The sequence below is a fragment of the Ahaetulla prasina genome, chromosome 4, assembly GCF_028640845.1.
Source record: "Ahaetulla prasina isolate Xishuangbanna chromosome 4, ASM2864084v1, whole genome shotgun sequence".
NCBI classification, from domain to species: Eukaryota; Metazoa; Chordata; class Lepidosauria; order Squamata; family Colubridae; genus Ahaetulla; species Ahaetulla prasina.
The window spans coordinates 63,266,960-63,338,138 of NC_080542.1; the positions used below are offsets into that span (position 1 = coordinate 63,266,960).

Consider the following 71,179-nt stretch of genomic DNA (forward strand, 5'->3'; position numbering starts at 1 on the left):
TTGTTCATATCACTGAAAGTTTGCAACTCAAAAGTTTGTAAGTAGAGCAATGTCTGTACTGGTAGAGTTCCCATCTGTATATCATCACTTAGTACACAATTTCAAAATTATTATTTTTTTAAACTTCTTAAATACTTCCTGTAAAGTGAAATAGTACTCAAAAATTTTCTTTAAGAGTATTGCCTAACAAATTTCCTGCAAACTACTTTTTCATGATAAATTATCTGAAAATAACCATTTACAACCATATCAACGCAGAGTATTAAATGAGTTTTATTTGTAAAGACAGAAACATGAATCTTTGACTTTATATAGTAAAACTACCTTTCATCATCATAGAATGCAGTCTTTGGTGTAAGCAAGAATACTGCTACATTCCATAATTGTTTTAAAGTCTATTACAGAATTGAAGTCCCACCTTGCAAAGATTTTAAAATCACCTTTTTGTAACTTTCAAAATAGCAATATCATATATGTAATAGAAAAAGTTGCATTAATTTTACTGTGATACATTTTAATTGATTAGCCATGATTGAGGAACTGACTATTCCATTTATGAATATTTTTCACAAATATTCATGAAAGTTTTTTTTAATAGCCAAGGAGCCATGGCTTCACACTCATTGGATTACAATAGCTTCAGTTCAAAAAAATCATAAATACATAATGTAGCCATAACAAATGGAAACAAATATAGAACATTAGGAACTATTATTTATTGTGAAACACGTACCAAATCAAAACATAAAGTCAACATTATTTTTAACATATAAATGTTTTTTTATTTTCAAATATAGCATAATTTTGGTTAGTTCTATCCTCTACAGGATTAGGAGTTGCTCATATGCAGTGGCAGATCAAAAAAATTAATAGTTTGATGCAAGAGAGATATAAGTCGAGAAAAGCGAATCACTTAACAGTGTAAGGCTATGATATTTAGACATTCAAGAAAAGTTACAAAGTATCATCAAATGCACAATTTATAGGATAGACTTTGAAGTAGTATTCTTTCAAAAGAACAAGCACCTTTAGCATATCTAATTGGTCCTTCTCCTGAAGCCCTTTATATAGATTATTCCACAGAGTTAAGTAAATCGGCAGAGTAAAGTCATATTGCACAAGAATAAATCTATTTCTATAATATTGGGGCTAGGCCAATGGAAGAATAGGCATAAGAAGCTGTAAAAATTCCTACTCTACAGATATTGTTCTCTTAAGAAAAGATACCTGAAAGTAACTGAAGACTGAAGATACAGAAGACTGATATAGAGACCATAGTAACATTGAACTTAGAGAAGAGTGCTTAGAAATTTTCTGAAAAACATTGAAATATAAATCCTAGGTAAATGGCAAAGAGCTGACATTGCGTTTGCCAACTTATGAAGTAACAATCCAAATTACTTGCCTAAATTAGTCTTCTTTTTAAAACTAACATTATGCCAAATAAATTTTCGAGTAGTTCAGGCTTATTATGATTAATATTCTTCCAAAGATTGTGTCAGTTAAGTTTACTTGCAGTAGTTTAGTTGGAGGTCCAAGAATATTGACACAAATTTTACTGCATGTCTATCATATTTAGACTCTGCATACTATACTGGCATTGGCAAGTTTGTGTTGGAAAACTGTATTTGTCCTAGATTTTCTTCCTCAAAATATTTTTAGATCTTTATAAATGATTTCAACTAAAAAGATTGGTCTCTTATTTACAAAATGTGTTTAACTCTTCTCTTTTTTTTTCAATAATGAAAAAAAAAATCTAAGTTGTACATACTTCCTCGGTGCTTTAATACAATGTGGGTGATTTTTCATTCTCAAAATAATTATTATAGGGTAATTTTCATTTTTTCTGGTGTTTGGAATAGTAGAAATATAATAGTATAAAACAGAATTGTTCAGACAAAGGTCACATATACGAAAAAACTGAAGCACCTGTTTTTACTTTAAATATGGTGATCTTGTCATGGAAGTACTGATTGGAATGAGTTGTAATACGATACCTATAAGAGAATTTTTATCTGATCTATTTTAATTTTATTTAAAAATGGAAGTAGAAGAAAAGAAAAATGAACACAATGCTGGGCCTTACTAATGTAAAAAAGGTTTTTCATTATATCTCAACTGAGTTATAAAAGTAGATTCAAAAGACCTACTCTTGGGTCTTGGAAGACCTTGGAACATTCTTCTAAAAGCTTCAAACGTATCGGCAGAGAAGAATTCAGAATATGTCAATTATACTTGTTTTCAAACTATTAAAATGATACAGGTAATCGAGTTACAAATGTAATAGAACCTGCCAATTACATACATAACCTGAGGATGCATAGGACTGAACTTGAATGTGATCACTCCCTGCTTTCATCTGTGGATTTGCGAGGTATCTCAGGGGTGGGGAAGGCCATGGGGGGGCCTAGTGCTTCTGACCACACAAGGCCTGCCCTGACCACTGAGATATCTCGTGCTTCCTGCCCGACAGGGTCACATACCATACATATATCTCGATGATCAAGGGAGCTATCTTCTCTCCAGCCTCTTCACTGTGGTTTTGCCTTGAGCAAAGGCTTGCCAAGACCTGCAGGGATGAGAGATTGTGTCCCTGTAGGCTCCAATCATCTTTGCAAAATGCCTTTGCAGTCGAAAACAAAGGCCGGGATGGGCTCCATTGTCGGTGGAAAAGGCCTTGAGGAAAGGCCTTTGCAGCTGTAAATGGAAGCCCGGAGGGATGGGTGTGCCCCTCTCGGACTCTTGTTTTTGGCGGTAAATGCTTTTTGCAAAGAAGGCAAAAGGCTTTGTAAACAGAGGGAAGGCTTTGGTACTTGAGGCCTCCATTCTCTGCAAATGCACCAAAGGCCTAAAGCACCAAAGCAAGCCAAGAAACTGAAGGCTCACTAGATCTTTGCAAGGTGAGTGCCCACAGGCCCAGTACCTGTGGAGACCCGGTCAGGGGGTTGGGATAGGCAGGGCAAATGTTACAGTGCCTCTGTGGTCATTCATAAAGGTGCTGCAACATTTGTAACTTCGGGACTGTGTCATAAGTACTTGGGGGGTTTATGTTGAAACTTCAAAAGGTCTCTAAGTGAACTGTCGTAATTTGATGATTACCTGTAGATGCCTAAACAAAGAGAACATTCATCCAACTCCCTAAGTAGTGCATTTCTCAATTTTAGTTGATCATATCAACATATTGAATTGATCACACATCTCAACAAGCAGATTTGGGATTTATATACTTAAAAGGTCAGGTTTTTTGTTGTATTATACTGGATCAGAATATATGCTGTTACTTTTCCATATAATTTTTAAGCATATTATGATGGTGCAAGAGAAATTAAAAACAGAAAAAACTCTAAAATAGACAAAATCTCTACCTACTCACCTATGTTCCCTTTATTTCCTCAGGTGATCTCTTTCATTAATAGACATGACATTCTAAGGTGTTTCAAGCTGAAATAAATGTAAACAAATTTCGCAGCATATCTTGGGAAAATGTCTTTCCTAAACCAATTCAGATTTATGCTGAGGTAGAACTTCATTTTAGTTTCTTTCCATTCATTACTGAAAGCTGTCCAATGATATATAAGCAGTTTTGCTTGATAAATGTAAATTAACAGCAAAATGCATAATAGTGAAAGATAAGTAAGGGAATGAAACTTTTTTCACTTTTAGCACCTTTAGGCGTTTGTAATGTTTTCTTTTTTATTTTTATTGTGGAAATATTTTCTAGTCCATGCTCCATTTAGGCCCGTGGCATCTATTGCAGTATCAATAAAATCATCTGGTATCAGCCATTTCAGAAATATCAGAAAAAGAAAGCTGAGCATAGCAAAAAGAGCAAAAATGCAACCAGTCACTGGGCCACAATGAGTGATAAGTCTCTCAAGTCGTTTGCCCATTGGCAATACAGTTTCCTTTGCCACTCTGTTGTATACCTGGAGGAAGACAAATACATAAATCAGGTTATTAGGTTTGTTTGCAATATGTAAATTGTATTAACTTAAAGACACTTATTCTTAATCATAAATATATTATAAATGTAACACTAGAATACGCTAGGGCAGGGCTGGGCAACTATGGCCCCTTTATGACCTATGGACTTCAACTCCCAGAATTCCTGAGCCAGCATGCTGGCTCAGGAATTCTGGGAGTTGAAGTCCATAGGTCATAAAGGGGCCATAGTTGCCCAGCCCTACGCTAGGGCATTGATGGCGAACCTTTTCGCCGTTGCATGCCAAAAGCGGGGGAAGCGCAGGGGGGTTGCATGCACGTGTGCCCAAGCCCATAATTCAATGTGCGCTGCTCCCCGCACATGCACACATGACCCCCCACGGTCCCCCCCACTTTTTACATGGGATGGCACGGTGGGCCCACTAGGCCCATTTTTCGCCCTCCCCAGGCTTTCTTGGAGCCTGGGGAGGGCAAAAACGTCCTTCCCCATCCCCCGGAGGCCCTCTGGAGGCCGGAAACTGCCTGTTTGCTGACTTCCGTTGGGACCGGAGGGTCCATTTTTCGCTCTATCCAGGCTCCATAGGCTTCCTAGGAGCCTGTGGAGGGCGAAAACGGCCATTTCCCCCTCCCGGAGGCCCTCTGGAGGCCAGAAACAGCCTGTTTTCTGACTTCCAGTGGGCCTGCGCATGCCGGAGCTGACCTAGGGCATCGCTTGCGTGCCACCGATATGGTTCTGCGTGCCACCTGTGGCACGCATGCCATAGGTTCGCCATCACGACTCTAGGGAATATCCTTTGATATATCCAAAGGAGTCAGCTAGAAGAACTATTTATTTCCCTAATTTTTCAGATATTTTCCTAGAATAATCTACAGATTCCTAAAATTTGTCATTCAAGTAATTTTATATATTTCCTATCTATAATATGATAGGATTGGCATGTAATCCAAACTGGATTATGATTATATTACAAATGTATGATTATTAAATATAATTATAGAACATAATTACATTTACAAATGAATATGGATAATGAATTAATCAGACTATGATAACTCTCTCCTCAAATCTCTGGACATAAAACCATATGTTAGGAGCAACCCATAAAAAAATAACTTTCACCGCAGCAGCCTCAACTGGTCATGGTTTTGTGCCATGTTGTTGGCTTCCAAAGATTATTTTTCCAAAGCAAAGGATTGTGGTAGAAATTTCTCCTACCCATATGCAGTAACTCCAATCTTAATAGGACAGCAAGCAGCTTTTAAAATAAATAAGATATACTGGACAGGTAGCCCACAGAAATGACACTGAATATGAAGGGATCTGCAAACTGCTGTTGGCAGAAATTTGCAATGTGAGTTAGTACACCATTAATAGGTAAGTTCCTTGTCTATACTTATTCTAGCACACCAAATTCCCTGTATGTAAGATCCTAGCTGCCCACAGGTTAAGTGCATAAAGAAAACAGTATAATTAAATTTCCACAATGAGATAAACTATTAGAAAACATGAAGATGTTTTCAAATGAATGTAGAGTTCCCAAAAAAGAAAGTTCACCCACTTTTTCAGTTCTTTTTGCAACATTTCTCCAAGTGTAGAATGTTCTAACTTTGTCATGCATAATTTCTGGAGACAATAATGATCCTGACTTCAGTTGGCTAATAGCCTTTTCCAATCCAGCACAGAGGGATTTCACTGAAGGTTCACACAAAATTATAAAATCATCTGGAAGTACTTCAGGAATCCCACCAACTCTTGTACTGACCACCTGAAACAACAAATTATTATGCTTTTGCTAAGCAATTTGTGTCCCAAAAATACAAACACCATACAGATAATATATAATTGTTTATGTTTCATAAAAAGAGGTCTATTGTTTTTCTGAATACTATACGTTTTTAATATACTCATAAAACCATTATCTCATTTCTGAACTATTTTCTAACTATAGCCAGCACTATTTTAATATTTTGTTTGTAGTAATCTTTATCCCAATAATTCTTTCTAGTATTATTCTGTTACTTGTTGTTTTGACTATATCATATTCATTCTTAAGCTGTTTACCCACTCTTTCTCTGTAAAATACATTATCTTCAATCATTTAAAAGTCCAGTGCTTCGAAAAATGTTTACAATGGGGACCTGCATTAAATAAGTCTTTGTAGATTGTCCTGCCACGCCAAAGTAGAAAAGAAAGCAATTGATTTACCATTACCATTCTTTCAAATAATACTAGTTTGTGTAGAAGTTAAGGCACCAGGCTAGAAACTGGAAGACCGTAAGTTCTAGACACACCTTAGATACAAAGTCAGCTGGGGGACCTTGAGCCATTCATTCTTAAAAAGCAGGCAATGGTAAACCATTTGCAAAAAAAAAAAGAAGCCAAGAAAAGTGCACACACACACAACATACTGAAATGGGAAAGAATACAATTGTCATATGTTCCCATTTCATTTTTTCAAAAATATTATATATATTTTACTAAAAGAAAGGTAGAAAAAATATAAAGAAGAATGTAAAGATGTGGCTTCCAATTTTCTTCACAGCAGTTATAAATGCCTATTTTTCCTTCTGTATAAAATACTTGTATTGACAGCCATAAAGCTGTTTTCATGAACAAGCTGGATTTGTACCTATTCCACATTCTCTATAAGCAGATCTAACATAATGATTTTTGAAATCTATATTGACTTTGGCATACCACAAATATCCATATAGCCAAATATCAGGTCATGTCCTTCTAACTTTTTTATTTAGTCTTTAATTTTCAACAATGCAAAACAATGAACTGCAAAATGCAATTCCAATCCACTTCTTTTCTTTGCATTTCATAACATATTTAACTCTTAGCTTTTTGCCTATCATGCAAATTTAGAGATAACTTTTAGGTCTTATTTAAATGATCTATCAGTTGTCAAAACAGGTAGTGTCTGAAACAAAACTAACATTCCAGGCAGAACATTTATTTTTATCATAGAAATTCTTCCCAATCATGACAAATTTATTTTCTTCCATATTGGCATGTCCTTTTAATTTCATTCCATATCCTACATATTTATTTTGCAATAATATACAATTAATATTTGTAATAGTGATACATAAATATTTTATTTTTTTCTCAATCTTAAAACCAATTTTCTTCATCATTTCTGTTTGATCCTTTATTTTTGTAAGCATTTCTGTCTGCTAATTCTTAATCTTAAAACCTGCTAGTATACCAAATTAGTCTGAATTACAGGCTTCCCCCATTTTTTTTATTTTGCCTTTCTTTATCCTTAATACTTAAGTCTCATTTGACTCTCCATAATTAGTCATACAATCTGTCTCATATTTGTCTTCATTTTGTCAAATCCACTCACTGTTCCTTTAATATTAAAGAAACAACATTCTACAAAAGTCTTATCTGCATGTTGATGTTAGCTCCAATAGTTTTAAAAGCACTTTTGCCAAAAATTAATCTTTCAAAACTACTGTCCCTTTTATCCATTTAAACTTTCTTACACCTTCTTACAAGCTTTACTTTTACATTATTTTTTTCATTTTTATCAGAAACTCATCAAATGATTTTCCCTTATCCTGACATTTGGAAGATCTCTCTTTAACTTTAAATTGATTGCATCCAATAGTAGTTAAGAGAATGAGGCTTTTGCAATTCTTATATTCATTAAAGGCTTCATTGCAGTTGTGAGCATGGCTGAAATCCCTTGACTTCCAACCACTCAACCTCACAATTCTTGTGGTCTCCTCATGAGTAGCAGCTGTCTGGAGTGTAAGTGAGTAAGCTCAGGGTCTCTCCTTGTCCAGAGAAAACTCCATGGCTAGAATTCAATGTCTGGCCACCAATCTCCCACTCCTTCAGAGATGTTTAGTTTGTTATTAGATCTCATTATTATGTGTTACCATTTTAGGGATATATGCTATAGAACAGGGGTCCCCAACCTTTTGGACCTCAGGGACCACTAAATTCATAATTTTAAATCCTGCGCACCACTAAATTCATAATTTTAAATTCTGTGGACCACCAATATGATCTGCCTGATGACCGGCTGGGTGGGCATGGCTAGTAGTCATGTGACTGGGTGGGTATGGCCAACTCCTCGCCTCCCCATCTGGGCTCCTTAGGGCCCCAACAAGAAGCAGTGTTGGAGCTAAGCAGCCACCAGGAAAAAGAGTTGGCAAAACAACTCAGCTCAAAATGAATCTGACCGAGGAGACAGCTCAGCAGAAGCATTTCACTGAGGACTACAAGCATAGGCTTTCCAAGTAGAGAGAAGACCTGTGGGAGTGCAAGGCCAGGTACCAGCACCTGGAGGCTCAAAGGGCTGAGATGGTTAGCCAGTTCCAGGCTATGAGGTAGTACCACTGGAACAAGGTCCTCCAGCTCTTCGCCACCAGTGATGCTTCCCTCCAGCCTTCGCCCAAAGCCCCACACCAGAAGGCTGAAGCAGACCCCAAATTGGTACTTCTGCCCCCTTCTGACCCACACAAGAAGACCCCGAAGGGGGAGACTCTCTGCAGCAACACAAACGTTCACTGCATGTATCTATCCCAGGCCTTTTGTTTGAGGATCCTTGATTTAGTGCAATATTAAAAATGCAAATAATTTTTCTGGAGACCACCAACATTTTCTCACGGACCACCAGTGGTCCATGGGCCACCAGTTGGTGACCGCTGCTATAGAAAACACTATAAATATTACTCTTCACCATTTTTTACTTAAGAGATGCTTTTAATATATACTATTTTATTTCAAACTACGGTAAATGGAAACTTTGCCCCTGATAGAGGGCTAAATTTATTTTGTTTAACTATTTGCAGACACTCTAATCAGCCAACACAGAGAAGTATACAATTTCATAACACATAATAAGGATTTAAAATACAGATTAACTTTAAAATAAATTATGTACTATAATAATAATATAAAGGATAACATGAAGAAAGGAATACTCAACAGAGCAATTTTCCTCTTCAGGAGGAAAATGATGGAGAATTGGCATGTTGAAGGGAGTAGGAGTTAATTAAGAAGTCATGTTTCTTTGGCCCCTAAAGATAGCAATTTCTAATCACACTTAAAAGCCTGCCATACTAGTTTATATCAAGCAAACAGATGTTACTGGGAGAAAGTGATAAGACTTTAAAAGTGACAATCAGCACTCTGAATTGTGCTCAGAAGCTAACTGGCAAATAATGTAGCTCTTAGAATAGAGGTGTTATATGGATTCTGTTCCTATTATTGTAGTTTTATTACATTATTAAGAAAATAGTCCATTTAATTTCTTTGAATAACAATAAGCTTACCTGTAAACCACAACTGGCAGCTTCCACAATTGCCATACAAAATGCTTCTGTGAGAGAGGTGTTAAGGAAAATATGACCTTGAACCAAGACATTTCTAACTTCCTGGTGTTCTAAAGCTCCTAGAAGACGAACTCTATAAAGTTTTGGGAAACAGGTAAAGAAAATATTGACAGAAGTGTTTTTATCAATGGAGAAAATCACAATCCAATTCAATATTTGCAACTAAACCTGAAACCAATAGAACTGGATTATGAATAAACTACTAATGCTATTGGTATCAAAGAATTTTTGAAGTCTTTAATTTCATAAGGAATGTAGCTATATCAATTCTCAATTTTCTCAACTCTTGTCTTCAAAGAAGGCTAAAATGCTAAATATTGGTTTAGCTATATTGCAACTATTCAATAGTCAAATACAGAGAAACAAAATAGTAAGTTCTAAGTTCATTCAAACATTATCTCATATGTCACTGTAGTTGTTAATATTTTTACCAATAATATTTGATTTATTTTCTAAGTAATAAATATTAGAAAAAACAATCAGGAGAAACAGCCTTCAAATTTTGTCATTTAAAATAATTTCTATTGATGCTTCATGTTTTTATTTCTGAGTTATTTATAAAGTTATTTCAGTATTAGATCTATATCCATCTGCATTTTCACACTGAAAATACAGGTAGTCCTTGACTTACAACAGTTCATTTAGTGATCGTTCAAAGTTACAACAACACTGAAAAATGTGACTTTTGGCCGTTTTTCACAGTTACGACTTGTGCAGCATCCCCATGATTATGTGATCAAAGTTCAGATGGTTGGCAACTGGTCATACTTATGACCAATGCTGCATCCAAGGTCATGAGATCACTTTTTGTGATCTTCTGACAAGCAAAGTCAATGGGGGAGCAAGTTTCACATAACAATTGTGTTACTTACTTATCAACTTATCAGCAGTGATTCACTTAATTGTGGCAAGAAAGGTAATAAAATGGGACAAAACTCACTTAACAAATGTCTCACTTAACAACAGAAATTTTGGGCTCAATGGCAGTTGTAAGTCGAGGGCTACCTGTGTTCAGAAGATATCCTCCTGAAAATGAAGATAATTTATAATGATCTAAAAAAATGAAACATGGCATGATAAACTATTCCAAATAAGCATAAGAAAACAATTAAAAAGTATCTTATGAATAACCAGAGCCAGGGTATTTAAGAATGATCCAGTTCATTTCTCTACTTTTTCCAATAAGACTTGATGTATACTGCCACCAATGAGCAGAGGTGCATGAACAGAAAACACTGAGGCATCTCCAAAGAAATATAAATTTATAAAATAATCAAACTCTTTACTATCTTATTTAAAATTTCCGCAATCAAGGTTATAATCTCAGGGCAGAATTATTGCAGAAAGCTAAAATATATTTCCAAGCTGAGTATGAAATAACAGAAAAGCACAGAGTAAATGCAACTGATATAAACTTGGTTTAGCCATAATTTCTTTTCTGTCCCATTTTTAAGTTCTTTTACTTACTAGTTCTTATACCTTTTCTACACTTTTCAAATGGAATAAAATAACATAAAGTATGCATGTGTAAATAAAACAATATTATCCATTGTGTAAAATCATCATCCTATTCCTTTCTTCATTTCCATGCTAAATCTTCAATTAACTTAGCTATATTAATTAAATGCAATGCAGAAAACATACCTATCATGTAGTTGATATCTTTCCCGTACTTCTTCTAATACAATTCTTTTTGGTCCTTCTCCTCCAACTAAGAAATGTAAATCTGGATACTTCTGACATAGCTCAGGAATTATACCACTAAGTAAATCAATACCTAAAGGAAAAATATTTATTCAGTTTTATATAAAATGATTTATTAAATAATAATTTTTCTTATGAATCATTTCACCACTTAGTTTTTAGAATTTCAAAACCAAAGTACAATTTTTCAAGTATTAGACACCTCAATAATTTACTAAACCCATATTATATTAATATTGCATGGTTTTTGAAAAAGCTACTTACAACCCTTTCTGAAAATTATGATTCTCATCACCCCTTGCAATTGTGATTACATTTTCAGTGCTTGGCAACCAGCTTGCAATTATGACCAGCTGCAATATCCTGGTGTCATGAGAGTGTAATACGGGAACTTCTGTTTTCCGACATAAAATGCTAATTAGATGTGCTGATTTGCTTAATGACTGAGATGGTTTGTTCTATAACTATCGTTAAAAAAAAAGTAAAAAAATTGAGTCAAGTAACATAGTGACCCCCTGAACTGTAACAAGGTATGAGAAAAATTCTGAGCTCAAGGGTATACACCTACTCTTTTTATAAAAAACCATCTTATTTTCAATAATAATAATAAATAAAAACCCTAAAGCCCAGATTAATGGCTGGCAATCTTTAAGGTAAAAGGTACCACTATGCCTTATATTTAAAAAGAAATAAAGCATTTATCATTTAAACACTTAAAATGTCCCGAATATCAAGAATGTCATACAAGAGGGGTTTCCAATTGATGTCGCGATGGGATCAGACACACAGGGTGGGCAGGGGTGGGATTCAAGTAATTTAACAACTGATTCTCTGCCCTAATGATTTCTTCCAACAACCAGTTTGCCAAACTGCTCAGAAAGTTAACAACTGGTTCTCCCGAAGTGGTGCGAACTGGCTGAATCCCACCACTGGGAGCGGGTCTCTTCCTGCTTGTGGATTCCGGAGGGAGCCAAAGCCGCCCTGTAGGGGCAATGAAGCAAAGAGGGGCATCCTGCAAGGTCAAGGACAGTCGCATCTCTCCTGTCTGGCCAAGGGTTCTTTTTCCTTCTCAGTCATAGCAAGAAGAAGAGGCAGCTAAAGATGGCTGCCACGAAGCTGGGACAACTGAAGAATAACTAAGATTGGTGCTGGAAAGAAGTAGATGAACGGTATTGGAACTGGGGAGAGGATTTTTCTTTTCCTCTAAATTTAACCCCAAGAAACAATCTAGACATACTTGCTCAGAACTATGTGTTAAAGCGGCATCTAAGCATTTGGGGGCATTCAGAGGAAATACCTGACCGGAAATGAAGGCATAGGAGAGTAAAATAATAGATTTTGAAATAAATAAAATAAATAAATAAAAAATTGTCTCCTAAATTTGTCCCAGTGGTACTGGGAAGGCATTTTAAATGCTCGAATTATTTACTTACAAAAATTATTCTACTTTTGTAACTATTTTATAACCAAAATGATGATCGACAATTGACTAGTAAATTGAAATTTAAGTGGAGTGCCACCTGCTGATGAAAGGAAAAAATACAAAACTGAGAATACCTATATGAAGAACAGTGAAAACGCCCATCGGATTATTTTTAGCTACCCTATGACTACTAAGACCCAAATATGAAAATGAGGAAGGTATTCAATTAAAGAGACACTTGAATGTTATACTAGAAGATTGAATTTGTAAAGGAGACATAAAGGGGTTTTGATAATCCCTGGGACTACTTAAATGGAACTGTTAACCTATGGGACATAAAGAACAGGGACTAGTGCACTCCTTGAAGGATAATTTAAAGACTGAATAAATAGTTTTTGGACTGCTTGATACAAATTGAATTTTTAAAAATAAAACAAGATACTTAAGAAGGAAGAAATGAGTGGAATTTTGAAGATGGATTTACTTTTTCAAAATACAAAAGACATCATGGAGAAAGGATTTAAGGAGATTATAGAAAAAATGGAAATATCATATGAGGGATGATGAGCAAGGACCAAGACGCCCAGGAAAGGGAGGAGTCAACAGAAGAATGAAAGAAAAAGACAAAGAGGAGACAACAATGAAAATAATAGTGATTGATGAATTAAACCAGGGGGAAAATATATTAAGAGAGTGGGAAGATTATGTCTGAAAGGAAGATAGAGGGCTGGGTAGAAATGTTAGAAATTAGGCAGTGGATGAGGGTAGAGGTGAGAGGAATACCTAAGATTGAACATCCAAGAAGCAGACAGAGACAGAGACAACGATTTAAGAGAGGAATTTGGGAGACAAGTCAAAAAAAAAAAGCATAGCAATTAAAGTATTGAAGTGGGCAAGAAATAGATGATGGATGATTTCTCTTTTTTGTTGTTCTGAGTTGTTTTTCCTTTTCTCTCGCTCTCTTTTCCTTCCCACCCCCCCTTTTTTAGGTAGATGACATGATTAGAAGTTAGGAAAGAAAGAAAAAGTCTCTTAATAAAGGGTGATATGATTAAAAGCTAGAATAAGTGACAGAAATAATAGATGAGAGAATATTAGTGTATACATTTTTATATCATAAAATGAAAGTAACAAAAGAAAACATGAAATAATTGAACAATAATAGACTATAACTAGTGTGTGTATTATTATTAGAAATACATAAACAGATTGAATATAATGATTATAATTAACCTGATTAGTTTTATTTGTATTAGAATGTATGACACCCAGGTGCAACACTGTTCACACATTGATTTGATACCTTTATAAAAAAATTAAAAAACTTGATTTTAAATAAAAGAATGCCATGCAAGAGATAATTTTAATTTTGGAAGTTAGTGGTTACCTTTTAATTATTTGGGATGTCATGTTGCCAATACCTCTACTTTCCTCCCTCCCTCTCCCTCAAGTTGATTTCAGTTCATCCAGTTTATAGATTCAATCCATGTCACAGTAATATTAATTCAGAATTAAATTACATCGTCATGGGTCTAAAATCAAGTTCGGACAAGGCAGAAACATTTTAGGGCTTTAAGAAATTGCTCCTTATATCATGCAAAATGTTTAATTATATATGCAAAATCAGTAATTTCTGATCCATACACATTTTAAAAAAACATTTAAATACATCTTACCCTTCCAACCTTATTACCTTTTCTATATACAAGTCTGCTAACCACAACAATAGTTATTGTGTTGTTGTCACGTTTAGATGCATCTGGAGTGAAGTCAGTAGGATCAACAGCATTAGGGATGACAGAAACTATTTCTGGATTAAGTGCTGCTCTTAATACAGTATTCTCTTTGCTTGTGTAAGAAACACATATTATGTGGTTTGTATCACATAGTGATACAGTCAAGAGTTTATTTGTAAGCACCGAACTGACATCAGCAAATCCAAAAAGTGAATGATCTGTAAAAATTGTCCGTAGCTGCATTGTCTTAGCATGAAACAGTGCATCATGAGCCAAAGAAGAAAATGAACTATGTGCATGGACAATTGTGATTCCTTCTCGAATAAATATGTACCTGAGCAGAGGCAGACTGTGAAAAAGAGTAGTGGCTGTAGATTGGTTGTACATTACTCTTAATGGTAAATAGTAGACTTTTAATCCATTGGTGAGGTATCGAATACCTTTGCGATCATAATAAGCATGAGTGACTACAATAACTTTGTGTCCTCTTTCAATTAGGCACTGTGACAACTGGTAAATATGGCTTTCCACTCCACCCATGTTTGGGTAAAAAAAGTCAGACACCATACATATTCTATGAACTTGACTGGCACATGCCGGAGAGTTATGAGAATTCATAGTTGAAATGATGGAAGAGAGAAGCTGTTCTTGAGTTCCTTCTCTTCTACAGGCCATATTAGTTAATCATTAGTCCACGTAAACACCATTCACTTTGAAAAGGAAATTCCTAGATGTAGAAAAATGCACACATTAAGACAAGAAGTGTTTCGCTATAGGAATTATCATTTTGAAAGGAATAACATCTTATAATGCAATCCTACACATAATTACACAATCAAGTACAGGTAGTTCCCGAGTTACAACAGTTCATTTAGTGATTGTTTGAAGTTACAACGGCACTGAAAAAAGTTGACTAATGACTATTTTTCACACTTACACCCATTGCAGCATTCCCATGGTCTTATGAACAAAATTCAGATGCTTGGCAGTTGGTTCATTCTTATGACATTTGCTGTGTCCCAGGTCATGTGATCACCTTTTGAAACCTTTGGACAAGCAAAATCAATGGGGAAGCCTGATTCACTTATGGACCATGTTACTAAATTATCAGCTGCAGTGATTCATTTAACAACTGTGGCAAGAAAAATCCTAAAACGGGGCAAAATTCACTTAACAAATGTCTCACTTAGCAATAGAAATGCTGGGCTCAATTGCGGGTCATAAGTCGAGGACTACTTGTACAGTCATATCTGCAAGTATGATAGGGGTTGCTGGAATACAATTAATAACTTTTCTATCTTCTGCTGAAAATCATACACCCATGAACTAAAACGAAGCTGTAGAAGCACTGTATTCAATGTGGCTTATTCAGATAGGGTTACCCAAATTAAGGCAGGCCTCTGGAGGTGATGATAAAACTTGATCACGAAACTGGATCACTATATTTTAGACTAGATTCTAGAACACTGGCCAAGCCCGATCATGATGTGTTCACCATGCTTGCTAACCTCAAAAAAGAATGAAAGAAAGAAATGGGTAAAGGTATGTATGTACCTTGTACCTTGTACAACAAAGGCAATGTATGAACGGCTCCACAGAACAGCGCCACTATTAACTCTCGTGGAATCCCGGTTTCGTCAGCGAAACGATCCCCCCTTCAAGACTAGCACGGAAGAAATCCCCTTGAGTTCCCCTGTCCCAATCAGAAACGGAATGAAAAGGCGCATACCGTTCTTGCCCACCACCGAGTCGTTTCAACAGAAAACAAAACTCCGGGCGATGCAAACCACTCCTATGGCGACAGCTACAACCTTTGTCAGTCACTCACATACAATTACGTCCTGACATTTCTAAACCCAATCAAAGTCCACAACGCAATTCAGGAGTCACTGTAGGCGGGAATTTTCGGAGTCAGGCGCTTTTTTTTTTCCCCCCCTCCTCTCAGAGTTAACACCTCAACCAACCGACTGTCCCACCTCCCACTTGCCCTTCGTGAGTGGTCTTCGCAGCACGCGCAAAAAGTAACCAGTCATAAGCCTCTGCTGGATCACGTGGGCAATGAAAACCAATCTTTGAGAAGATGTTTTGGAAGGAATCTTTGGTATGTAATTATCGCCATTGGCTGACCGGGATTTTTCTTAACACGCCAAAGGAACGTCCTTTTCTTATTGGAGGTGTAGCATTCCAGCATAGATCAACGTTCTTAAAGAGGTTGTTTCTCTTTATCCTTCCTTGCTCTTTTCCTATCAAATTGCAATCTAAAACTTTTTATTCTACCCAGATTTCACCTTTCTATGGTATTAACCCTTAATTAGCCTGAAGAAAAAAGTCCTGTCGCTTGCTGGGAAATCTGATATGATTGTTTTGATTTTTCTCTTGCCTTTTTAGCAGCACCCGGATGTGGCATCCTGTAGAAAGGGTGGGTCGACTTGAATAGCCAGTTTCTGCGGTCTGTCCTACAGAAGAAAAAGGAATAAAGAGGCTGATAGCTGAGGAGCTTTAAAAGCTCAATTTGTTTAAGGAAGAGACAGGAACTAAAGGTAATAAAAAGGTGTATTGTCGTAAAGTTCTAAATCCAAATTGAGAAATGGTTCCCGACAATACATGCAGGCTTATTTGTGTATTAATGAAGAATTGTGTTTAGCAATTTTTAAAATTCATTTCAGTTCCATGTTGAACTTTAAAAAATAACAATAGGAATGCTATTTTCTGCTTTAGCATGAAAGGAACATTGCAGTTATTATTCTTTAATGTTGGTAAAATGGAATGATTTTGTTTGCATCTTTGGCACATGATAATTTGTGGATTATACTTTTTTTTTTGATAAATTGCATAATTTTTAGTTTTGTGTCTTGAGAATCTCCCTGCTTACAGGAAAGGACTCCTGTATTATGAAAAGAGGAACAAAAGATATGGGTGTCAGACTTCACCAATCCAATATTGGAACTTAGACCCAGAGATGTAAGGATATTGCATTTGATAAGATAGTTGTTTTACAGATATTAGAAATTCTGTTAGTACAAAGAAAGCAACTGTAAACTAATAGTCATATAGACATACTTAAGGTAAAGTTTTAACTATTTCCAACCCACATGGGCAGTCAGAAGGGAAGAAGAGGGGAATCTCTTCAGTGTTACTATTATTGGTTTTAGAATAAATGCTTATGACCTCATCCAAACCACTTATTATACCAGGACCAGGCTACAGAACTCTTGACTTAGTTATTTAATTTATATGCTTCCCATCTCAGTCAAGCAACTCTGAGTGACTTCACACTACAAAAGTTGGGATGGCAGAGGTACTAAATGAGGAACTTCCTTTCTTCATTAAAAAAAAAAACCTTTTTCAATATATAGTGAAATCATATAGTGAAATCGGGTAGTAGTCTTTCTCCGTTTTGTGCCAGTTAGCTAAATAGACAAAACAGACTTGTTCAAAAATATGGTAGAGTCTCCATTTCAGGAGCAAGGTATTCTGTAGCTTTAATTTTCCTTTGGCTGGAGCACAGCCATGATGGATATATACAATGTATACATATTATGAGGACAAGATATAAGCGGATTTTTTCTTACCAAAAGAACTTTCCAAAAAGTATACAATCTATTTTCTTTCTAGATTTCCCTCAAGCAATTTCCCCAGTTGACTATGGTAATTTTTATAAACATGATGATAAACCCTACAAATATATTCTTCAGCAAATTATTATCTTAAACAACCTTGCTAGTTTGTGTTGCTTTTCAAAATTCTTAAGCTGTTTCTTTAACATTCAAATAACATTCAAATACCTATTTGATCACCTTGCAGTCCAAGGGACTCGCAGGAGTCTTCTCTAGCACCATAGTTCAAAGGCTCAATTCTTTGCCGCTCAGCCTTTTTTATGGTCCAGCTTTCACAGCCATACATTGCAACTGGGAAAACCATAGCCTTGAGTATACACACTTTTGTTGGCAAGGTGATGTCTCTGCTTTTTAGTAAGCTGTCTAGATTTGCCATAGCTTTCCTCCCCAGGAGTAAGTGTCTTTTAATTTCTTGGCTGCAGTCCCCATCTGCAGTGATCTTGGAGCCCAGGAAAATAAAATCTGTTACTACCTCCATTTCTTCCCCATCTATTTGCCAGGAATTGAGAGGGTCGGATGCCATGATCTTAGTTTTCTTAATGCTGAATTTCAAGCCAACTTTTGCCCTCTCCTTCTTTACCTGCATGAAGAGGCTCTTTAGTTCCTCTTCACTTTCTGCCATTAAAGTGGTATCATCTGCATATCTGAGGTTGTTGAGATTTCTCCCAGCAATCTTAATTTTAGCTTTTGATTCATCTAGCCCCGCCTTTCTCATGATGTGCTCTGCATATAAGATAAATAGGCAGGGCGACAGTATACAGTCTTGCCAGACTCCTTTCCCAATTTTGAACCAATCAGTGGTTCTGTGTCCAGTTCTCACTGTTGCTTCTTGACCCGCGTATAAGTTTCTCACAAGACAAATAAAATGTACTCCCATCTCTTTAAGAACTTGCCACAATTTGTTGTGATCCACACAATCAAAGGCTTTAGCATAGTCAATGAATATTTTTGTGGAACTCCCTAGCTTTCACCATGCTACAGTGTATGTTGGCAATTTGATCTCTAGTTCCTCTGCTGCTTCGAAATCCTGCCTGTACTTCTGGTAGTTCTTGTTGCACATACTGCTGGAGCCTACCTGGTAGTCTTTTAAGCATAACCTTACTAGCATATGAAATAAGTGCAATGGTGCGATAGTTTGAACATTCTTTGGCATTGCCTTTCTTTGGGATTGGAATGTAAACTGACCTTTTCCAATCCTGTGACCACTGTTGAGTTTTCCAAATTTGCTGGCAAATTGTTTTATAGCACTTTTACTACATCATCTTTTAAGTTTTTGAATAGTTCAGCTGGAATACTGTCACTTCCACTAGCTTTGTTGTTGCTCAGATTTCCTAAGGCCCATTTGACTTCACAATCTAGGATGCCTGGCTAGAGGTCAGTGACCACCCTAGGGATATTAATAAGGAATAGTCTTAGATAATCCAGAACTTCTTTCTGCCCAGATAGTTAAAAGTCTTTTGTGCTTTTTATTTATTTTTCTGAAAGCCAGCAATACAGACTGGATAATAGTATAATTATATAAAATATTCAAATTCTTGTAATAGTTTTTTCCACCGAGTAGTGCCCTGCAAATTTTATCTCCAAACATTTATAGAGTATGTTCAGAAGTGTGTTACTATAGAAATGCCAAGAATTGAAGTTGTTGTTTTATTATGCCTGTTATTATCAGCAGCCTATAGTCTCAAGATTCTCCACTGTAGCTTTTTTTTTTTTTTGGTAACTTCTTTATCCAGCTGCTTCCCATGTGTTTGATTCTTTCTGTTCTCTTTGCCGCTTAGCACTTTATTCTTGCCATTTTCATATCCTGACAAAACAAGAATACAAGAAAAATAGAATTTCACCAGCATTCAGGCAGATTGTTCAAAAGGTTTCCACAAGAATACTGTTCCATGCTCTTTTCAGCAGACTAATGATGCAGTCACTCCCAGGTCTATGGAGTATCCAAGGATGTTGAAATGCTCCAATATTCTTGTTTTTGGTCCTAATTTAAAACTTAATTATTCATTAATTCTTTTGCTAAAAGTTTGTCCCATTTGTCCTATGTGAACACTGCTTGCTGGTTATGTTAGATAAATTATAATGGTATATTTCCAAATGTTTATTTGGAAGTCAGTGAAATCCATTCATTTACATCCTACTTAATTGTCCCATTAGCAGCAAGCTACCATCATATAAACATAGGCATGTTGTCACCAAAACATGGGTGGTGTTAGCATTGAATTTGGATAGATTAGGCTGAGGATAACTTGTCTGCATTAAGAAATACTCATTTAAAAGTGACCTCTTGTTCCTTCCTCCCGCTTGCAAAAAAGAGTTGCATACTTTCTGGTATGCAAATTGTCCCCATTTATGATTGTATTTCTCTGTTATGAATTTTCTTTATGAAATTGTGGATATTGTGCTGAGATTACATTACAGTTTTTTTGATCTTTGCCTCTTTCTCTCTCTGCCATCTCACTCTGCTGCCCAGAGGGATTCTACAGGCAAGCATATGAAAGGAGGGAGGCAGTTTTTTGAGTTTTAAGTTATCTTTTGCCTGCTCACTCGTTCTCTGAATATTCTCCCCAGGAAGTCTGCAAATGCAGCAGCTACGAGACAAAGAGGAGGGGTAAATGAGGCTCCAATTGCAGGAATAGGCCCTCCCTGCCAAGCCGTCACTGCCGGCAGCCGCCCTTCCTGGTTTTACAAAAAAATTAGCCCATCCAATCCTTTTAAGCAGCTGTCCTGCAGGAGCAAAGAAAGAAGCCTGGAATCTCCCATTTTCTTTCTTTTGTCTCATGGAATATGCCAGCTCACCAACTTTGGGGCCCTACTGCTGCTTCATGAAAGACATCTGTTGAACTGAACTGGGACAGACTAATTAAGGCAGCTGCCAACAGCACTATTATTGTTATAAAGCCAGGGCTCTTTATCTCCAATCCATCCAAAGCACCATCAGTGGCAATAGCATAGTCAGCTTCAAATTTCTGCTGCCACCACCTGAGATTCCAGGTCATATTTCCACAGTCCGTTTCTTTAATGACAAGAGCTAAAGAGATGGGGGTGTCTTCGGTGCGTCGGATGACCTTGTCTGTCAAGAATCGCTCTCGTGGTACCAGTAACTCTATGCTGCTGCCTTCCATGTTGATGTTTGGTGTAATTGTGGCATCTAGTGGCCTACTCCTCATGATTGAGAAGGGAATTTTGGCTGAGATGAAGCCTCCACCCCTCCATCCCTCTGCTAAAGAAATGTTTTGGAGAACTGGCAATAGGAGAACAGCAGGAGATATGGATTATCAAGTGCTGCAGGACATCCGAAATAGGACAATCCATACCATTTGCAGACAAAAAAACATGCCTCGCACCATTTGGGACCTATCAGCAGGCCAGAGGAGAACAGTGCTCAAACATATCCTGGTTAGTGACAAACATCGCTTTTTATACTGTTATGTTCCCAAAGTGGCTTGTTCCAACTGGAAACGAATTTTGAAAGTTTTAGATGGTGCGTTGGAGAATGTAGATGTTAAACTTAAGATGGATCATAAAAAAGATTTAGTTTTTTTAAATGACATGAAACCAGATGAGATTCGTTATCGATTAAATCACTATTTCAAATTTTTGTTTGTCAGAGACCCAATGGAAAGACTTTTGTCTGCTTATAGGAATAAATTCGGTGAAATTAAAGAATATCAGTTAAAATATGGTATAGAAATAGTCAAAAGGTATCGGAAAAACCCCGGAAAAAGCATGGGTGATGATGTCACCTTTTCTGAATTTCTCCGGTATCTCATAGATGAAGACATAGAAAAAATGAATGAACATTGGATGCCAATTTACAATCTGTGTCAACCCTGTGCTATAAAGTATGATTTCATAGGTTCCTATGGGAGACTTGAAGAAGATGCCAATTTTGTTCTTGAAAGGATACAAGCACCATCCTTTATACATTTCCCAGAAAGGCAAGCATGGTATAAGCCTGTAAGTCCGGAAATTCTGCATTATTACATGTGTAATACTCCAAGAGAACTTATAAAAGAGCTATTACCAAAATATATTCTGGATTTCTCTTTATTTGCATATTCCCTTCCAAATGTTACTAATCAGTTTTGCCGACAATGAAAATTTGTTTTGTGAAGCAAACAGTATCCTATGCAATTTTTCTAATTTTGTGGTTTACTTTTAATACTTTTGATAACATCAATTTACTATACATGCTATCTTTTAATAGCTTTAGAAACAAGGCATTTTTGTAATTGGAAAATAGCAACTGTAGGACAGTAAGTTTTAAGAAGTTTGTAATAGCAGGGGGGACATAAAGCAATAGCAAAACCTAGGCTTGTACAGAGAAATCAGAAAAACCTGCTGAGTGTGCACCATTTCACTTTTACTAATACAAATGTGAAGGCAGCCGTTTCGCACAATATTGCATTAAAATACAATGACATAGTGCTTTTAAGATAGCTAATGTAGCTACTAAGGCAGATAGCAGCCCTAATATTTTTGAAAGCAAGTCACATCCTGTTTTTAGACATACTTCCATATAACAAGCAGATGATCAGGATTTAAACTAAATACAATTTATGTAATGGCTTAAAATATTTATCAAAGCTTATATGAGCACTGAAATATAGGAAAGGCCATTAATAAAGCTGGTTGATATGATCAGCAAAATTTAATTATCTAAAATGGTTCACAATGTTTTGAAGGGAAGGGTAGGAAGGGTGAAGGTATGAGTTCGTATATGCAATTCAAATGTGTAACCTATATGTACTTTATGTTCCCATAATGGACATTGTATTTTTCTTACTATGATAGTTTTGTAGGCTATCATGACTTTATTTCCTTATTGAATGTAAAGTTGTTTGTGCTTTATTTGTGAAAGAAAATATCTTTTGTAATCTTATCTCAGGATTTACTTCTTGTAAATTGTTACGATTTTAGCAGCCTGATTATTCAGATCATCTGTTAAATCATTTGTTAAATTCTGATTATCTACCTGAATTGTTTATGATCATTTCATTCCCTAGAAAGAATAAAGCAATTTACCTTTGCACATGACTTTGCACGTTGGACAGGTATGTGTATCACTGAACTGCTTTTACCACAGAAACAAATCTAATGTCAGATACAATAGTAGAGGATACTGTACAATATAATATTCAATATTTTGTGTATAGACTAGAGGACTCCCTTCTTTTGCTTCAAACATGAAAAAGTCTTAAGATTAACAAACTCAATAGCTTTAATTTTCAGATGATTATACTTTTTCCATTTAAAAAAAGTGTATTTACTTGGAATTGTATTTTGCCTTTTACTATGAATTTTTAAAGTAAAAAAATAAAAAAACCTATCATTATAATTTGAAAGGATTCTTCTAATCTTTTACCTAGTTGTGTTTAGATACTGTGATCAGAAGATAAATAAGCTATGTGTTGAAATGGGTGCGGAATATGTCTAGTTCACTGAACCATTGGTGGTTTACAGCATAAGTCCACCCATGTCTTAAATCCTTGGGGAAAGGTATCACTTATTATCCATGCACAACTGAGAAAAGCTGTGAAAACTGAAAACAATTTAAAAAGTGACAAAACAGAACACTGATTTGATCCCGCAAGATTTGTATGCTCCAGTTTTCTTTGATTACACAATGTCATCTCTCAAGGCTTCAGAAATTGCCTTTCCTATAGTAGTGCCTATCTTTTAGAATGAGGTACTCCCTGAAATTTTGATGGAACTCATTCTTCAATTGTTTAGAAGAGCCATTAAGAGCTGCAAGGTATGCTTGCCACCCTTTTAAAAGTTTTATTGTAATTTAATTGTGAAATAAATTGTTTCAACTTCTACCCTCAAAACACTATAGGGCACTGCACACCAGAACAACTGGACACAAGGAGTTTTTTCCCAAATGCCATCACTCTGCTAAACAATTCCCACTGTCAAACTATTTACTAAGGCTGTATTACTATTATTCTCACCCTTCCTATTGCCTATCTCCTCCTACTTATGACTATAACCTTGTTGCTTGTATCTACGATTTATATTGTTTTGTTTCCTAGTATGATTGGATTCCTTATTTAGTAACCTATGACTATCACTAAGCGTTGTATCTTATGATTCTTGATGAATGTATTTTTATGTACACTGAGAGCATATGCACCAAAGAGAAATTCTTTGTGTCCAATCCCACTTGACCAATAAAGAATTCTATCCTATCCCATCGTATCCTGTTGGTAAAAGTTCCCCTCGCACATATGTGCTAGTCATTCCCATCCCTAGAGGGCAGTGCACATCTCCGTTTCAAAGCCGAAGAGCCAGTGCTGTCCGAAGAAGTCTATTCTATTCTAAATGCTGAGTCTCTTTGGGAATCAGAGGGTATGTAAAATAAATAAATAAAAAGGCTTTCATATCATCTTCTCTTCACACTATTGATCATATTACCTATATATTGCCATTAGGATCATAAGTAGCATAGCTGAATTCCAATTGTGGACATGATCAGATAGATGCTTTATGTTTTTTGAAATCATTTGAATGCATTAAACTAGCCCACATTCTATAAAATGGGTACTTTATAGTTTTTGTAAACATTAATTTATGCTCCAATTACCTGATAAAACAAAGGACAATCCTTAAAATCAAATAAGATATTGTCTCCATCATAGTAAATTATTTTTAACGGATAGTTTCATATCTTTAATTATGATCATTATAAGCTTGATCTGGGTGAGTTACAAACTACATAAATAAAACATGTTCAAATAAATAATATTGTCTACAAAAGAGAATATTTATATAAATAATACTGAGCAAAGGCCATAAACAGCAGATCTGAACTTTGTGAGGCAGTGATGAAATTGGGAAATTTGTGTAAAATATATTGTATATAAACAGTCAAAAGATAACTTGGTAACTTACCTTTTAAATAACAATTCAGCTCAGATAGGAAACCTAGGAAGAAACATTTCAAATTATTCAAGGAGATACCACCTTAATGACCTGGCTAATATGAGTGAGGGTTAATAATTCACTTATACTTTTCAAGACTGTATTTTACTAACATTCAGTATACCATATTTAAATCTGTATATTTCCTACAGTCTTGAATTTGTCTAGCTGTATGGGGCTTCACAAATATATAAACTTTACAGTAAACATAATAATAGCAGATGTAATAAATTATCAATCACTGTGCATAAACTTGGGTAAAGTAAAAAATCAGTAACCTTGTCTCCAACTTGTATCTTAAAATATTTTTAGCCTATTTATGCAAAATGAGAATACATGCTTTTGAAAACATGTTTCTATATGTGTCTTTGTCACAATTTCAGAATCTTAAAACTAAAAGCTATTTTGCAACCAGCATCCAGGTGGTTTGTGTACTAATGCAGAAATTCAGATAGAACACTTTTTAATTCCAAAATGAATCCTCTATTTTATTTTAAACTGAAAATAAACAAAAGTAAAGCTTAACATGATTATTTGAAGCTGTCTTTTGGGTAGAAGCTTTTATTTCAAAACCTGTCAACAATAACCAACTCCCATTAAAACATTTGGGCAACAAAATAATGGTTTTGTTACTTTCTAACAAAATAAACAGTTAATATTTTAATGTATATGCTAGTGTTATTGTATATGTATATAATAAACATAAGCTGATTATCACAATAAAAGTTCTACAGTTATTTAAGAAAGTTCAAATATTTATCAAGGATATGTGTTTAGCAAACACTGTTTTCCAAATTTAAAAAAACGAAGTGTTTCTCACCATTAGTTACATTTTTAATTTTTATTCCCAAGAATACATCAATGAATATATGGCATTAATAGCTATAATCCCTGTTTACATGTTAACTCAGGAAAATCATGCTGAGTTCAATAATAGTTATTCTTTGGGTAACATGTTTAAGCAAACTAGAGGAAGTTAGGATAAGAATAGTGAAATAATTGATAAACCTGTGCCATTGTCTTGAGTTTATTTAGTGTCTCTAGGATGCTTTTTTCTCTTGGAATAAAAAACAATTCTAAACATTTCTTTCTCTTTCCACTTCACTTTCTTAAAGTGAAAACTAAGTTAGCAAAGTCTTAAAGTTTTGAAGTTGTTTAGAGGGTCTGCTTTCTCCTACTTTTATCTTTAACATTTTAGCTTTTTCCACTTATAGTCAGCACATTAATACAACATTCAAAGCTGTTTTTAAAACCTAGGTATTATTTTTATTGTCAAAATGAAGAGGTAATTTATAGCTCTTAATAATAGTGAGATAAAGCAAGGCGAAGAGCCTACAATCACCAACCTACTAGATAAAAGTAGTGAGGGGGCAAATGTTAAACCCAAATATTTATGAACTCTTAATTCTTTAGATGCTTCTGGAAATCTTAACAAATTGCCTGTTTTCCTTTCAACTGAAATATTGCTATCAACTTTTAGTACATTATCTCTTAATAGAAACAATGTCAATATTATTAATATGAACAATTAGGTTAAAATAAAAAAAATTAAGATGAGAGAAGACAACTGAGCTTCCCATAGAACCACTATGTGTATGTCAAAAACTGTTTCTTTAACAAATTGGAAGGGCATCATAAAGAAGTTAGACCATCTGCAATGTGAAAGAAATGCAATTAAAGATCCCAAAGTCCACAGAACTAACTCAAGGAAATGTTTCATAAAGATTTTTTTTAAAAAAAGACAAATAATACCAACTATTCTGGAATAAATTCTTAGCATACAGGCAAGTAAAAAGTGACTAATCAAATATGACGCAGTGCAAAATAGAAGAGTATTACTTTTATGGGTGGCAAAAATAAAAATATTCATATACCAGTTGATCATATTGTGCAACAGACAACAGAATGCTTAATGATAAATCACATTAATTCAGAACCTTTTTTTTAAAAACTAAAGTACAGAAGGCTTTTCCGGTACCAATTATCAAAAGATATCTTTGTCAAAGTCACAGTAATTTTATTTTTTGCCGTGGTCTTTCTCAGATTCCAGAAGTGCAGATTGAATTCCTAATTTCTTAAGCTCTTCCACTAGGTCTCCACTTTGATGCATCTGGAGTAGTATGTCGCAACCTCCCACAAATTCACCATTGAGGTAGACTTGAGGAATAGTAGGCCAGTTGGAATAATTTTTAATTCCTAAATCAAAAAGTAACAGTAAGTTAAATAACATATTCACTGAAGCTATAAAATTTATCACCATGCACTAATTTAAAAATGTTGCAAAGGGAATAGTTTCAGATCAGAATGGAAGCAGCCTAGGGTAATGGATTAATGTAAGAATACAGGAGCTGATATTAGTGTAGATATAAAACAAAGTATTTATGAGTCTAATAGTGGGAAAATGTTTATGTAAAAAAACAAAAAGAGAAGAGATCTCCATGTGCTTCATCAGAATGCCCACTTTTATGTCCCTTGGTTATTATCTTTTTTGTTATAATTTACATAATTTCACAAAACAATTAGTATGTTTTTCACCTGTTATACTGAAAGATGGCATTATAAAGTGGCTAAACCAGTTAGACAGTTAATTACAATCTGAATAAAGGTGTACCCATTCCAACCAGCTACATTACACACTAACAATCATTTTGTTTTTAGCTTTTGTTTTAATATACACTCAAAAAATCTAAAACTGGGAATGGCAAAAATCTAGATTTTAAATAGAAATATACAAATGGTAAGATTAATAAAATATTTCACTGTATTTCTTTCCAAAAAGAATATTCTTATTTTAGATTCTACAAACTATTTATTTCAAGCACAGTAATCTACTACTCTTGTTCCTTGTATGATCTCTCCCATTTTTAAAAAACCAATACAGTACCCATTTGGCCTATTTACTGATGCATAAATTTATTAACATTCATAACTGATCTTAATATTAGAAACAATATTTGGCTTTCAATTAAAATTCCAGCAGAGTTGCTTTGTCAAAGAACTACAGATTTAAAGAATCATGTGAAGTGTAAAAAATCTTCTTCAAACATTACTATATCTTAAGGCTAAGAAGTTTCACATTAAATTGCTTGAAATATTTAAATATTATGGTATCCACTGGAGCGATAAAATTTATCCCATGTACTCATTTTAAAAAATGTTGCAAAGGGAGTGGTTTTTGTCACTATGCCCTGCTGAAGCCTTCAGTTCTATTTGCCAATGTATTTTCATCCACATTCTTATCTTTTTTCTAACAGATCCTGGGTAGTTCAATGTGGTGTAGTTTGTTATGCATATATGGTATAATTTTTCTCACTTCACAAAGCACAGAAAGTCAAGAAGTTACGGCATTCTTAATATAAACCTCTTAAGCATGGTACTATTCCATAAGTTCACAAATCAGTTATGAATATTGCAGTGTAAATTTAATTCTTAGTTACCATAAAGATTTGGGATATGTGTGTGTATTTATGTGTATAGTGTACATAATACTATATGTACATGCACACTGTATATGTGCATGTATGTGTGTGATTGGATATTATGCAAAAAAGTGGAGAGGAGAAAACAAAGAAGAATTCTTTCATACACATAAGTAAAAACAAAAGCATATTTAAATTAGCACAGTACGGATTGGATTTTAGATTTCTATTTTATTAATTTAAAATTATATTTTATTAATGTAAGCCTGAATTATATAGTAAATAAACCAATCTTTATGAAATAATTTTATGAAAATGAAGGAAATAATTAAATCACTTGCAGATTTGGATCTTGTTTAGAATTTCTAAAGCATCTTCTGGAAGAACTCCATCTTCAGGCAAGTAAATTTGGGAATAGTCAAGGGAGTAATGCAAAGCCAATCCAGGGAATTATAAAGCAGCGATTCAGTATTTTCCCCTCAAAACAGGGAACCATAGCTATTTTTTCCAGCAAAATCAGGCCAATTCAAATGGGCAAATATGGTCCTCAAGGTAGCACAGTGCAAAATCATAAAAAACCTTTTAAATTTACACATCATTTTAAATTGGTCTTGGCAGCTTATAGAAACCTTATGTAAAGGTGTGTACAATATAACAGATATAATATGCTGCAGGTAGTAAAGGAGGATTTTCAAGTTGCAGACCTACCCTTTCATAGACAGTATTCCACATCAAATCACCACTGGAATTGCCTGAGCAACCTGATAATTATCTATCTTGCTAGGTTTCAGTGCTAATATATATTGTCTCCCTCGCAAACAAACGAACACTCTCTTCAGAAAGCAAGAAAGTACCTTAACAATCTCGCCAGAACAGTAGCAGTGGCAAACTGCCAGTGCAGTATGAGATAACACTAGTTCTAGCCTGCTTAATTCTGAATAAAAAAAGTAATTGTGAGAAAGGAGGAGATCTATTTAAGAAAGACCAAAATTGAACACAACATGCACTTTCTGAGTCCTTATTTAGTAAGCCAAATTGCATGGATATTTTGTTTTTGTGATTTTATTTTCTGAATGACTGTCAAATTAGATACAAAGGAGAACAAAGGTGATGGTTTTAATCAGGCAGCAAAGACCACAAACTGCCTAGAAAGCTCCATATATCAAACTTAAGCACCAATAATGAGGACTACATCTATAGTAGCAATATAGTATATATATTATATATATATATATAATATAAATATATAAATATAATATAAATATATTATATATATATATTTATATATATATATATTATATATATAGTATATAGTAGCAATATATGAATATGCCTTCACCTAGCAGTTGTCTGCATTTTTCTTTGATAGTCCTAGTCATGATGAAGGCAAGCAAACTAATGAGCATGTTCTTTATGAAAAGACAGGCAGGCCAACTGAATAGAGACCATTACTGGCCATTGTCCAGCACCAACACCAACCATTCCCCGCATGGTTAAATCTTGCAACGGAAAATGTGTTTTGCGGTTTAACATTCTTGGTGTGGCCAGCAAGAATAGGTGTCGCCTGTCCAGTCATCAAGTAAGTCTAACTTGCTTCTTAAGGTAACTGAGGAAAAAACAAAAGATGGTACCGGAGGCAAAAGCAACAAATCGGATTAATTTTGGGGAAAATAAAAGTTATGCATATCACCTAAAAACCACAGAAACTATGAACGAAATGCAGGGGGGGGGCCTAAAAAGGGGGCTGCCAATGGCTGGGTAGATCTGGAGCTCGGTGGGGCCCAGTCAGTTGGAGAGAAGGCTGGGCAAGGGCGACGCCTACCTTGCCGGAGGTCGGGATCCTGGAGGACATCATAGGCACGGTAATCATTAACACCATGAAGGCGCAGAATCTGCACCACCGCGTTGCTGAAACCGCACTGGGGCTGGGCCGGGCTCCCCTTCATGAACACCACCACCGGATGTGCGCGCACCAGTCGCTCCACCGCCTCCTTCGACCCGCTGCCCTCGCCGCTGGAGCTCGGTCCCCCCTGACTCAGCTGCTGCACAAAATATCCTGAGGGTCGTGAGCGCCCCGCCAGCCGCAAGGCTGCGGGTAGCCGGCAAAGTGACCCAATCATGGCCACCACAGCGGCCGCCTCCTCGACTTTGCAGAAGCGTCTTCCTTTGGAGCGATCTTTCCACGCTTGGGGCCACCCAGAAGCACTGATTGGGGCAGTTGGTCCCGCCCACTTGCCAAAGTAGTCCTATGAAAGGTAGAAGCTGGTATCAATCACCTCCAAGATATTGGCCGCAGCTATGAAAGCTGCCTGCACTTTAGCCCTGCGCGGCGGACCAATCCGGCGCAACCAAATCACATTTATACGTTGCGATTAGCTAAACTCGGCCTCCAATTGCAGCGCTTTGGGTCGGGCCTTTAAAATACTTTACTGGAAAAGCATCCTTGCGATTTTCCGACTGTGAAGGAATGGGTGCGTAGTAGGTCTTTTTTTGGCTTGTGGAGTAAGTAACCAAGGAGCGAGAGAGCGAGTTAGGACCTTGAAATGTGAAGCTGAAAAAGCATTTTTTAAAATTCTGTTAAAAAGAAGAACGTTAAGGAAGCACTTTCCTTTGCGTGCCGGGCAGAACTTGAACTAACAGAAAGGTAGCGTGCATGAAGGTGAATCGTAATTGTCGTCTCTAGAAGTTCAAGAACATCTTGAATTGTGATACCGTAACTCGGCGTTACTCTTCATTGCGGTTTTGGGGGAGGGAAGGCTTTGCCTGGGATGGAAGTGAGTTATAGAAGGGGGACGGGGGTTAGCCAATGGACTCTTTAACTGCAGTCCGGCTCCCAACTCCCAGGTTTCTGTAGATGGCTTACCTAATGGTTATGGCCAAATTTCCAGTTTCAAAGTAAAGGATTATATCAAGTTAAAGCAGCAGGACTATATATTTCTTCTGTAAGAAATATATGTATATAGCAAGTATTGTGAGCGGAATTGGCAAAAGAAAGCTCAGGACCATATTGCCATATTGTTTGAAACCATGAGGAAGAGGCCTTCATCCTGCAGTGGATAGACAATGGTTACAATGATGATGATAACTCAAGCGAAGGAACATGATACAAACTCAGTTCTTTAGTACTTGTGTAGAACTTCACTAAAGTTCCAAAAAGGCAGAGTCACAATTTTTGCAGTGTCCATTTAATCATACATATTAGCATCATTAAGTCAGTTTTATAGTTTAAATGCTGTCTTTGTCTTAAGTATGTAACCAGATGTGCACCCTGAGTTTGTTATCCATGTTTTACACTGTAGGACAATTGACACATTTTGGACTGATTCTGCATTTGTTATATTTACTCAAACATTTTATGTCAAGGCTAAACATATCGTGCTGGAATACATATCTGCAAAGACTAGCATTAGACAGTAAAGTTTGACATGGAAAAAAATTTCAAGAGTGACGTGTTCAGAATTCGTAATATCAGAGTTATTGGGGCTATTAAATTCCTATGATTTGAGAATGCATATATTAATGTGACCTAAACATGACTCCAATGAATTTAAGACACTGCTACACTATCACTAAAAGATGGTCAATCTCATGACTTATTTATACTGGAATTAGCAATGAGATGCCATAAGTGGATTGAAAAAAAGGGGTAATTAAATTATTAGTACCTTACGATTCTTGAACGTATCTTTTCTTTTATGTACACTGGGAGCATATGCACCAAGACAAATTCCTTGTGTTCAATCACATTTGGCCAGTAAAAAATTATAGTCTATTCTGTGTTCTAAAGAAAAATACAGGTATTGCTTATCTTATTAATACTAATGAAAATATCAGAGTTGGAATTGATACACTTGATATCTCTATCATAACTGGTAAATCTGAAGAAATAAGTATTTATAATCCATAGTATTTGTAATACAGATAATCCTTGACTTACAACTACAACTGAGCCAAAATTTCTAATGTGAGACATTTGTTAAGTGAGTTTTGCCCCATTTTACGACTTTTTTTGCCACAATTAAGTGAATTACTGCAGTTGTTAATTTAGTAGCCTGGTTATTAAATGAATCTGGCTTCCCAATTGACTTTGCTTGTCAGAAGGTCGCAAAAGGTGATCACATGACCTTGGGGCACTGCAACCATCATAAATATGAACTAGTTGCCAAACATCTGAATTTTGATCACATGAACATGGGGATGTTGCAAAGTTAACTATGAAAAATGGTCGTAAGTCACATTTTTCAGTGTTGTTGTAACTTTGAATGTCACTAAACGAACTGTTGAGGATTACCTGTATTTAAATGGCAACATTATTTCAGGGGTGGGGCTTATTTCAATAACTATTGCTGTTGAGAATGCAGGTAAAAAAGTAGAATCATATATTGATATTGAAAACAAGCATCACAGCATGATTTTTTCTATTAAAAATGGTTGTTCAAATTCCAACCATCACAGCAGAGTTTTTTAATAAAAGATGTTTGTCCAAAATTCTAAAAAGTTAACTAGTGATCTCAAGAAAAACAATGGATTTTTGCGAAACATTCAAGATTGTGTCTTGTATGGTCTAAGTTTTTGTAGCCAAGAGCATATTTAAACAGCAATTTTAGAACTTGATACAATTAGTTGGTTCTCTTTAAGTCTGCAGCCTTGAAATTGCCCTTAGTTGACTTGTACTCTGGGCATATTGGGTTTGCAAAGAATATACAACTGAGGAAGCCGAGGCAGGACTGTAAAAAAAGCAGCAGCAGCTCCATGTGCTATATTCCTCTGACATATTTTACACTGTTACCACGGAGATAATGATTGTCCTTGTATCATTATCCATCTGTCAGCAGTAAGAGTAAATTTGCAGTGTGATATTGTTCAGCAAATGAAGAATTTCTACTGAATACATTAAACTGCTATATTTATTTATATTGTTTAAAACCAAGTAATGCATCTCTAAATATATTTTTAAAATGTATAACTATTGTTTTTGGTGTGCTTCTATTTTCAGATTGCAAGATATAATTGAAGAAGGTATCTCAAGAACTTGCTTAATATTTAAGTATGCACCTTTAGATCTTATCTTTTTAATTTTGAAAGTTTAATAACACAGAAGAAGAAAATTATAGTAAGATATATTCTACTATGTGTCTGAAATAATTTCTCTCAAGTAGATGCTGTGCTTAGAAGTTAGTTATCCATCTTGTAGGGGATATACTAATGAAACTACTGACTTACACAAACTATTGCTGTATACAAATTGCTCTGATAACAATATTTCCCATAAACGTTAGTATTTAGATTTTTTTTTTTTTACATTTATATCCCGCCCTTCTCCGAAGACTCAGGGCGGCTTACAGTGTATAAGGCAATAGTCTCATTCTATTTGTATATTTACAAAGTCAACTTATTGCCCCCCCCCCCAACAATCTGGGTCCTCATTTTACCTACCTTATAAAGGATGGAAGGCTGAGTCAACCTTGGGCCGGGCTTGAACCTGCAGTAATTGCAGGCTATTGTGTTCTAATAACAGGCTCCTTACAGCCTGAGCTATTCCGGCCTAACCATTTAACTGAATTTAATTTTAAATGCTATTATAATTAGTATCTTGAATGTCCTCAAGATCATGGCTCTTCTAGTTTAATGTTATCTTTTGCTTGGATTGTTGCAATACTAATACACATTACATTGCACGTTGCAATGTAATGTATATTACATTGATGTTTTGTTCAATGAGATTGCTGCTCAAAATGCTCTGGTTGTCTTAGATGTAGAAAGCTGGCTCAGAAATTTTGACTAAACAATGGTAAATGTATCTCATTTTATTTGCATTGAAAATAATTTTGTCTGAAATAAAACAAATTTAACATACTGAATTATTTTCTCTTTAGTTATGACTGGGATCAATGTGAATAGCAGTCCTAATATAGTAACATGTACATTAAAAAGTTGGTGAGCCAGATCGTATGCTCTAAACAATTTGTGTTTTTCCCCATTTCTGGAGTAGTTTTATAAATTTATAATTACTTGGTCTGTTGTGTGGATGTTTGGGTGGTTTAGGGGTGGGGAATTTGTGGTGGTGGAGGGTGTTTGGGGATTGTTATGTGTGTTGGACCTGATCTTTCGGTGTTAAATGAATTTCGTTGTATGGGTATACTGTGTATACACATACAATGACAACAAAGTTATTATTATTTATTATTAAAACAGGAATAATATTTTAATATCAGTCAAGAATTGGATATCAGCCCAGAAACCCTTCAAGGAACTATTTAAGAATATGAGTAATAACACTATATAGCAGACACTGTAAAGGAAAAATATTTACTGACTTTGTAACTTTTATTCCACAGAAGCAGGTCCTGTAAAATATTCTAGAAACAACGAATTCATAAAGTAGAAGGAAAATAATTGGATAGTGAAAAAGCATAGTGGAATTTGGATTTTATTAAATTGCTCAAATAATTAGCAAATCCGCTGGTGGCCATATTGGTTCTCTCTGCGTGTGGCTCTCGGGCTCGGCGCGTCCCTCCTGCGGCTTTTCCTGTTCGCCTGTCCGGATCCTCCCAGTTTGTCCCACAAAGGCATGAAAGAAACGATCATGAATCAAGAAAAATTAGCTAAACTCCAGGCCCAAGTGCGCATCGGTGGGAAGGGTACTGCTCGTAGAAAGAAGAAGGTAGTTCACAGAACAGCTACAGCAGATGACAAGAAACTTCAGTTTTCCTTAAAGAAATTGGGAGTACATAACATATCTGGGATCGAAGAGGTCAACATGTTCACCAACCAAGGCATTGTAATTCACTTCAACAATCCCAAAGTTCAAGCCTCATTAGCTGCTAACACTTTAACAATCACAGGTCATGCTGAGACAAAGCAGCTGACTGAAATGTTGCCTAGCATTTTAAACCAGCTTGGCGCTGATAGTCTGACAAGCTTGAGGAGACTGGCAGAAGCTCTACCAAAACAATCTGATGATGGAAAAGCACCTCTTGCTACTGGAGAAGATGATGATGATGATGAAGTTCCCGATCTCGTGGAGAACTTCGATGAGGCTTCCAAAAATGAAGCAAATTGAATTATCACGTTCAGTAAAACTTGAAAATTATGTGGAGCTGCTATTTTATTTTATATTTTATATTGTGACTTTTATTTGTAATATTTTGTACTGATCTCAGTCTTAAGATCTGTAATATTTGGAAACTTGGTTCAATGCAGCTCTTTTCAGTTATTATTAATGCACAGTGCAAATGGGCTGGAAGTGCACAAAATAAGTGCAAAAGCTAATAAAGACTAAATCTTTAGTTTAAAAAAAATAACTAGGAAATCCTTTGTAGATACTGTTAAGGACGTCATTGTAAAGTAGATATAAATGTAAGTGAAGCCCAAAAGAAGATAGCCATACTGTGATATATGTTTACTGTAATATATATATGAAGCCATCGAATATTAAATTCTTTGTGACTGCAAAATCTATATACGCCTATATAATTGTACTATTATTCTTAAACAGTGTCCCATTTTTACAGATACTATCCAGAAAACCAACTGATTGAACATTATTCCAACATCAAATCTGTAAAGATTACCTTCCATAAAAACATGATCCTGTAAAGTTTAACTTTTTATCAGTGATAGAGTGAGTGAAAACAGAATTCCTGAATTCTTGCATCAGCTTCTATAACTGGTTATTCTTCATTTTTAAATTGGACTTCTTTGCTAGCACATTTTCCCCCTATACTGAATAGTAAAGTTAGATCAAAGGAAAAACTGTTAACAGAGTCAGGTTTGTATAGAATGTAAATTAGTTAATACAAAATTTACTCTGTGTACGTTGGATAGTTGGCTTCTACAGTGTTGGTGCAACTGAAGCTTCTTCTCTAAGCATTTAGGCAATCACAATTTTGCTACAATAATTATGAAAGTAGCATGTGCATATATGACCACATCTTTTAATGAGCAGTCCTGACAGAATATTGTCACTGTGAGCACTTATACATGCAGACAATTGATTCTTGGATTGAACTCATGATCAGAAAAGCCTCTCCCAATTCTATACTTCTGTAATTCTAGGAAATTGTAAAACAAAAACACTGTATAGCAGTATTTTGCAACTTTAACTTCAACTCCCGATATGTTTGGGGAATTCTGAGGCTTGAAGTCCACACATTTGAAAGTTGCTAAGGCAATGGAAGTGTGAAGTCATTGAGTCAATTTAATAATATGTTTTTATTCTACATAATTGCTCAATGTTTCCTGAAGTAGAGAAGTGTTTCTAGAGTATTAAAATTTTATTCTTGTAAATATATGTAGAGTTTTTAAAATTTCTAACAGGCTGGCAACTGAATGTTATTTGAGCACCAGTCACACTTCTCATTGTATCCTACATCAGTGTCATTTTTTCTACATTGAAGTCAATGTTCCAATCATTAGAAACACATTGAGAAATCTGAAAAATGTCTGACATGATAGCTGAAGACTTATATATGATCGAGGAAAATGTATGCTATTAGTGTCCCTAGTCTATTTCCCCCATTCCAGATTATTATTTAGATTGAGATATTTAAAAAAAAAAACCTGAACAAATGATAGCCTTTGTGTTCAATATTGAGTGTTGGCTTTTTGTTCATTTTTTTCTTCCAGTTTGCTTGAGCCATTCATGGGTGTCCCTATTACTGCATGTTACTCAAATGTTGGGCTTTACAAAGAAATGAAATGACATGACGACAAGACATACTTTCATTGACCACGTCTTGTAACAACCAGTAATTTAAGGCATGACTGTTTTCTTCCCTTTCATTCTGTCATCTTCATGAGTACAGTGAATTTGAGAAAAGAACATCTCACACACTAGAAGAACTAGCCATCTACTAACTTCATGAAACTAGCATAATATGAAACTAGTTTACATAGCATACTTGATGTAATCATAGCTTCTCTTGCATTATTTGGATCTAATACCACAAAGTCAAGAGAATCTAATTTAGAGAATGTATACTGTTCCCACTTCCTGTCCTACTTCATATTGTGGAAGGCAGCATTTAGTGATCCCTAACCCTATTTCAGCAAATGTAAGTTTGACAGTATTAAAGTTTATTTACAGGAAGTACCAGGAATAGGCAAAAAAGCCTAACCTTTAGCTAGCTACATTGTATTAGGACAGTCAAGAGAATAATTCCATGTATGGTGTAGTGGTCAAGGCACCAGGCTAAAAACCAGAAGACTGAATTCTCCTGCCTTGGGCACAATGCCAGCTGAATATCTTTGGTGAGCCGCTGTTCCTTAGAAGAAAACCATTTCTGAAAAGATTATCAAGAAAACAATAAAATTAATAAAAAGAATAAATTGACAAACCCATATTGGGGAAGGTGATTGCGCAGCAGCTCCAGAGGTTTCTGGATGAAACGGATTATCTTGACCACTACCACTAAGGATTCAATCCTGGATTTGGGACAGAAACAGCATTAGTCGCACTTTTGGATGATCTCTGGTGGGAGCGGGATGGGGGTAGTGCAACCAGATAATTGAACAAATGTTGCATTACATTCTTGATTAAATTATCTCTCCATTGATATATAATTTTATGGTACTACTCCCCCAAAAAGTGGTGTTCTTAGCCATCAAACCTCAAAAATACACTTTTTCTAAAAGGTTTCCACAATTTTAGCCACTATATGAGTTTTCTCAGAGTTGAAAATAATTTGATAGCACATCATCATGGTTTGGTAGCCAATCTAAACTGAAAACAGGAAGCTGTAATAATTTTCCTAGAAGATGTGCTTTTTGACCTATTGTGATGAATCCCCCCGGGCACTTTCCCACTTCTCCAGATGTCAGCTTGGAGGAAGATGAACCAGTTCCAGACCCGTCTGGAGAGGAGTTGGCAATGGCTCCTAGCAGCCGTCTAGAGAGGGATTTGGCTGAGGCACAGCTACAGCAGGACAACCCTGAGGCTTCAGGTGGGGAAAGCATGCAGCTGCAACTGGTCAGTGATGAGGGAAAAAGAACTGCCTTCTGCACCTGATTCAAAAACACACAGGGAGGGAAAAAGGCAGGAGCAGAGAAGGTCAGATTACTTGCGAGGAGAAAGCCTGACTCTTCTTGATGGATGCACCAAAAGCTAGCTATTTAGCACTAAAGATAGATAGAAACAATGCTTGGAACAATTTGTTCATTTTCTAGCTTGTGTTTTCTGGCTGATTCTTGCCTTGCTTTGGATTAACACCGTGCCTTACTTGGATCATGCCTTGTGAACTCTGGATTTTTCTTGCCTCATGAACCTTCTTGTATTGTCAATTTAATTTTGCCTGGTGGGTTTATTTTGATTGGGAAACTTACTTTCTTTTTCTTTCTTTTTGATTTTTTTTTATTTTTAAAACAAACCACATACCATATATCTTTTTTTGAACAAAATATCAGCCAAGTATATAATTACATCCAATTCAGTTTTCCCCCACCTTCTTATATATTTTATCAATAGATTTCCCTTCCCCCCACTTTTTAATTTCCTATTTGCATTTCTCTTAAAAAAAAAGAAATTCTAGTCTAACCCTCCATCCCAAATTTAAATCTTTAATCAAATCTATCCCTTTTTTTAATTCTCCTCTTTTATCTTTTTCCATTTATGTTAAAACCCTATATTCCCATTTACTAATTTCTTTCTTTTCAATCTCTATAGTATCAACATCAATCATCTCTTTCAATAAATATTTTTAAGGTTATTATTCTTAATCTTGTAGAAAAAAGTATAACACAAGCTAACATTCATTATTTCAGAAAATCTCATATTTATATACTTTCATCTCTTTAATACTTCAATCTTAATCTATATTGATTCCCTTTTTATTTTTCCTTAAAAGTCCTTGCTTTCTTTGCTTGTTCTATATTTCTATCAATTCTGCCGATCTCCATAGCATCAGTATCAATCAATTCTTTACATATTAATGAAGATTTTAAGGTTGTTAATCTTGTAAAGAAAGTAAAAAAAAGAAAACATTTCCCTTATCTGAAAAAGTCTCATGCTTATATATTCTAATCTCATTAATATTCCCATTTTAATAACTATTTCAGTTCCATTTTTATTTTCCCTTAAAATTCCATGCTTTCTTTGCTTATTCTATATTTCTATCAATTCTGCCAATCTCCATAGCATCAGTATCAATCAATTCTTTACATATTAATGAAGATTTTAAGGTTGTTAATCTTGTAAAGAAAGTAAAAAAAAGAAAACATTTCCCTTATCTGAAAAAGTCTCATGCTTATATATTCTAATCTCATTAATATTCCCATTTTAATCTATTTCAGTTCCATTTTTATTTTTCCTTAAAAGTCCTTGCTTTCTTTGCTTGTTCTATATTTCTATCAATTCTGCCAATCTCCATAGCATCAGTATCAATCAATTCTTTACATATTAATGAAGATTTTAAGGTTGTTAATCTTGTAAAGAAAGTAAAAAAAAGAAAACATTTCCCTTATCTGAAAAAGTCTCATGCTTATATATTCTAATCTCATTAATATTCCCATTTTAATCTATTTCAGTTCCATTTTTATTTTCCCTTAAAATTCCATGCTTTCTTTGCTTATTCTATATTTCTATTGATTCTCCTTTTTTCCTCTTCCCCCATTTTTTATTTCTCTCTATTAACCCCTATATAATCCTTTAAGTTTATATTTTAACATCATAAGTTCTTTATTCGCGGTCAGTTCTAGAGCAGCTCTTATTTTTCTGAGTCTTATTTTCCATCCAATCTTGTAGTTCTTTCTTTTATTTCTTGCTTAAAAATCGTATGCGCGTTTCTCTTCCTTTCAGTTATTCTCTGCATCATTCTTTAAAGTTGTAGCTCTTATTCTTGTCAAGGTCAAGCAGCTTGTTGACAAAATCCTCTCTCTAGGTTCTCACCAGTCATCACTGTCATAAAAAGATTTTCGACAATGGCCACAGTCCTTGTAGTTTCCTCTTCCGCCTTTAGGTGTCACTTTGCAATCTACAGTTCTAATCCACAATTAGCAAAAGTATCTGTTTTGTTTCCTTTACTTAGAGCTGCGCCTTGTTTTATTTTAGTTTATTTTTTGTTTTTTTCCAATTAGTCCCATTTAAAACCCATAGATTTAAATTTAAAATTTACTTAGTTTGAGTCCATAGAGTAAAAAGAAAATTGGAGGTATTCCACCAAATTACAATTTTAAGTCCTCGGTTTTTCCTTTTTTGCTTTTTGTAGTCTTTAATCGGTTTTAAAAGCTTCCAAATTATCCAAATTTCCGGCTTTAATTAAGGGTTAAAGGTGGAATATGTTACGTTAGAGACCTGGCAGCACAGAGAGACAGAAGCATTCCTGATTGGCTGCTGCTTGACAACTCGGCTATATAAGAGCTGTCAAGAAGAAAGAAGCCGGCTCGCTTGTATTTGGTTAGCGAAGAGTGAATCCACCGTTAGCCTGTTGTTGTTAGCAATAGAAGCTTGTTACCCTGTTAATCTGTCTTGCTTCCATCCTTCATCTGCCCTGTTCTATGACAGAACATCAGCAACGAAGGTGGGATCAGGAGGAGGTAACAGTATAGCGAAGTCACCAAAAAGAGCAGTTACTATTGAGTGGACCTGCAGTAATGAGACATCGCAAGAAGAAAAACTTCAGAATTTTCCTCAGTGCAGAGATGGCCACCCTCTCGACTTTTGTGCTATTTAAAAAAAAACAAGAGAAAGTTGGGATTCTTTTTTAGATCATGTTGTTTTTTGGTGGCCAACAAAGGGCTACCTGGGGACCGTAAACAAGCCGTTTTCCTCATTATCTGTGGCCACAGTATGTTTGAGACAGCTAGGGCACTTTTGCACCTCAGAAGGTCCAAGACGCATCTTGGGATACACTGCTGTCCAAACTGAAGGGACATTATGCCCCCTTACCCTCCAGAATAGCCAGGTATCACGCATTTAAACATTGATATCAGGCTGAGGGAGAATCAATAAAATCAATACATGGCAGCTTTAGGAGCTGCTGCCTTGTACTGTGAATTTAGGGACCTCGATGAAATTCTCTTAAATCAGCGTGTGGGGTAAGGGACAGCCGGTTACAGTAGCGTCTGTTAGCCAGGACAGATGTCACTCTACAGTCAGCTCTGGAGGAAGCCACAGCATCAAAGTTGTCACACCGATTAGCAATAGAAATCCAGAAATCGATTAGCCCAGTGATTCCCAAAGTGTGAGCCGCGGCCCCCCAGGGAGCCGCGCTATCGTCATGGGGGCGCCGCGGAATATCTGCGCCCGCTGGGTCTGGCGCTGATGCGCCATTTCTGGGGCATCTGGTGCGCATGCGCAGTTGCAGGTCGGATTTCCGGGGGAGCCGCGGGCGAAAAAGATTGGGAACCTCTGGATTAGCCCATCATTGGCTAGGTAGCTTCAACCGTACATCAGGACATGGTTGAAGAGGGTTCAGAGTCGGACGAAGACGAGGGAGAAGTAAGTCACCTGAAGGCGACCCCTAAGAAGAGTGGGGAAGGAAACTCCCATGTGGAGATTGTGGAGATAACCATCACCGTTTCGATTGCAAGTTTAAAGAGGTAAATTGCAGGCACTGCGGGGAAAAAAGGGCACTTGGCAAGGGTTTGTTGTGCCTCTCAGCCAGCCCCTTCATGTCCCCCATGGGAAGAATATCCTCATAGATGAGCTAGCAAGGCAGATAGGTGTACAGATGAATGCTTCACAATCTACTGGGAATCATGCCTCCCTGAAGCAGACATCTACCATACCAGCATTGAGTTGAGGGAAAAAATTTATCTCACCCTAACCATTGACAGCAAACCGTGTAAGATGGAGGTCGACACGAGCTCTTCCCTAACTTTAATTCCATAGAGTACCCTTAAAAGGCTATTGCCTGCAATGTCCAAACAATGCCTAACTTCTTGTTATGTCCACTAAGTGATTACCAAGGTAATCGCATTCCAGTAGCAGGCTCTGGAAATAACTTCAAGGGCTTTCTAAAACTAATTGTTGTAGAAGGGACCCTACCCAGACTACTGGGATTAGACTGGTTCGATTCTTTAGGACTGAGCATCAATGAAATACACACCATCAGCCCTGACAGGTTTCAGGATCTGACAGCTGAATTTGCTGATGTATTCAGCAGGGAACTAGGATTCTATAAAGGAACACCTGTATCCTTTAATTTGGATCCACAGATGGCACCAGTTTGTCTTAAGGCCAGAGGAGTGCCCTTCACACTCTGCCCCAAAGTAGATTTAGAGATTGATAAACTGCTGGCACAGGGCATATTGGAACCTGTAAACCACATGCAATGGGAGACACCCACTGTTGTTCCCATCAAACCTGATGGCTTGGTTCGCTTATGTGGTGACTATAAGTGCACACTGAACCGGGCCATGCAGGCTAACCCCTACCAGTACCTATCATACACCATTCACTCCACTCTTTGGGCCACGGCACAATTTTTGCCAAATTAGACCTGGCGCAAATCTATCAATAATTCCTGGTCGATGGTGCTACGGCAGAGGCTCAGACGATAGTCACCCACTGGGGAGCTTTTAAGTGCTGGTGCCTGCAGTTTGGGGTCTGCGTCGTCCTGGGAAACTTTCAAAGCCTCATGGAGAGGCTTTTACAGGGCATCCTTGGTGTGATGCTATATTTTGACAACATCATCATATCTGCCTCTGACGCGACTGAACTGGCATGCTGCTTGCGAACAGTCCTAAACCAGTTCCGGCAATCTGATCTCAAGCTGAAGAGAGCCAAGTGCCAAATAGGTGTACTGCAAGTTGAGTTTCTGGGATTCCTGCTCAACGCTCAAGGAATTCACCCAACTCCTTCAAAGACACAGGCTATCAGAGATGCTCCTACCCATCTAACAAAACGGAGTTGCAAGCCTTCTTGGGCTTGCTGAACTTTTATAATATGTTCCTGCCGTGCAAAGCCACCATCTCCGAGCCACTGCATCGATTACTGCTTGACAACACACAATGGACTTGGGGGAGATGAGAGGCAGTTGCATTCGCCGCCGTCAAGGACCTGCTGACTTTATCCAGCATCTTGGTACAGTATGATGCCTCCCTTCCCCTCACCCTTGCTTGCGATGCCTCTCCTCTCCCTATGGGGTTGGAGCTGTCCTAAGTTATCTCCTGCCCAGTGGCATAGAAGCACCCATAGCATATTTCTCCAGGACGCTGACCCCAAGCCAAGAGAAATTACAGCCGGACTGACAAAGAGGCTTTAGCTGTAGTGGCACGGGTAAAAAAAAATTGATGACTATCTTTATGGGCGGTTTGTTCAGTTAGTTATGGATCGCAAGCCCCTATTGGGAATCCTATCTGGGGATTGGCAAACTACTCAGATATTGTCCCTCAGGATGACACATTGGACCATGTTCCTGGCAGCATATATTACAAGCTAGTCTATTGGGCCGGCGGATGCTCTCAACCGTTGCCCCCTCCTGGCAGTGATGCAGGATCCTGTTCCTGCCTCTGCCATCTTTTTAATCAATGATCAGCAACTGCCAATCACCTCAGCTGTCATTGCGAGATTCACTTTGAAAGACCACACCTTAACCCAAGTCATGGACTGGGTTCAAAGGCATTGGCCGCTAGATTAGAGAAGCACTGAATTTCAACGCTATCTAGCGAGATAAAACAAACTCTCGGTGCAGAGGGGCTGGTCGCTATGGGGGCTCGAGGGTAGTGGTTCCCCTTAAGCTGCAAGAGTCAGTACTGAAGGCCTTGCACGAAGGGCACCCGGGCATAGTAAGAATGAAGGGACTAACCCATAGCTATGTGTGGTGGCCTGGGCAAGACAAGGACATTACAAACTGGGTGTCCCGTTGCCCTAGGTGCCAACAGGTACAAGCATCTCCACCTAGGGCCCCTGTCAAGGAATGTGAAAATCCGAAAGCACCCTGGTCTAGGCTCCATATTGACTTTGCCGGCCCATACCAGGGCAAACTTTCCTGGTCATAGTGGATGCCTATTCTAAGTGGGTCGAGGTCATACTGATGTCCTCCACTACGTCTGAAGCAGCCGTAAGAACCTGCAGAGGTTATCCACGGATTTCCAGATACCATTGTTTCGGATAACGGCCCACAGCTAACTGCAGGACATTTCCAGACCTTCTTGGCCAGCCACGCAATTAGGCATGCCCTGGTGGCTCCTTGTCACCCTGCCAGCAACAGCCTTGCAGAATGGGCGCTCAGCGAAGGATGCCCTTATCAAAATGGGCCCGGGGGACTGGCAAAGTAAAATCACCACCTGTCTCCTCGCCCAACACACAACACCCCAACAACTCTCTGCAGCCCAGCCGAGCTCTTGGTGGGCTGGTGGCTGAGAATAGATCTAGATCGAATGCACTCCAGTTATTCCAAGGGAAAGCAAATAGATTCCTCTGGCGGGGCCCGGAAATTCCAGAAGGGGGACTGGGTGTATGCAAAAAACTTTTGGGGAGACCCCAGATGGGTGCCCGGTTTGGTGGTGGAGGTCACAGGCCCCTACTCATATAAGGTATAGATAAGTGACAGCCGCACCTGGAGGCAGAATATCGACCAGCTCAGGTTCTGCCATTTCCCCACATTAGAATCAAAGTTAAATGAGGCCTGCACCAATTCCCCAAGTACAAGTAAAGATCAAACAAGCGACAAAGCCATAAACAACCAATCCCCAAGCATCCTGACTAATGCTGACCCAACGTAGGATCTACCATTTGTTTCTCCATTGTCCTTGCTGTCTGACTGTCCACCTGGGCCTGTGATATCATCTCCAGGAGTTCCGGAGACCCCTGCAAGAGGTCCACTCATTCCAGCAACTTCTGTAGAACTGCGCAGATCAGGGAGGAGCCAAAGATGCCTGGCTTAGCTAGCCAACTACACCTGCGCCATCCAGGAGGGGAGGAGTGTTACGTTCAATCTGGAACACGGGAAGTGCTTCTGATTGGCTGCCCCATCGGCAATCTTATGGCGGGAATGAACTGCATCCTGGTTGACCTGCCACTTGACAGTTCGGGTATATAAGAGCTGTCAAGAAGAAAGAAGGTGACTCACTCGTATTTGGTTAGCAAAGAGCAAGTGCACCGTTAGGTTGTTGTTGTTAGCACTAAAAGCTTGTTACCCTGTTAATCCTGTCTTGCCTCCATCCTTCGCCTGCCCTGTTCTATGACAGACAGGATACAAATAGAATAGAATTGAATTGAATTGAATTGAATTTTTTATTGGCCAAGTGTGATTGGACACACAAGGAATTTGTCTTGGTGCATATGCTCTTAGTGTGCATAAAAGAAAAGATACGTTCATCAAAGTACAACATTTACAACACAATTGATGGTCAATATATCAATATAAATCATAAGGATTGCCAGCAACAAAGTTACAGTCATACAGTCATAAGTGGAAGGAGATTGGTGATGGGAACGATGAGAAGATTAATAGTAGTGCAGATTTAGTAAATAGTTTGAGAGTGTTGAGGGAATTATTTGTTTAGCAGAGTGATGGCCTTCGGGGAAAAACTGTTCTTGTGTCTAGTTGTTCTGTTGTGCAGTGCTCTATAGCGTCGTTTTGAGGGTAGGAGTTGAAACAGTTTATATCCAGGATGCGAGGGGTCTGTAAATATTTTCACGGCCCTCTTCTTGATTCGTGCAGTATACAGGTCCTCAATGGAAGGCAGGTTGGTAGCAATTATTTTTTCTGCAGTTCTAATTATCCTCTGAAGTCTGTGTTTTTCTTGTTGGGTTGCAGAACCGAACCAGACAGTTATAGAGGTGCAAATGACAGACTCAATAATTCCTCTGTAGAACTGAATCAGCAGCTCCTTGGGCAGTTTGAGCTTACTGATTTGATTTGATTTGATTTGAGCTTACTTATTTATTATTCATTAAACAAATGAATAACAAATTCCTATATTTATTTGGATGATAACCCTCCTTTTGTTCCAGGGTCATCACTGGCTAAGTTCGTACAACATATTGTGAATGGACTTTATTTCAGTATGAGGTATAAACAATGATATAGTGATTTGTAAAGCATGTTTTAGACAACAATGTAACCCTGTGATGGTGAAACCATGGCACCTATGAGCCATATCTGTGGGCTTGTGAGCATTGCTCAAGCTCAGCTCCAGCGTGCATGTGTGTGCTGGCCAATTGATTTTCGGGCCTTCCGGGCACACCAGAAGTCAGGAAACTGTCTGTTTCTGACCCTCCCCAAGCTCCAAGAAAATCTCTGGAGCCTGGGAAGAGCAAAAAATGGCCCTACTGGGCCCATCGTGCCATCATGTGCCAAAAGTGTGGGGATGTGCGCATGCGCAGGGGGCAGGGCACACTGAATTATGGGTGTAGGCACGCATGTGCACGCGACCCCCATGCTCCCCCCATTTTTGGCACGTGACGGCAGAAAGGTTAGCCATCACTGATGCAACCTATAGACAAAACAAGTCAATTTAGTAAAATACGGTGCCTTGCTTTTTAATCAGTGTTTGTTCACAAAACCATAATTAACTTATTTTATATAGCCTGCTAATCGTGAGATTCAAATAATTTAACAACAGGTTAAATAAACTGCCTTGGCCTACCAATAGAAGATTCGCCTCTTGTTTGCCTCAGCCACTGCAACAGCAGAAAAAGCCTTGAGATAGACAGAGGGAGATTTAAAATATTATTTATCTCAGCTGATTCAGGAAGGATTTGTTCATAACAAACAGGATGTAATTACCTTCGCATATGTGAGGTCCTCACCAATAATTACCATTAAATTTAAAATGTATGGGAGTTTTGCATAAAAGCTATTGCTAGGCATGTAAACAAAGACAAAGATTTCCTTAAATTATTTCATTTAAAGTATTGAAACAGCATCTTAACTAGTAAATGAAAATAACTTTAAAAATGAGCCTTATAAGTACAATTAGAACTTAATTTACTTTTTATACTGTTCCATACTTTATAAACTAAAATACAAAGCTTAGGAAGACTGAATACTCATTTAATTAAGAATGCATTTAGATAGCTTTGGAAATCTGATTAAAAATAAAAAAGTAGAACTAATGAACTGAGAAACCTGATTTTAAATTTCAAACAATCCTAAGAAAAAATAAAAGCATCTGCTACAGTTAGCCTTATAACATATAGATACAACATAAAATGAATGAACTGCTTTAAAGGATAATTACAAATATAATGTATGAAATACCATGGAAGCATTGCAACTGTAAAGGAGATCACTACAAAAGAAGAGGAGAATCTCTAAAGGAATCATATAAAGGCAATACTATATATTGGATGAAATTGCTCTAGAATTGATTGCACCATGCTTCATGGTGAATCCTAAGGATCTGGAGACTAAAACATATGATGTTGCAGGTACTGGGCATGGATAGCCTACTGAAGAGAAGGTCCGGGGGAAACATGATAGCAGTCTTCCAATATTTGAGGGGCTGTCACACAGAGGAGGGAGATCAAGCTATTTTCTAAAGCACCTGAAGGACAGACGAGGAATAGTGGATGGAAACTGAACAAGGAGAGGTTCAACCTGAAAATAAGGAGAAATTTTCTGATAGTGAGGACAATTAACCAACAGCTAGCTTGTCTTCAGAAGTTGTGGGAGCTTCATCACTGGAAGCTTTCAAGAAGAGACTAGACCGCCATCTGCTTGGGAGGGGGGTTGGACTAGATGACCTACATGGTCCCTTCCAACTGTTAATCTGAATAGTGAAAAAATACTTTTATCTGAATTAACTTGGGAAATTGAAGTAAAACCCTTGTAAAAAAAATCTAGTTTTGTGTACTAAATGTACACAAGTATTAAATGCACAAAATAAACTACTTTTTGGTATATTTTTTTTATACTTAAAACAGTAATTAGGGCAAAGGGATGTCGAGTTGGCCACACCCACCCAGTCACATGACCATCTAACCCTAGCCATTCCCACCGAACCTGTTGTTAAATTATTTGAATCCCACCACTGGTCCAAAGTTACGACAATTCCACTCCTGTATTAAGCTGCTTAGACCCAGTTTCTAAGTCACAGCTGCTGCAGTGCCTCTGTGGTTGTTCACTGACCACAGAGATGCTGCATTGTCCCCCATCCCCCACCCATCCCATTGGGTTCCCACACCCATTTCCTACCCCAACTTTGGCTGAACCCTACCTGACCACTCAGTCCCCCAAGGGAGCCTAAAGCTGGGCAGCAGAAACTACCAGCACAGAAGGGTTGTTACAGCTTCTAGGCCTCAGCCTGCTTCCCATCCAGGCCTTCAAGGGAGCCTAAAGCCAGGCAGAAGCTACCATCACAGAGGGCTTTTACAGCTTGTAGGCCTCTGTCTACTTCCCACTCAGCTACCCAAGGGACTTGCAGGACTTACTCCTCAGCTAGTTCTAGGGCCCAGCAGCATCCAACTTATTATCTTTTTGGGTTTTTTTTAACTTTAAAACCTATGGTAATTTTTAAACTTACTGTCACTATAAAGAAATACATTATCATATGATACAATTATTGGGATTTTATTTTATTTTAACCTACCAGAATATAGCTGCTTTATAATTGTAAATCTTCCGAGATTTACAGAAATTCTGAAAATATAAACCTGCTGAATTATATACAGTATAATGTCTTTTAGCAATTGTACTGCATCACAACAATGTTTTTTTAATCCCTGCGGATTCAAATTTATTTTATTTTATTAGAAGCTACAGCTATTGTGACTGCCATTTTTCTCTATACATTTAAGCATTAACATAACTGTCTAAAGAATATTAGTACTGTCTTAAGAAATTTTTCCAAAAAGAAACTCTAAATCGGTTTCATATATGCATTGATAGTTTGGTGGTAGAATTCTCACCAACCATGTGGGAGGCCGGGTTTCATTTCCAGTTAATGCAACTCTATTTTTGTGGGGGAGGAGTGAAGGCAAGGATTGCAATTCATAGGTTTCTCCCTAAAGATCCTAAGTTTACATTCCAGAAATCAGAAAAATTGTTTTGCCTAAATTAGGACAAAGTTTTTTGCAATTACATAAACAATGTATTTGAAATAAGCCTGTAACAAAGTAAAAACTTGAACGCATTGAAAAACTTCGAAGCTTTATATTTCAAAGGACTCATTGGATTGCAAAAAAAAAAATATGGAGATGCCGGGGATTGAACCCGGGACCTCACACATGCGAAGCGCGCGCTCTACCACTGAGCTACATCCCCCAGCTGTGTCTGAAGAATGAAATTTATGCATTCCACACATTACTACGTCTTAGACTAGAAAGTACTAAGAATAGTAATTCTATCATTAGTCTTTTCCTGATACCACTTTCTTTACAAAAGACATTAACTTCTATGCCAATCTTATTTAAAACCAGTAAGACAATACCAAAAAAACAAACCAACTGATCAAAGAAAATTAAACTCTCTCTTTAAAATGTATTTTATACATGCCTGATTTATACATGTATTTGTTCAAATATGCCACATATTACCCATCACCTATTTTCAATTTCTTCATCCATTTTTCAATTTTTAATAAACATTTATTGAGGCATACAATTCTGCTTGTTCTAGTTTTTTTATGATTTAGTTATACTTTCTAGTTGCTCACTCCATTCTTTTTTTGTATATGTGTGTAGGACTTCAAATCTGTTTTGACTCCTTGCAACTGCCTGGATTAGTCCCTACAGTTTTTACTGGTAAAATCTTTTTCCTCTCAAAGTACCGTAAATTTGCCATTGTCTTCTTTTAGAGCTGAGAGACAGTGACTGGGCACAAGAATATCCCACTGGCTTTGTGCCTCAGCAGGACTTAAGGTTTCCCAGTTTTTAGCCAAAGTTTATTCTAAATTGTACACTACTTTTAACAGCCAATTTTCAATTATGTAATTAAAGTCTTTAACCTATTTAAATTTACTGTAGTTTTACATTTAGAGAATGAAAATCTAGTCTGTACACTCTCATCTAAGCATAAACTACTGCAATTACCAGATTTTTAAAATAATCTCTTGTAGCTTTTCAGTGAGAATTCTGACACCTTTCCAAACATTAAAATATTAATTTTTACATGGTAGAATAGAGAGAATAGAGAATAGAATTTTTTATTGGCCAAGTGTGATTGGACACACAAGGAATTTGTCTTGGTGCATATGCTCTCAGTGTACATAAAAGAAAAGATACGTTCATCAAGGTACAACATTTACAACACAATTGATGGTCAATACATCAATATAAATCATAAGGATTGCCAGCAACAAAGTTACAATCATACGTCATAAGTAGAAATAGATTGGTGATGGGAACGATGAGAAGATTAATAGTAGTGCAGATTTAGTAAATAGTTTGACAGTGTTGATGGAATTATTTGTTTAGCAGAGGGATGGCCTTCAGTAAAAAACTGTTCTTGTGTCTTGTTGTTCTGGTGTGCAGTGCTCTACATGCATGCATGCATGTATTTATTTATTTATTTATTTATTTATTTATTGCCAAGTGTGATTAGACACAAAAGTGGCAATGAATGTAATATACATATTTATCCATATTCATTAAGATTTTTCCTTCTTTTATTTAACTGGACCAAGAGTATAATACATATTTAAATCCTATTTATCAATTCAAATGATGTAATCATTTTTCATAAACACAACCTTATTTGCAATTATATTTGCACCTATAGCATGATATTCTTACAAATACGCAAAACGTAAAGCATCTTGCTACAAAAGGATTTTTTTTAATGGAAAATAACATTGGATAAAGCATCACTATAGAGAAATGCTCAGAGCAGAGAAGACAGTATGTTTTTAATAGGATTGCTTGAGCAAATACAAGATCAAACACATTTAAATAGCCCCTACTGAAGAGTATTCAGGACTATTTTATGAACAATGTCATGGAAGGACTGTATGTAGGATGGGCTTTCTGTCACACAACCATATCACATTCATCACCAGAATAGGTGTATTAAAAAAGAGTAACAGAGTAGGATTGTTTTCAAACTACAATTATTCTCTTTTTAGTTCATTTTTCTTTTAAAAACAAGTCATATATCAGAAAATCCATTTGTGAAATCTGGTTCATAGTGTAATCTGTTCTCCTGATGTTCTTCTCTCTCATCAAGTCTTTACCAGCTCTTTCTAGATAATTTCTCTCTTTTCAGGTGATTAAGAACTGAATCTTAAAAAGGAAAAAGTGTACCAAAACATCTAGAAAGAACACTGAAAGCTTTGAAAAGAGCTGACAATCAATGAGCAGAAAAAAAAATTTGAATTTACCTGATTTTATTCATTTTATTCACATAAATGCTATTTTATTTGCATTTGCTTCTCTGCACATAACCAGGAAGTAAGATGTGTTTGTGCAAATTGATGTATGTGGTAACAATTTTTCTCTCTTGGAGCCTGAAAATATCATTAAAGTTATTGTAGCAGTAGCTTAATTAATCAGTCTTTACTTTCTTTGTATTCAGCGGTGGGTTTCAAATTTGTTTACTACCAGTTCTGTAGGTATGGCTTGGTGAGTGTGGCATGGCTTGGTGGGCATGGCAGGGGAAGGATACTCCATTCCATTCCCTCCCTACTCCAGGGGAGGGTTACTGCAAAATCCCCATTCCCTCCTGATCAGCTGGGACTTGGGAGGCAGAGAATAGATGGGGGCGGGGCCAGGCAGAATTTTTACTATTGGTTCTCCAAACTACTCAAAATTTCCACTACCGGTTCTCCAGAACTGGTCAAAAACTCTGAAACCCACCTCTGTTTGTGTTCCTTAGATGCCACCAGGAATTCAAGCAAGATTGTTGCTTTCAATAAAACTCTTAGCAGCAGCAAGTCAGTGGCAATAGCTTTGGATCAGTAATATAGAATTCCTTATCTTAGAAGATTTTTGCTCTACCAGTTGGCATTCATTCTTCTGCATTTTGATTGGTTTTATTTTATATTCTATATTTATCTATGCTGAGTGATTACTTGTATGACAATCGGACAGTGCATTATAATAATAAATGTCCAAGTATCAATTGCTTCTTTACCCAAAAGAAGCTCCCAGAATTTCACAGAAAAAACAAAAAATTAACTAAGCTACTATTAGAAATACCAGTTCCATTTATTTAATAGCTTTTCTTGTCCTCACTATAAATTTATCAAAGATCCAAGTATTTTGCAAAGCTTTTTATTCTATTATCAGTCAGGAGAAGCCTGTTAATCTGTTGTTTCCTTTAGGACGTAGTGCCAGCTCTTATCTTTTTCATAATATTTAAGTAAGGCTTTCATAATATTTAAGTAACATATTTAATCAGTGTTTCAGCAAGTGACAGCCTCTGGTTGATTCTAGAAAGCCAAATACCTTGGATCTATTTAGTACTTGGAGAGGTTCTATTTCAGATAAAGATGAAATCTGGATAGTGGACAAGAAAGTACCTGGAGACAGCAGTCGTGAACGAACTATTTTTTAAAAATCACAAAAAGCAAAGACCTGCAAACAGAGATAGAATGACGGCAAAAGAAAGCAAGGGTTAGTATCCAAGGTTGCTAATTGGTTCCTTGGATGCAACTCCAAAACATCTGGAGCACCACTGGCATTGACAAAATCGTTATTAGTCAATTGAAAAAGGCAGCTTTGTTTACTGGTTAAGGTATGAAGCTAGAAACCAGGACACTGTGAGTTCTAGTCCCGCTTTAGACTTGAAAACCAGCAGTGTGACATCAGGGTTACTGATGTGAGGAAAATAAGAGGAAGGTCTGTTAGCAGTGGTGGGATTCAGCCAGTTCGCACCACTTCGGGAGAACCGGTTATTAACTTACTGAGCAGTTTGGCAAACTGGTTGTTGGAAGAAATTATTAGGGTAGAGAACCGGTTGTTAAATTACTTGAATCCCACCGCTGTCTGTTAGGTATGTTTGACACCTTGAGTTATTTATAAAAACAGTAAAAGTGGAAATATAAATAAATGAATAAAACTACTTGAACAGTTTACAACTTGAAATTTGCTCAGGTTGCACATAATGAGCTTGATAAAACCATTTTAATCTGGCAATTGATCAGAGATTATTTCAATGGACTGGTAGAGAGCCAAGACAGCTGAGTGACTTTGGGCCAGTCACTCTCTCTCAGCTCAACCCACCTCAAAAGGTTGTTGTGGGGAAAATAGGAAGATATGTTAGCCATATTTGTGCAAGTTATTTGAAAAAATAAGGTGTGATACATTCAAATATTTTCCCTATCGGTTCTGTGGGCGTAGCTTGGTGGGGGGGTGGTCCTGTGACTGAGTGGGCATGGCCCACACCCACTCAGTCACAGGACCCCACCCCACAAAGCCACGCACAAAGAACCCAGTAGGAAACTTTTTTGAATTTTCTGCTCAAGTCTGGCCTAATCTGTCAAAGACCTCCTGCTCTCCCTTCACCAGTCCCATTTCCCCTCCTTCAGAGGCCCTGGCCCTAGCCCCACTTCCTCCCTCACGACCACCTCTTTCTTTGGGCTTACCTTCCTCCTGTGGCAGCTGGTGGCAGGCAGAGGGCAAGGCAAGTCACGGCTGAGCCATCCCCGATGGGCTCTCCACAGCCCGTATCTTGCCCCCTCTTGTCACGAGATGCCTGCAGCTACCTCCTTTTTTTCGGTGCAGCTAGACACTTCTTGTGCCGAAAGAGAGACGGTGGCTGCAGGATTCTTGCAGGGAAAAAAATTACTGACCTCTGTCTACTCCACTTCGCAAACGCGCTGGGGCCCTGTTCTATCCACCAGCTGTGCACGTGCACCCCATTCCCTGCACCGGAGCGGGAATCCAGCCACACCAAAAAAAGAGGTGGTGGTTTCGGGCATCTTGCAACAAAGGGGGCGAAATGCAAGCTGGTGGAGAGCCCAGCGGTGACAGCTTAGCCCTGGCTTACCTTCCTTGGCAGCCAGCCGCAGGAGGAAGGTAAGGACACGACGTGGCGAAGGAAGAGTGGGCAATAGGCAACGAGTGGGCAGTTGCTTATATCTCATTCAATTGAGATGATGTACTCAGCAATAGGTGAACGAGTCTATATTCTAATGTTTTGCCCTTCGTTATAGTGCTCTACTATTTTAAAAATATTTTTAAAAAGTTTTTCATGAGAGAGAGAAAGAGAGATTGAAATTTATACCCTCTCGGGCCCCGCCTTGGAGCTTCCTGTTCCTGTGTAAGAAATGTATTCTGATTGGTTGTCAGACTCCCAAGGGGCCATGCAGCAGGTTGTCTTGAGTCCCAGGCTTGGTTGAATCTTGCAGGGTGATGTAATATTCCCAGGTGCCATCTGGGAATATGGGTAGAGGGTTAATCCTATTATGTCCTGAGCATAAAGGTCTTTTGTAGATAAGCTGGCCAAGCCTTTTGTCCTGTAGATAGGATGACCCAGTCTTTCTGGGGCTATTAACAAAGGTAGGAGCTGCTTTCCAAGAGCATGTATTTCCTTTTCTCATCCAGGGAGGTATAATATTCTGCCTTCTTAATATTTCCTAGAATATTTCATACTTCTAGGAGAGGGGTGGGTGCTAACTTCCTACACAAGATACTGTATTATAGGGGCGAGGAATCTGTTTTCATTCCTAAGTAACATTGCTGCCCAAGAACATAATGTTCCTCCAAGATAGTCATTTAACTTTTGATAAGTTATCAAAATAGTTATGAATAGTTATCCAAACCCAAATTCTCTGCATTTCTTCGGAATCTGTATTAAGAGGCAAACGTCTCAATCCTGAATACTACAGTATTCTTCCATCTAAAATTCTGCAATAAGCCTGTGAAATAATGAAAGCTATTTACAGGACTCTAGTCTGCTGTCTAGTAACATTAACGCATATGTTCTTGTTACCAAGGCTCCTTCAATAGAATAGAATAGAATAGAATAGAATAGAATAGAATAGAATAGAATAGAATAGAATAGAATAGAATTTTTATTGGCCAAGTGTGATTGGACACACAAGGAATTTGTCTTGGTGCATATGCTCTCAGTGTACATAAAAGAAAAGATACGTTCATCAAGGTACAATATTTACAACACAATTGATGGTCAATATATCAATCTAAATCATAAGGATTGCCAGCAACAAAGTTACAGTCATACAGTCCTAAGTGGAAAGAGATTGGTGATGGGAACTATGAGAAGATTAATAGTAGTGCAGATTTAGTAAATAGTAAATTAAATTTAATAGTAAATTAAATTTAATAAATTTAGTAAAGTCAAGGCCTTAATACTACCTTAATAAAATATTTAACTAGAACCAACCCATTTACTCAACTGACGTGGACCAGCCTAAGCGTCCAAGCTCACCCGCCCTATGACTATTTCTGTTCCTCACAATCAGACCAATCCAACAGCGATAAGTGTCTTCTCGTGAGCCTAACTGAACCCCGCACCTCCACGCCCCCATTTTCTTTGTCCGCTTTTCTTTTGCTCCACCCCAGGATTTGTTTGCCTTTCCAAACGAGTGGCAAGTCTTGATTGGTAGTTTCCAGGAGAGCCAATCCGTGAGAGGCACCTCAGTAGAGTTTTGTAGGTTTAAAAAAAAAAATCCGCACAAGCTGAGCATATAGTGACACGCTTCACTGGGCTTTTTTGTGTGTGTACCGCCACACCTTGCAGCGAGAAGATTGGCCATAAGAGATGCAAGCGCGGGGACGTTCCACTTTCAGAAGTTGACACCCCCCCCCCCGCTGAAAGTCACTTTTTAAAACAACTTTCACCCCTTTCAACATACGTCGCTCTTGGATTGGTTGACTAGTCAGGCGTCTCACTGTTTTCCTAGCCAATCAGGGCGCACGACTTCCTGTAAATTCGCCTTCTGGGAAGAAGAGGCTTTATTTTCTTAAGCGAAGAGCGAGAGGGAGGCGTGTTGCCGAGAAGAATTGGACGCGAAAGAGGAGGTTGCTGCTGCAATGAACGTCAGAAGAGTGTGCTTGCTAACGCTTATCCTGGCATTGGCACAGCTTGCTTTACTAGCCAGATGCCAAGAGGAAGAAGAAGAGGGAGGTAAGGGTTTATGTCGAGAAAAAAACAAAACATCTTTCTCTAGGCTGAGAATCACTTGCCTGAGTTATTCCCTCTTCCAGCTAATAAAATATTTCATCCTTTTTCTTGCCCCATAGCCTTTTTAGAGTATACATATGAAAAAAACACCAGCTTTTTATTTTAAATGCAAAAGGCATATTTTTTTTCATATAAAAGATCTCAAATTCAAATTGATACCCACAAGCAGAAAAAGCATGCCAGAGAGTCATTACTAAGTGATGGCTGTCCTTCTGTGTTAGTGTGTGGATGTAGAAAGAGAAAACGAGGACTGAATGCACATCTACATGCCTAACTGACTCAGCTCTTGCATGCTATGGAAACAAAGTTCTCTGCTGTATAGAATAAGCAGGTTTATGCTAGGATACGCTGATTATTTGTTGTAGCATACAAATTAGATCTCTTGGGATGGTGTGTTTGTTTTCTTTAAATTATGTTGATTTAGCCATATGTAATTAAATCTGCCTAACCCTGTAATTCACTTTATACACGCAAATTGTAATTGGAGATAGAATGTATACTGATTTAAAGTAGTAAATATTTCTTTTTCCCCTAATTCATTCCAACATTGCATTTAATTTCATCTGTTGAAGGAGGCAGAATGAACCTCTTTATTGTAATTTGTCCAGTATTATTTAAGAACTTCTGAAAAACATGTCACTTTGTAAGTATCTGTCAAGATAGGTTATGGCTATGGTAGACTGGAGTTTTTTCCTTTCAAATATTAAATTGGATTTAGAAATGTGAAATATGGTTTTGAATTTTGAAGAGATTGCTTAAGCCTGAAACAGGCTGTTTTAACTATTTTGGAAGGATTTTAAAATTAGTTTAAAATCTGTTGAGCTCATAATTCTTCCAGAAAGGCTGAACACCCTGTTTTACCAGCTTGAATTTGTGAATCTTTGAAAAATTTGTTCAGATAGCATTATCTGAAGGCATTTTTGTTAATGAAGCATTTCATCAATAATTTAGCCTTCTTAATGTGTTAATCTACAGTTCCTGAAGACGTCCCAGCTATTAATATTAATTGTGGAAGTTTTAGGTTAAAACACGTAAAATGACAGATTCCCTACTTTAGAAAGTGACCAACATTTTTGATGTGTAGTTTGTTGTATGGAGACCCTGGTTTCATAATTTCCTCCACCAAAACAGGGTTCTATTTTGCACTTATTTTATACTAAACTTCATGTAAAAATGCATAATCTGCCAAATGTTAGATAAAATTAATGCTTTCCAGATCTTTAATAAAGTTCTAAGGTAGCAACGAACAGGAAATACTGAGCTGCTTCAGCATTAGGGATTCAGAAGCTGTTCAAAACTTCATGAAGAGCACCACTGTATACTTGAAGAACTATGGTTGGGGAAAAGGTAGTGTGATATTTGTTTGCAGAGTCCCTTATGATCCATTCTAAATATTTGAGTATTGCTGAAATAAGTTGGTAGCAGTGCATTTCATGTGCATTGTAATACAGAACTTACAGATATGAGAAATCTGTATTCCTTTAAATAGATGCTGTTGCCAGTGAGGAAACTGATGATGAAGAAGACAGTTCAGAAGTAGAAGAAGAAAATGGTGTTTTAATGTTGAATGATGCAAACTTTGACAGTTTTGTTGAAGGCAAAGATACTGTACTTCTGGAGTTTTATGCTCCCTGGTAAGCATGATGCTTTTGCTTCTTCATTTTCACCTTTGAAACTGCTTCAGGTTTATTAGTAATCCTTCACTTAAGACCATAGTTGCAATTGGAACTTAAATTTCTAAGTGATATAGTTAAGTGAATTTCACCCAATTTTAAAACCTTGTTTTGCTATGATTAAGAAAATCACAGCAGTTATTAAGTGAATCATATCTGGCTTCCCCATTGACTTCGCTTGTTGGATGCCACCTGGTAATAATCACCATGACCCTGGAATAATGCAACAATCAAAAATACATGCTGGTTGTGAGATATCTGAATTTTGATCACATAACCACAGGGATGCTGCAGTAGTAAGTGTAAGGACCAGTCATAAATGACTATTTTCAGCACTAGCATAACTACGTATGGTAATTAAGTGAATACCATATTGCTATTTAAAATACCTTGGCCTACATGTTGGATGGGTGAGAGTCAGTAGGCCTCTGGGTACATTTCAGGGGATGAACTTTGGTGTTTAAAATCCTAAGTGACTTTGATTCTGAAGTTTTTAAAGAACTGCCTTATTAAACTAGAACCAGCACATCTAGTATATTCAAATTGTTACGAATTTCACCTTATGAGAGTTGAGATTGGTGGGGGTTCCTGTCCTATGAAAAAATCTTCCCCAAAAGTCAGATTGACAACATGTTAGGTTTTGGTTTTATGTATTTATTGTCTGAGTTTGCAGAGATGTATAAACAGTATAAAAATTAGAAATAAATACATGATCTCTGGAGGGCCAGGGATAGGGGTTATTCCTCTGCCCTGGTCCTATTAGACCTCTCAGCGGCTTTTGATACCATCGACCATGGTATCCTGCTGCGCCGGTTGGGGGGGTTGGGAGTGGGAGGCACCGTTTATCGGTGGTTCTCCTCCTATCTCTCCGACCGGCCGCAGACGGTGTTGACGGGGGGGCAGAGGTCGACCCCGCGGCGCCTCACTTGTGGGGTGCCGCAGGGGTCGATTCTCTCGCCCCTTCTGTTCAACATCTATATGAAGCCGCTGGGTGAGATCATCAGTGGCTTTGGTGTGAGGTACCAGCTGTACGCTGATGACACCCAGCTGTACTTTTCCACACCGGGCCACCCCAATGAAGCTATCGAAGTGCTGTCGGTGTTTGGAAGCCGTCTGGTCTGGATGGGGAGAAACAGGCTCAAGCTCAATCCTCCAAGGCGGAGTGGCTGTGGATGCCGGCATCCCGGTACAGTCAGCTGAGTCCGCGGCTGACTGTCGGGGCGAGTCATTGGCCCCGATGGAGAGGTGCGTAATTTGGGCGTTCTCCTGGATGCACGGCTGTCTTTTGAAGATCATTTGTGGCCGTCTCCAGGAGAGCTTTCCACCAGGTTCGCCTGGTGCGCCAGTTGCGCCTTTCTAGACCGGGATGCCTTGTGCACAGTCACTCACGCCCTTGTGGCGTCTCGTCTGGACTACTGCAATGCTCTCTACATGGGGCTCCCCTGAAGGGCATCCGGAGGCTGCAGTTGGTCAGAATGCAGCTCTTGCGGGTGATAGAGGAGCCCTCGTGGCTCCCGAGTGACACCTATCCTGCGCAGGCTGCACTGGCTACCTGTGGCCTTCGGGTGCGCTTCAAGGTGTTGGTGAGCGTCTTTAAAGCGCTCCATGGCATAGGGCGGGTTACTTACGGGACCGCCTGCTGCTACCAAATACCTCTCACCGACCCGTGCGCTCTCACAGAGAGGGACTCCTCAGGGTGCCGTCGGTAGCGACAATGTCGTCTGGCGACACCCAGGGACGGGCCTTCTCTGTGGGGCCCCGCCCTCTGGGCAGCTCCCCAGGACTTCGTCAACTTCCGGACCTCCGAACCTTTCGCCGTGAGCTCAAAACTTACTTATTTATCTGCGCTGGACTGGGTTAGTTTTTTAAGTTATGGGTTTTTAAATGGGTTTTACTTCCAAATTTTAATTATGGCCAATTTAAATAAGTTTTTTATTAGTATTTTAATTGTATGTATTGTGCATTTTACTTGGCTGTGAACCGCCCTGAGTCCTTCGGGAGAAGGGCGGTATACAAATTTAAATAATAAATAAATAAAATAAAATAAAACTGTCACATATATTTGGGTGAATGGTTTAATTTGGGTTGGGCCCACAACATTGAAATCTACCAATGATCCTTATTTTTCTAATTACTTACCTCTTTCACCAACCTCATTCTTTCCTTCTGTGTGATCAGAGTGCTGTCTAATTAAACATAGCATAAAATTGCCTCTGTTCTTAATCTAAAATTTCTAAATTTTGTGTAGAAGCAACAAACTCCTATCAATTTACTCTCTCATTTTCTTTAGGTGTGGGCACTGTAAGCAGTTTGCTCCAGAATATGAAAAAATAGCCAAAACATTAAAAGAAAATGATCCACCTATTCCTGTTGCCAAAATAGATGCTACATCAGCCTCTAGTTTGTCAAGTCGTTTTGATGTTAGTGGTTACCCTACCATCAAAATTCTGAAGAAAGGACAACCAGTGGATTATGATGGTTCAAGAACAGAAACTGGTAGGTAGTAACTTATTTAGGCACAAGGTACAATTTATTCCAAATGCACAAGATTAAAAAAAACTAAAAGAAGGCAGTGTGTTGTTTTATTTGTTACGGGGTAGATTTGCTGGAAGATGCACAAGGAATCTGAACATTTTCTGCGCTTCCGAGAATCCTGTAAAAGGCATGCTTCTTTAGTGTTCCAGAAGAAGATGTACAAATTATATTTGCATTAAGTAAATCTTTATTGTCTCTTTGACAAACCTGGAAAGAGGTGTTTTGCTTCATCATTATGTGTACAAGGATTCCTATAGCATAACCTATATTTGCTGAAAACTTTCCATATAGTACCAGCCAAGTAGTCACTTACTGATTAATTTTACAAGCAATTCTGGGAAGAGTACTTTATTTTTTTCATATAATTATATTGTAATTTTGAAAATCCAGAATGAGATATTGGTTGAGGATAAGAATTTATTTGCATGTTTTCTTTCCTATAATGTGTTTTGTATTTGAGCAGGACCTATGAGTCAGTTTTCCAACTATCTCAAAAAGAAGACTGTCCAAATAAATGTCCAAATGGTATTTATTATGGTTTGATTTCTGCTTGGTGAAAGCCAGTTCTCTCACATTTTGCCTGATTCAAAAACTGATTGCAGAACAGTTTCATAAATAGATACAAGTTTGATTCTCATTGTCACTTTCACCTTTGCTGAAGTATTTCTTCAGCTAGAAATCTGACTTAATTAAAATACCCCAGACTTTTTATTCTGGAATAAGATACATTTCCAAATTATCTGTAGTGTACAATTGTCTTTTTGTGATAATTACACTTGCTAAACTGATAGAAATTTTGCTAATTAAAAATAAAAATGAGTGTCTTCATATTGTGTTTTTAGAAATTGTGGCTAAAGTAAAAGAAGTTTCACAACCTGAGTGGGTCCCTCCTCCTGAAGCTACATTGGTTTTAACAAAAGAGAACTTTGATGAAATAGTGAATGAAGCAGACATAATTCTAGTTGAATTCTATGCTCCATGGTAAGAAAAAACAGAATATTTTATCATACATGTCATAACTGTTTCCCTCCTTTGGCAGAACATCAAAAGCCAGCACAGGTTTGCTCTTCATAGATACTGTTTTCATGATCACTTACTTCATGGTAAGAAGTTCATTTAAATTTTAAAATCCTGCAGTTTTTTTAAAAACAGCTGACTTATACGTCGAAAACAGCTAATATTTCTAAGCTGTACTGTTAGGCCTGCCCAGCCAGTCCCTTCAGGAAAGCAAGACTCTTGAATTCATTGAATCAAAAGAATTTTTACTGAGAGAAACTGGTTGCAGTAAAGTCAAATGGAGTCTGAAGTTCCTGCACAAAACAAAAGCAATTACTTGTCTGTCCTGACTGTGTTTGCTGATGTCATAATCCTCAAAGACATGGTGAGAAATTGCTATAGAAAGTCCAGGTGACTACTGATAGTCTAGTTGAGCTGTCCATGCATGCCTGCAGGATTTGGAAGAGGCCATTGGTTCCTGGCTCTCTGTAAACCTGAGCTGTTTCCTCCTGGGTTCTGCCACCTCCTTGGCTGTCATTGTGGAGGGAGAGGGATACTCCTGGGGTCAGTGACCTGGCCTTCCTGGAGATTCTTGACCAGCTGGGCTAGCCAATGCTTGGTAATAGTGTTGTCCTTCAGAACTTGGGCAAAGGTGGTGTCTTTCAGCTGATCAGGAAAGCACTGCCTGAGGGCTTCCCGTGCCCTTGGATTATCGAAAAGGCAAAGGTAACAATGGACCATATGTTTCAATAGCCTGGGAGAAGGCTCCTTGGAAAGTTGCAAGACCATTTTACTCAGTATCATTGCAACATGAGAAAATCGCTCATAAATCTGACAGACTTATGCCAATCCCGTATCATCTAATAGGATCTCCTATAGAATAAAAGTAGCAATCATTTTGGAAAGCTCATTGCCAGACTTCATGATGTGCAAACATAAAGGGATAATTTTAGTTGTTAGTAGGAAATTGATAACTTCTTGTTCATCCGTTTTCACAAGCCCCAATTACTCCAAGACTTGTGAATCGCAGATATCCAAAGGGACAGAGTCTTGCTGACTGCAGGAAGGCATACAAGAAGAGAGGAATATGTGCAGCAAGAAAAGCTGACCTGGTTTCTGGATGTGATGCAGCATATTGCAAAAATGCCAGAGCATTGCATACTGTGTTGGATTGATGAGCTCTCAAAATTGGTGGATTTATAGATGGGTAGATATTTACAATTTCCTGTAACAGAGCTGCAATTGTGCCATAACATTGGGGCAAGATCAGGGACAGACTCTTGTTTTTTACTCAGCTCTAATAGTACATTCTCACAAGTTTCAGGACTAGATAGTTCATTAATTCACTGGTAAATCTCTCGATCAACCTGTGTGAGTGCTTTTGGCACCGGTGCAACTGTGGCCAAACTCTGCATGGTTGGGACTTCTTTGAGCTCAGGAGGCTGTTTCAACTTCAGTTGCCACCATCATGGATCTGAGTGCAAGCCACTGCCTCTTCAAAAGCAATTCTTTTGGTCCCCAATTCTAACCTCCTGACCAGCAGCCAATGTGATTCCAAGAAGATCTTTTAAGAATGCTAAGGCGAGGTGCTAGGCATATAGCAGTTCACACTCAGGGTGTGACACCGTTGGAACTGGTGAAAACAGCTGGGAAGGAGTCTGTGCCATCTCTGAAGATAATCACCCTCCCTAAGTCTCAAGTGTGCAGCAGAAGTGGAAAAATCCCAAGTATGCCAACCCCCTTTTACCCCAGCATAATGGCAGGACACCAGTTCTACTATGAAATACATGGAGATTTCTCTTCATGGTGCTTTCAATTCAGGCACTCGTTGTGTTTAGCAAAGGCACAAATTGGGCAATTTGCCACATAGCTTTCAATGTCCTTTTTTAAGATCGGACACCAAACTGTCTCTTAATTAGATGCAGATATTTACAAAGCCAAAATGTCCCACAGTTTTTGAATTGTGGCTTTTATCCAGGATTAGTAATCTTTGACTTTTCTTCTCCCACCCGCTAGTCCATCCTATATGGAACATTCATTTTTTGTGACTTTGAAACCACTTATCGTCTTGCAGTGAGGGTTTAAGAGCCGCTGTTACATGGTCGTCTAAGGCTTTTCTCTCGCTTGTGCTCTGGTTGACACTGGGGCGGTCAGCTGACACAATGGAATTAATGACTTGACCATATCAGGCTTAATGCAAATTATATAGAGACGTTCGTGACAGAGCATCAGTCAGGAAATTATTTATTCCTCCCCCTCCCCCTCTGGGAAGTAGCATAAGGTCAAATCGATTAAAGTACGGCACCCACCGGACTTGCCTGGGTGACAATCTTCGTGGGGAGGGTTTCAGCGCTTCCACTTTTTTTTCCACCTCAAAAAGTACTTTGTTTCTTTCTAGGAAATGCCTCCATGTCGAGAGCACCCAGCATAAGCTGCTTTCGACCAAACTGCCCATCTTTGTTTAGTCTCTGACAATTTTTTAGAAGTATAAGTGCAATGCTGTAGGTTCCCTTGTTTGTTTCGTTGCAAAAACACAGCACCTACTGCCACATTGCTAGCGTCTGCTTAAATGATAAATGGGGTATTTTAGGACAGGTTCGGCTGCGAAAAGCTCTTTTGAGTTTTTCAAATGCCGCCTGACATTCCATACAAGTAGTCCTCAGCTTATGACCACAATTGAGCCCAAAATTTATGTTGTTAGGTGAGAAATTTCTTGTGGGGTTTTGCCCCATTTTACGACTTTTCTTCCCATAATTATTAAGTGAATCACTGCAGTTGTTAAGCAATTGTTCAGTGAATCTGGTTTCCCCATTAACTTTGCTTGTCAGAAGTCACAAAAAGGATTCTGGGACTGTCATAAATGTGAGTCAGCTGTCAAGCATCTGAATGTAAATCACTTGATCATGGGGATGCTGCAGTGGTCATAAATGTGAAAAATTGTCATAAGTCACTTTTTTCAGTGCCGTTGTAGCTTTGAACAGTCACTAAGTGAACTGTTGTAAGTCAAGGTCTCCCTCTAGTCTATTTTAAAGGTTGGCTGATTTTAGGTTTGGATTCTTTGGTTTTTAAAAGATTAGTGATAGGGAGTGCAATTTCGGCAAAAGAAGGGATAGATTGCCAGTAGAATTGGTGAAGGCCAGAAAGCTTTACAGTTGTTTTCTAGTGCGGGGCAGAGCTCAGTCCAGTACTGTCTGGATCATCTGGCGATCCACTTCAACTCCCTTGTGTGCCCAAATAGTCTATTTTGCTCTGGTGAAACTTGCACTTGGAAAGTTTGGCGTATAGTTTAGCTTTTACCTTTTTTAGAATCGCTCTCACCAATGTCACATGCTCAGCTTTTGTCTCTGTGTAAATCCATATGTCTAAATACACCAACACCCCTTTATATAGATGCTGTCAGGGTTCCAAGGAAAACCCATTAATCAGTTCCTCTCATTAATCAGTTGCATGAAAAGAACCTGAGCACCTTGGAGGCCAAAAGGGAGGACCTTAAATTGGAAGTATCCTAATGGACAGTTGAAAGTGGTCTTCCACTCATCCCCTTCTTTGATCCTCACCTGATAGTATGTGTCCCGTAAATCCAATTTAGTAAAAATCTTGTCCTTAGCCAGGTGGGCCACCGTATTTTTCATTGGGGTAAGAGGTAAACATTTTCCGCTCACACTCCGTTTAACCCTCTATAACCTATGCACAAGTGAAACAATCCATCTTTCTTCTCCCTAAATAGGACAGGGCTGGCCACTCGAAGCCACGTCAGCTAGATAAATTCTTGAGTGAGATTTTTATCAATGAATGCACACAATTCTTCTAGCTCTCTCAGGGTAATTGAGTAGAGCTTTGGCTTAGTTAGCTTGGCCCCTTGCAAAATCTGTATAGCACAGTCCATTGCTCAATGAGGCAGAAGCTCATCTGATCCCTTTTCACTCAACACTTTCCTCAGATCCGAGTACTCTCTGAGGATAAAGCCAAGGTCCTTCCCCTGTTCATGTGCTGCAGCCCCGGTCTCGCATCATGATGGAACAATGACCTGAATTTTCTCTGGGTCGTGCATTGGGCAGATCCATCAGTTTTTTAACAAGCCCCTTCTCCAATTTACATATGGGTTTCACTTCTTGAGCCAGGCCAACCCCAGCGCCAAAGCTCATTCCATCCCAGGAGCTACTACAAAGCTTCGCGTCTCAACATGGGGCCCCATCCGCATTTCTACTGGCTCAGTGATTAGTGTTGCTGGGATGCCCCCTGCTATGGATCCATCCATCTTTCAAAATGCCACTGGGATCTTCAGTAGTTTCAATCGGATCCCCAATTTTTTCACCTGGGGCAGCCTGAGTCCAAGAGGGCTGGTAATCTAGCTAATTGGAGTTAATTGTACTTATATTGGTGTGATGTATATAATTGAATGAAAGTTCTAATGTAGTTTTGAGTTCTGGGGTTAAAATTAAGGGTTTTTTCCTCCCTTCATGTATAATATTTGAGTAATGTTTAAAGTTCGTGAAATATCAAAACTAGAAAGTGTTTTCTCCCTTTAGGGTTAAAAAAATGAAATAATATAGGGAATTATCTTAATATAAATTATGATAAAGAGCAATGAGTAAATGGAGGCATATATTCCCCACAGCAAGAAGAGGCAGATATGGTCAAATTGATTCTTTTATCCAAAGAAGAGAATATATTTAACTTTGTTTCTATTTGAAAATTACTTCTGGATTTTGTGCTTGCAATTAAAAAAAATGAAATTTTGATTTTATTTTTGCTAATTAGATGGGTTTGTTATAGAAATGGCTAGTATACAGTAGTGGCCAAAATTGTGGAAACCTTTTCGGAAAAGTGTATTTTCTAAAACTAGCTAATAACACCTCTTTTTTGGGAGTAGTACCATAAAATTATAAATCAATGGAAAGATAATTTAATTAAGATATAATGCAATAACTTTTATGAAGGATTTGCTATTAGAATGGCAGTTACAGTATAAAGAAGAAAAGTGAAACACATAGAAAAAAACAAGATATACAAAAATTATCATGTCAGTTAATACTTAGTTGGGTAACCTTTAGCATGAATTATGGCCTTACAACGTCTTTCCGTGGAGTGAATCAAGTCTTTTATTTCTGCAGCTGTTATAATGTGAAACCAAGATTGAATAATTGCTTCTATTAGCTGGGTTTTATTGCTGGGTCACTTCTGAGAAACAAGTTTCTTTGGTCAGCTCCCTAGATTTTCAATTGGGTTAAGATCTGGGCTATTTCCAGGCCATTCCAGCAGTGGAATATGATTATCTTGAAACTAAAAAAAAACAGTGGTGTTATTAGCCATCAAACCTCAAAAATGCACTTTCCACAGTTCCGGCCACCACTGTATACTGTTGTGTATAAGTAAAAAGTTGAGATTATAATGTTATCTTCTACTGTGCTTAAAGAAAGTTGGAAGTTGGTGACTTTTTATTTGTTTTTCCTTCTTTACACCATTTTTTCTCTTTTCCCTCCTCCTAGTTTTCTATTACTTTTTTGAATTATTATTTTTTTTGCATTTTATATTTTGATAAACTAATTAAAATGTGAAATAGAAGAAATCTGCTGCGTATTCAAGACATTAACTTATTTGGGGGGGGGGAAACCATGTAGCGTTCACCTTTCGATTCAGGAGTATAGCTTGTATAAATGTATGATCACACATATTTCATTAGATGCCATGTATAATATAAATATGCACTATTTCAGTCCACAAGTTGTGACTTCTTCAGGGTAGATGTGAAACAACATGGCAACAATAGACAACATACCACTCCCATAAAGTGGTGTGTATATTTACACCCACAACCAATTGCAAACTGCTATGTAAACAATAATTTGCAACACTATTATATCAAAATATATATTTAAATAACTTTTACCTAAAAAGATAACAGCAACATTTTCCTTTTAAAAACAGAGAAAACCCTTGTTTTATCTTTTACTTGAAATGCTTTTTTTTTCTTGTCATTGTGCTTAAAAAATTCACAGAAAACTTTTGGGAACTTTTAAAACAGAATTTCTCTGCCTTTCTTCTGATATAGGTGTGGGCATTGTAAAAGATTAGCTCCAGAATATGAAAAAGCAGCTAAGGAGCTTAGCAAGCGTATTCCTCCTATCCCTTTAGCAAAAGTTGATGCTACTGTTGAAACAGAACTTGCAAAGAGATTTGATGTGTCTGGATACCCTTCTCTTAAGATCTTCCGCAAGGGCAAACCTTTTGCCTACAATGGGCCAAGAGAAAAGTATGGTACGGTGAACTTTGTTTTTTCAGTCATAAAATGATACTAAATGGGTGCTTTTCTAGAAAATAATAAGAGACTATTTTTGTTTTCAGGGATTGTTGATTACATGATAGAACAGAGTGGCCCTCCATCCAAACAAATACAGGCCATTAAACAAGTGCAAGAATTTCTGAAAGATGGAGATGATGTTATTATTATTGGTGTTTTTAAGGAAAGCCAAGACCCAGCCTATCACCTCTATCAAGATGCAGGTATGTTTTTCTTTTATTATATGGTTGCAAATATTGTTCAGTGTTAGCACATAGAGATTACTTTGTAAAGGTTTCTGTGAATGGAGAGTAATAGAAAAATATTCTTCAAACTGTAAATACGAAAATTAAATAATACCATGCAGTCTTCATCTTTTATAATTGCAATGCCATGTTAATTCTCAAAGTACTGTCACTTCAGTAAATAACCTGTTGCTGCTTTACTAAAATGGGGCAACATAATTTTCCTGTCTTTTTCAAAGAAAAACATAATACTGTACACATATGGGCCGTGGTGTGGCTCAGGCTGTAAGAAGCCTGTTATTAAAACACAGCTGCCTGCAATTACTGCAGGTTCTAGTCCCACCAGGCCCAAGGTTGACTCAGCCTTCCATCCTTTATAAGGTAGGTAAAATGAGGACCCAGATTGTTGGGGGGGCAATAAGTTGACTTTGTAAATATACAAATAGAATGAGACTATTGCCTTACACACTGTAAGCCGCCCTGAGTCTTCGGAGAAGGGCGGGATATAAATGTAAATAAATAAATAAAAAAAATATTGGAAAAAATTGAGATAAAGGAGAAGGCAAGAAAGAGACAGAACTAGGTGTGGATTTAAACAAATGCAGAGAATGGGAAATATGAGGATTTATTCAGTGGTGTGATTCAAATAATATAATGACCGATTCTCTGCCCTAATGACTGGTTGGGTAGGCATGGCTGGATGGTCATGTGACTGGGTGGGCATGGCCAACTCAACGTCACTCACATCGGGCACCTTGCCTCACCTGGCCACGCTCTGCCATGCCTCATCCCTCCCCTCCCCTTGTCACATCTGGCCTCACCTGGCCTCTCCTCCACTTATGAGCACAATTGAGACCAAAATTTATGTTGTTAAGTGAGAAATTGATTAAGTGAATTTTGCCCCATTTCACAACTTTTCTTGCCACGTTTGTTAAGTGAATCACTGCAGTTGTTAAATTAGTACCACAGATGTTAAGTGAATCTGGCCTCCCCATTGACTTTGCTTGTCAGAAGGTTGCAAAAGGGGATCACATGACCATGGGAGAATACAACTGTCATAAATTTGAGACAGTTGTCAACCTGAATTTTGATCATGTGACTGTGGTCGTAAGTATGAAAAATTGTCATAAGTCACTTTTTTCAATGCCATTGTAACTATGAATGGTCACTAAAGGAACTGTTGTAAGTCAAGGATTACCTGTACAAAAATGCAAAAAGCTTCCCTAAATACCAATCATTATATTAGAAATTGGGAAATACCACTGAAGATCAATTACAGTCACAGCCATCATGGAAACCTAAACTATTCTGTCTGAATACCTTCCTTTTCATCAGCAATACCTGCAATCCAAAGTTACAAATCAGGCAGGGTGTCAGAGCACTTTGAGGAATTAAAAAAGTTAAAATGCAATGAAAACTATCAGCAGCAAACTACTGCTCATAAAGTGAAACCCTTTAGCAGAGAGGTCATTTAAACTCTCCAGAAAGTGGGTGGGCATAATTGGGCTACAAAATGCTGAGCTAATGAGACAAATTAACAAAGTGTGTAGGGGACTCAGGTTCAAGTCTCTGCCCTCCCAAGCTTGCCAGTATCACAATAAAATTAGTACATGCCACAGATCTAAATAACTTTAAGCCTGGTGCCATGTTACTAAGCCTTATTATCATGAGAGAAAACTAAAACGAATTGAAGGTAGGATCCAACCCTTCCCCCTTTTTTAAAACTTATTATCAGTGAGCAATCATGTGCCTTGGCAACTTCGAAGCAATGCAAAAGATTTCTGTCCAAAGGTTGGTCTGGAAACCAAGAAGGTCCAGTTGCCTCTTGAAAAAAGCACCTTTGGGACAACCATGACCTGGATGACTGAAGAATTCCCAGAGACTCCTGTGCTCAGTGAACAGACAAAACACCCTTTCCCACCCAGTAGAAGCAATCCTTAGATCCATTTGCACCATTTAAAGATACCAGCTGATCTCACTCATCTCACAAGATATCCTAAGGAAATCATGCAGATTTAAGGAAAGATCACATTGGAGGGAAGAGGGAAAGACACAGTTTGAAAAAAATATTTTTTTTCTAGGCAGTATTGCTTAACTCGATCAGGCAGGCAGTGGCGGTCCAAAAAGATTGCCTCATCGCTTTCCCATCAATGGGGGGGAGGAAGACTTCCCAAAGCCCTTTTTTTTTGGTAACAAACAAACAAGACAAAGATTAGCCAGATCGCTCCATTTAGAGAAGATTACAGATCCAGGTAAGAAGAAGGCCCATGATCAGCCCCTCTCACCCTTAATTGGGGAAGGAGGAGGCAAGGAGTGGTTGGAAGGGGATTCAGTCGTGTTGGAAGTACACCCCAAAAGGACAGTGCCAAGAACCACCACTAAAGCAGTGTAAAAAGCTTAAAACAACATAACCCTTCCCCTTTAATAAAGTCAAGTCCTGAATAAAAATACCAGCAAAGGAAAAAACTCCAGAGAAGCCTCTCCTCTATAGAAAGTCTGGGCATACTGCCAAGAATCGTTAACAGCTGTTCCAATGTAACAAGGCTTAACCACAGAGGCAGTTTCAGAAAACACTTAAGCAGGGCAATAAAGATAAGCAGGATTAGGCTAGAAACAACACACAGAGGCACACTAGAATGACTCCTTCCTGCCTTCCTGACAGGATTTAACTCCATAAAGTGGGAAAAACAAAAGGCTGTTGGAAGCAGATTTCTTCCAGCAGCTAGTTCGCCGAACTGCTTGGAAAGTCTCCTGAACCAGTGCTAACCAGCTGAATCCCACCACTGGATTGATTTATTCATTCAATTACAGATAGTCCTCAACTTGCAACAATTCATTTAGTGACCATTCAAATCACTGAAAAAAGTGATTTATGACCATTGTTCACAGTTACAACTTTTGCAACATCCCATGGTCATGTGATAAAAATTTAGATGCTTGAAAATTGGTTCATATTTATACCTGCAGTGTCCTGGGATCATGTGATTACTTTTGTGACTTTCTGAAAAGCAATGAGTCAATGAGAAAACCAGATTCACTTAACAGCCGTGTTACTAACTTCACAGCTGCAGTGATTCACTTAACAACTGTGGCAAGAAATGTCATAAAATGGGGGGAAACTCACAAATGTCTCACTTAGCAATAGAAATGTTGGGTTCCATTGTGGCCATGTATATCCCACTTTGTTATAAACAACTCAAAAGAGCAAACATCTAATACCTCTTCCTCCTCCTATTTGCCCACAACAGCAATCCTGTGAGTTGGGATAAAAGACAATGACTGGCCCACGGCCACCCAACTGGTTTTCATGCCCAAAGTGGGAGCAGAATTTGCAATCTCCTGGTTTCTAGCTT

The 71,179-nt window shown here is 37.7% G+C and overlaps 6 protein-coding genes and 2 non-coding genes across 18 annotated transcripts in view; 4 read left to right on the top strand and 4 right to left on the bottom strand.

Moving 5' to 3' along the window:
• Nucleotides 1-255: 255 nt before the first annotated feature.
• PIGA (phosphatidylinositol glycan anchor biosynthesis class A) lies at nt 256-25,130 on the bottom strand. 5 transcript variants are annotated; one of them, XM_058180384.1, is made up of 7 exons: nt 24,675-25,130; nt 16,544-16,619; nt 14,121-14,890; nt 10,945-11,077; nt 9,241-9,373; nt 5,502-5,708; nt 256-3,926 (listed from the first exon to the last, which is right to left on the bottom strand). In XM_058180384.1, the coding sequence occupies exons 3-7, from the start codon at nt 14,836-14,838 to the stop codon at nt 3,669-3,671; spliced, it is 1,449 nt and encodes a 482-aa protein (XP_058036367.1). In that variant the 5' UTR covers nt 14,839-14,890; nt 16,544-16,619; nt 24,675-25,130; the 3' UTR covers nt 256-3,668. The 5 variants fall into 5 exon arrangements, with proteins under 5 accessions (XP_058036367.1, XP_058036366.1, XP_058036364.1 ...); XM_058180383.1 differs by lacking the exon at nt 24,675-25,130 and having other exon boundaries at nt 16,544-16,645; XM_058180381.1 differs by lacking the exons at nt 16,544-16,619; nt 24,675-25,130 and adding an exon at nt 15,893-16,132.
• On the top strand, nt 16,564-23,118 carry CHST14 (carbohydrate sulfotransferase 14). 2 transcript variants are annotated; one of them, XM_058180385.1, is made up of 2 exons: nt 16,564-16,703; nt 20,251-23,118. In XM_058180385.1, exon 2 carries the CDS (start codon nt 20,799-20,801, stop codon nt 21,876-21,878), a length of 1,080 nt encoding a protein of 359 aa, XP_058036368.1. In that variant the 5' UTR covers nt 16,564-16,703; nt 20,251-20,798; the 3' UTR covers nt 21,879-23,118. The 2 variants fall into 2 exon arrangements, with proteins under 2 accessions (XP_058036368.1, XP_058036369.1); XM_058180386.1 differs by having other exon boundaries at nt 16,566-16,703; nt 20,349-23,118.
• A 119-nt stretch (nt 25,131-25,249) lies between the features above and the next one.
• Nucleotides 25,250-30,320, bottom strand: GLRX5 (glutaredoxin 5). The gene is made up of 2 exons (XM_058180387.1): nt 29,946-30,320; nt 25,250-26,900 (listed from the first exon to the last, which is right to left on the bottom strand). Exons 1-2 carry the CDS (start codon nt 30,241-30,243, stop codon nt 26,722-26,724), a joined length of 477 nt encoding a protein of 158 aa, XP_058036370.1. The 5' UTR covers nt 30,244-30,320; the 3' UTR covers nt 25,250-26,721.
• Nucleotides 30,321-30,492: 172 nt separating this feature from the next.
• On the top strand, nt 30,493-35,577 carry LOC131198691 (transcription factor BTF3-like). Of its 6 annotated transcripts, none has more exons than XM_058183597.1 (3): nt 30,493-30,594; nt 33,120-33,170; nt 34,462-35,577. In XM_058183597.1, the coding sequence occupies exon 3, from the start codon at nt 34,695-34,697 to the stop codon at nt 35,184-35,186; it is 492 nt and encodes a 163-aa protein (XP_058039580.1). In that variant the 5' UTR covers nt 30,493-30,594; nt 33,120-33,170; nt 34,462-34,694; the 3' UTR covers nt 35,187-35,577. The 6 variants fall into 6 exon arrangements, with proteins under 6 accessions (XP_058039580.1, XP_058039584.1, XP_058039581.1 ...); XM_058183601.1 differs by having other exon boundaries at nt 30,500-30,594; nt 33,120-33,142; XM_058183598.1 differs by having other exon boundaries at nt 30,538-30,625.
• Nucleotides 32,760-33,032, top strand: LOC131199004 (small Cajal body-specific RNA 13). Its single transcript, XR_009155242.1, has one exon. It is a non-coding gene; the product is annotated as a small Cajal body-specific RNA 13 (non-coding RNA).
• Nucleotides 35,578-49,203: 13,626 nt separating the features above from the next.
• Nucleotides 49,204-49,275, bottom strand: TRNAA-CGC (transfer RNA alanine (anticodon CGC)). The gene has a single exon. It is a non-coding gene; the product is annotated as a tRNA-Ala (tRNA).
• A 6,512-nt stretch (nt 49,276-55,787) lies between these two features.
• Nucleotides 55,788-71,179, top strand: part of PDIA4 (protein disulfide isomerase family A member 4) — a 19,022-nt gene continuing 3,630 nt past the window's right edge. The window contains exons 1-6 of the mRNA XM_058182944.1: nt 55,788-56,040; nt 57,587-57,731; nt 60,061-60,266; nt 61,148-61,286; nt 67,354-67,559; nt 67,647-67,805. Of these exons, the coding sequence (XP_058038927.1) occupies nt 55,947-56,040; nt 57,587-57,731; nt 60,061-60,266; nt 61,148-61,286; nt 67,354-67,559; nt 67,647-67,805 (949 nt within the window). The 5' untranslated portion in view covers nt 55,788-55,946. The remainder of the gene's footprint in view (nt 56,041-57,586; nt 57,732-60,060; nt 60,267-61,147; nt 61,287-67,353; nt 67,560-67,646; nt 67,806-71,179) is intronic.
• CNOT9 (CCR4-NOT transcription complex subunit 9) lies at nt 61,317-64,792 on the bottom strand. The gene is given in 3 exon segments (XM_058182945.1): nt 61,317-62,301; nt 62,303-62,545; nt 62,547-64,792. Coding segments are annotated over 3 exon segments (879 nt in total). The 5' UTR covers nt 62,717-64,792; the 3' UTR covers nt 61,317-61,835.

Coding starts and splice junctions, on each gene's coding strand:
- GLRX5 (XM_058180387.1), bottom strand. CDS start 30,243: ATGATTGGGTCACTTTGCCGGCTACCCGCAGCCTTGCGGCTGGCGGGG. Junction 26,901..29,945: donor GGATCCCGACCTCCGGCAAG/GTAGGCGTCGCC, acceptor TTTTTGATTTAG/GAATTAAAAATTATTCCAAC.
- PIGA (XM_058180384.1), bottom strand. CDS start 14,838: ATGGCCTGTAGAAGAGAAGGAACTCAAGAACAGCTTCTCTCTTCCATC. Junction 11,078..14,120: donor CAGACTTGTATATAGAAAAG/GTAATAAGGTTG, acceptor TTTTTCCTTTAG/GTATTGATTTACTTAGTGGT. Junction 9,374..10,944: donor AGATATCAACTACATGATAG/GTATGTTTTCTG, acceptor AAAACTTTATAG/AGTTCGTCTTCTAGGAGCTT.
- CHST14 (XM_058180385.1), top strand. CDS start 20,799: ATGACAAGAGCTAAAGAGATGGGGGTGTCTTCGGTGCGTCGGATGACC.
- LOC131198691 (XM_058183597.1), top strand. CDS start 34,695: ATGAAAGAAACGATCATGAATCAAGAAAAATTAGCTAAACTCCAGGCC.